General features: G+C 39.5%; 1 pseudogene; it reads right to left on the bottom strand.

The window, feature by feature from the left end:
- Positions 1-43,580: 43,580 nt before the first annotated feature.
- Positions 43,581-66,182, bottom strand: LOC141509796 (uncharacterized; annotated as a pseudogene).
- Between the last annotated feature and the right edge of the window lie 5,907 nt (positions 66,183-72,089).

The raw sequence follows: 72,089 nt of genomic DNA, 5'->3' as shown, positions 1-72,089 counted from the left end.
CCTACAAGTTCGCCTTTCCTACCTCTCTCCAAAGACAGCATTTGTGTTCAGGCTTAGCACAATGTGTACTGGGAAAGTAATAATTTCTTATCAGTATACTGTAATAGAACATTAACTCTGTTTAAAGGATACTAGGCCTCAGATCAGGTTACCTTGCCTTGTGAGTTAGACACTAAGCCCCCAATGCATTGATCTGAAATCTAGGAGAACAATGCTCAGAATGTAGGGAGAACACCCTCCCAAGCAAACAAAAGAGAATTCAGGAAGAGAAACAAAAATGATTCCCTTTAGAGATCAGTTCCATTAGAGATACTGAGCAAACTCAGATCAAACATCATTAAAGGTGTTAAAGATTTTTCTCTCCCAAATGAAATAAGAATTCACTTCATTTCCCAGTGTCTTTATGATCATCATGGGATAGTCTCCAATACTAACAGGCTTTGTTTGGTAAGTTCCAGAGAATAAAACTTTATGTCTGATCGATATTTTTCTGGTATGTTTGTTTTAACCCAATTTTTTGAGGTTCTTACAATTTTAGAGTTCACAATATCTATTCCAATTCATCTCCAAATGTGTCCCTAAGATGAGCTGCCTTCAACAGGAGAGTATAGCTAGGAACAATTCACCAGTTTCTATAGTAATAGGTTAATTATTTCCTTCCCAACTAATCACCTGCTACCTTTATCAAATGAAAAGAAATCCTTTATTTCTCATCTGAAACCATAGCAACATCTTTCTTCCTGGAATTTCTTCTGAACCTATTCCTTTTAGTCTTTTTAAAAACAATGTTAGGAAATGCATTATCAATGCATCTATAATAATTGTTCTTGGCTCCAGGACACTGAAATCTCCAAAATAAATTAGGCTGTTAAATTATATATCTTTTGTTCATAGTACTAAGCTCATTATAGAGCACACAGCAATAGCAAATTCCTGGCAAATAAATCATATGGGGGGTCAAAAGAAAAGAGTTACTATTGCCTTCCTCCTGAGATCATCTACAATCTATCATATATATATATATATATATATATATACACATATATATAATATATATATATATATATATCTTATTCATAGGTTGCTTCAAGGTTTGCAAAGTGTTTTATAAATATTATTTCATTTGATCTTCCCAATAGCCCTGGAAGGATCTTCATTTTACAGATGAGTAAATGAGACAGGAAAGGGTTTCGCTCAGGGTCCCACAGCTAGTAAGGGTCTGTGGCTGGGTGTTATCTCACTAAATCCTGACTCTTAAGTTTTCCACCTACAGAGTCATGGAATTTCCTCAATTGTTTGTTTATTATCTTCCCATTAGAATGTGAGCTCTGTGAGGCTAGGGACATGAGTTTGCCCCTTTTTGTATCTCTTGTGTGTAGACCAGAGCCTGCCACTCAGGAACATTAAATTACTGCTTGTTGACTTGATACCAGCAATTCTTAGCAAGTATTCCTAAGGGGTCAGAACTGCACCCATCACAATAAACTCAGTTTCCTAGGTTCCAGCATTTGGATCAGAAATGTTTCCAAACTCTTATTTCAGGCCTTATTTCACAAAAAAGAAAATCCAACTAACCTGGTACCTGGCTCATGGGACCATTATCTACCTAATGCTTCCCTCTTGGGAATGGGCAGAGTCCTCAGAGACAAAGTTGTGAAGGAGGAGATAGGAAAATATGAGAGGCTAGCATTTTCTTGGGCCCAGAGAAAACAAATCCCCCACCTCCACAAAGGGTCTGAAGTTAGAAGAAGAAAGATGGCATAACTCCCCTGCTTCCAGGAGAAGAGAAAAGGGCTACAAATCTTTGCTGCCTGGGGAGGCCAAATTTTACAGACAAGTAATAGAAGGATGACCTCTTGAGAGAGAATAAGTAGTATTTCCTTCAAACCCCCACTGATGTGACTGGCAAACTTCACCTTTCATCAGAAGAGGTGAGAGGATCAAAGATTGGTGGCTTGAAGGGAATTTCAGTCGATTTCACCTTGGGTTTTATAGTCTAAGATCTTGAAACCCAAAGAAGAAACAGTGTTTGTAGCAAATATAAGTCATGAATGGCATGACCGGGATTCAAAACTGGGCTCCCTAAATGCAAGGTTCTCACCAGTGAATAATGTCCCAAGCAGCATAAGTTAGAAGTGCTACAGCCCTAGATCCCAAGATGAGAGAAAAGAGTTAAGAGCTTTGCTTCTAAAGACACTGAAGGGTCCACCACCTCAGGGTGGCCCCAGACAACCAACCCCAGCTCTCCTCCTCTTCCCTGACTTTTAATTCTAGAGTTCAGGTTTAGCCCAAAATGGAAGTAGGGATGGATACCACAAGGCCTGAAAATGACTGAAGGAATGAAAAAATAAATGAATGCCCTATACCAAAAAAAGGTCAAAAAGAGTACAGGATTTAAACATAAAGGGAGACATCATAGATAAACTAGTAGACCAAGAAATACTCTATCAGATCTATGGAAAGAGAATAAATTTATGACCAAAAATGAAAAAGAGTACATTGTAACAAAGTTTTTGTACTAATAAAAATCAATGCTGCCAAAATTAGAAGGAATGCAGAAAGCTGGGAAACAATCTTCACACCTAGGAGTTCTTTTTTTTTTTTTTTGCAAGGCAAATGGGGTTAAGTGGCTTGCCCAAGGCCACACAGCTAGGTAATTATTGTCTGAGACCGGATTTGAACCCAAGTACTCCTGATTCCAGGGCCAGTGCTTTATCTACTGCGCCACCTAGCCACCCCCTACAACTAGGAGTTCTGAAAAAAGTCTCATTTCTAAAAAACACATAAAAAATCTGCATCAAATATATAAGGTTGAAAGTTATTCCCTAATTGAGAAATGATCAAAGGATATAAAAAGACAGTTTTCAAATGAAGAAATTAAAGCTGTATATAATTGTATGAAAAATGCTCCAAATAATTATTTATTAGAAAATTGCAAATTAAAACAACCAGAGGTATCACTTCACACCTATCAGTTTGCTTAGAGGACAAAAAAAAGAAAATGATTCATGTTGGAGAGGTTGTGGAAGGATTGGGACACTGATGCCTTGCTGGTGGAGTTGTGCATGGATCCAACCATTCTGGAGAGCACTGTGGAACTATGCCCAAAGAACAATAAAAGTGTTCAATCCCTTATCCAGAAGAAATTGTAAAAATTGAGAAAAGTTCCACATGTTCCAAAATATTCATGGCAGTTCTTTTTGTATTGGTAAAGAATAGGAAATTGAGGGAATACCCATAAATTGGGGAATGGTTGAACAAGTTATAGTATGTGAATATTTTGGAATACTCTTATTCTATAAGAAACCATAAATGGTCAGACTCTAGAGAAGCATAGAAGGAATTACAGGAACTGATGCTGAGGGAAGGGAGTAGAACCAAGAGAACAATGTACACATTAACAACAACCTTGTGAGATGATTAGCCTTGATGGAAGCAGCTCCTCTCAGCAGTTCAGAGAGCTAGGACAACTGTATGTATAGCTATGGACTATATTATCCCCAGGGAGAGAAGAAACACAAAACAAAACATTTTTAAAAAATCTTTAAGAATCAGATGAACACTACATTTACTTTTATTAAAAAAAATCTCATATATATTTTTCCCGTAGTCCTAATTCCTCATCCCAAAAATGACTAATCTATAAGCATGTTTAATACAAATGTGTATGTATAATATTAACCTGATTGTTCACTCCTGGGGAAAGGAGGGGAGGGAAGGGGGGGGGGAAGGAAATTGTGTAATTTTAATATATACATAGGCATATGGATGAATGTTGAAAAACTTTCATAATATATATTTAAAAAAATAAAATACCAAAAAAAGAAATAAATGAATGAATGGATGAATGAATGGCACTGAAAGTTAAGGCTCAGAGGCTGGGTGCTGGGCTAGGACCAGGGTCATTGCAGGAGTTTCATCTGCAGAAGGCATCCTCCCAATCCATAGGACCCTAAATCTGGAATGTAGAATCCAAAGAGAAGGTAGGGAAGCTAAGCATTCTGGAAATGGCAGAAAGGAGAAGAGAGAGGAGAAATAAAGAAGAGGGAGGACAGAAGGGGGAGAGAGACAGACTGACAGAGAGAGAAGAGAGAGAGACACACACAGAAAGAGAAATATAATCTGGTTTCAAACCTAAAAATATTTCCAGAAGAATCATAAACACATTTTGAAAAGTGGACTACAGTGGTAGAAGAAAAATTAGGGAAAGAAATGAAAGTAATGCAGGAGAATCATGAAAAAAAAATATAGCATTGAAAATGTCACACAAAAATTAACTGAGGAAAAGCATTCCCTAAAAAATATAATTGGCCAAATGAAAAAGTACAAAAGGTCACCAAAGAAAATAATTTCATAAAAATTAGAATTGAACAAGTAAAAACTGATGACTTGATGAGACATCAAGATACTATAAAACAAAATTTACAAATTTTTATAAAATAGGAGAAAATGTGAAATTACTCATTGGAAAAACAACTAAACTGAAAAATAGATCCAGGAGAGAAAATATAAGAATTATTGAATGACCTAAAAGGCACCCCCCCCAAAAAAAAAATCAAATCAGGAAGGTGTATTTCAAGAAATTGTCAAAGAAAACTTCCCTGGCAAATTAAAAATGGAAAGAATCAACCAATCACTGTCAGAAAGAGATCTCAAAATGAAAACTCCCAGGAATATTGTAGACAGATTCCACAACTCACAGATCAGTGAGATAACATTGCAAACAGTCAAAAAAAGAAATAATCCAAATTTCTTAGAGTTGCAATCAAGATTACACAGAATTTCACATCTTCCATATTTAAGAACCAAAATGCTTGGAAAATTATGTTCCAGAAGGCAAATGAGTTGGAATTATTATCAAGAATCACCTACCTATCAAACTTGAAGAAAATCTTTAGGGACAAAGATGATTCAAAGAAAAAAAATGCTTTCAAACATTTTTAATTAAAATACCAGAGCTGAATAAAAAAAAATTGACCTCCATATAAAAGAATCAAGAAAAACATAAAATAGTAAAAAACAAAAATCAAGAAAGAGAAAACGTAAGAAATACAATGAAGTTAAACTGTTTATATTACTATATGGCAAGAGAATAATTGTAAATCCAACAGGTTCTTATGGTTCTAGGTACAGATAATTGCAATTACACCAAAGTTATGATTGATGGCTCACTACCTAAGCTAATGATGAAAGGAAACTATTAATCTATTAATTAATCAAAGTTATCATTGTTGCAAAAAAAAAAAAGAAAGATAGGGTGGGGAGAAGGAGAGAGAGAGGGAGGGAGAGAGAAGAGAGAGAAAGACTATTGAGAGAATGAGAGAGAAAAGAAAGAAAGATAGGGGAGAGAGAGAGAGAGAGAGAGAGAGAGAGAGAGAAGAAGAAGAAGAAGAAGAAGAAGAAGAAGAAGAAGAAGAAGGAGGAGGAGGAGGAGGAGGAGGAGGAGGAGGAGGAGGAGGAGGAGGAGGAGGAGGAGAGGGGGAGAGGGAGGTTTGAAAATTTTCTGATGATTATAGGAGGCTCACAAGTAGTGATGTCATTCATTGCCAGGTTTGAAAACAGTAAATATGAAAGATTCAGTGACTTGTTAAAGAAGGATTTTATTGTATTAGCAATTTACAAAAAATAAAATAAAATTCTTTGATATTCGATCTGTGATATTAAGTGTCAAATGACATCAAAGACAAGGGAAGGGAAGTGAATCCATCAGACAATTTTACAAATAGGGGCAGTAGAAAGTCTAACAGGTAAAATGGGCAAGATCAAAGACACAAAGATTGTAGATAAGTCAAATAGCTTCCTCAACATCCTGTTTCTTCAAGGATTGATTTCCAGGTAAAGAAATGAGAAGTGAAAAGTCATGCAACCATAAGATGAACAAGGTCATATCATGCCCTAATGGAAGGCAAGTACATGGACCCAACTTCAATGTCTCTTCAGACCTGGTCAAAACAAATGGAATTGGTAAAACCTGCTCATGAATACTGCAGTTTCCTATGAGATTAAGAAACAGGAAAAGTAGCAAGTCATGGTTTTGAGAAAACAACGGGAAAATGAGATGGATTTGAGAAGATAGTAGGAAAAGAAAGTATTTGGGAGGAATCAAAAGATATAGCAAGAATTCAAGAGGGACTAGATAGCTATTATCAGATCAAGACCCAGTCCTTCCAGGGACTGGCTTGATTTAGACCAGGGAGAAATCCAGGGGAGCTGCAGAGCCACCTAACTAGATTAAATCCTTATGGCATTTCCCAACTAGATTCCCCCCAGAAATCTAGAACTCAACCCAGCCAAACTCCTATCTTTTCCACCGTATCTTCCTTCTTCTTGATTTAGTCTAGATGAGATGTGATCAACAGAAACATTCTTACAAGAGCCTTCTGACTGGTCTCCCCATTGTAATCTCTCCTGTCAATTTGCCATAAAACTGCCAAATTGCTATTCTTATGAAGAACTTTGTCATTCTGCTCCTCAGGAAGCTGTGCTGTTTCCTCTCCTTCCTTTAAGAGGAAATGTAAATGGGACAGCTAGGTGGCACAGTGGAGCACCAGCCCTGAAGTCAGGAGTACCAGGGTTCAAATCCAGCCTCAGACATTTAATAATGACTTGCCTGTGTGGCCTTGAGCAAGTCACTTAACCCCATTGCCTTGCAAAAAACTAAAAAAAAAAAAAAAGAGGAAATGTAAAGTCCATTCATTGGTTCTTAAAGTCCTTCAGACTAAGCTCATCTCCATGTGTCCTCACCTTTTGGTTTGGTTTGGTCTTGCATTACTGTTTTCCCAGGAGCACTATATTCCCACTAAACTCATTGGCTGCTTCCCCTTACAAGTCCAACTTTCATACTTTTGCATTGTCAGTCCTTTCCCCCCTCTTGTGTCCCGCCTTATGCCCCCCCATTGCCTGGAATGCATTACTTTCCTCACACTGATACCATTGACTTGGTCTCAGGGGTTTTCTGATATTTCTTCAAGCTATGTTGAAATTCAGGCTGATAAAACTGGTCCAAATTTTTTGGATTGCTGAAGATACCCCATACATTGGATTTTGCTGAAATTGTGCAGTGCCTTGTTTTGAAAATAATGTTTTCTTCATCATCCAAATAAAGTTCTGGGCCTAGAAAAAACATCATTTAGGAAGTAGTTTGACTAAACATACAGGAATCTCTTTTTTTTTTTTGCTTTTTTTAAGTTTAATATTTATTCTCATTTTGTACAATTAATGTTATTTTTACATTAGTAAAATATTCTTGTTTAAGAGTAAATGAGATACCCCCTCCCCCCCCATAAATATAGACTTGCTTCAGCAATAAAGTAAAGGGGAGAGAAAAAAAATTAAAATTAAAAAAATAATAGTAATAATTGTAGGTATGGCCAGGTGGCGCAATGAACAGAGCACCAGCCTTGGAACCACAAGCACCCGAGCCCACATCAGGCCCCGTACACCCAACAATCACCCAGCCGTGTGACATGCAAGCCACCCGATCCCCACTGCCCTACAGAGACAAAAAAAAAAAAGGAAAAAAAAAAGACCCAAAATAAAACAAAATAGTAATAATAGTAGGGGTGGCTGGGTGGTGGACAGAGCATTGGCCCTTGAGCCAGAAGCACCTGGGTCCCAATCCGGTCTCAGACACCCAAGGATCACCCTGCTATGTGGCCCCAGGCAGGCAACCCAGCCCCATTTGCCCTGCACCCCGCCAAAAAAATAATAATAATATTAAAAAATGTGCTTCAGTCTTTGTTCTAACACCAATAACTCTGTTGTGCGTGGATCACATGCTTTATGATTAGTCCATGGCAAAAGTTACTTCCATATTTTTCCAACGTTGCCATTGCTGATCGCAACTCCCTCCTTTGGTATTTCTCCACTACCATGTACTATATTTTCTCTTTCCTTTCACTCTGACTCTGCTGTAGGGTAGCTGAGTGGCGCAGCAGATAGATCCCTGGCCCTGGGGCCAAGAAGCCCCGAGTCCCCATACCACCCCTTAGGCCCAGAATCCACCTGGTCCTGTGGTCCTGGACAGGCCATCCAATCCCAGCCCCTTGCAAGAAGTAAAAAAGAAAATGTGTTATATCTGAACACTCTCCCCCCATGGTCCATCCTCTCCTCCTTCATTCACATCCCCCCGTCCCCCCTTCTTACTCCAGATGCCTGTACCCCACTGAGTATGTATGCTGTTTCCTCTCCTAGCCATGTCTGCTGAGAGCAAAGGTTCCCTCATTCTCCCTTGCCTCCCCCCCCTTCTATATCATTGCAATAGCTCATTACGATAAAGAAAAGTCTTATTATATGAAATATCTTGGCCTATTCCCCCTCTCCTTTTTCTTTCTCCCATTGCTATTTCCCTTTTTTTCTTTTAACTCCATTTTTACACCATATTTTATCTTCGAATTCAGCTTTCTCCTGTGCTTCAACTATAAAAGCTCCCTCTACCTGCACAATTAGCTGAGAAGGTTCATATGAGTATTATCAGTGTCATTTTTCTATACAGGAATACATGCAGTTCATCATTAAGTCCCTCATATTTTCCCCTTCTCCTCCAATCTCTATGCTTCACCTGAGTCCTGTATCTGAAGATCAAACCTTCTGTTCAGCTCTGGCCATTCCAAAAGGAACATTTGAAATTCCCCTGGTTCATTGAAAGTCCATCTCTTTCCCTGGAAGAGGACATTCAGCCTTGCTGGGTAGTTGATTCTCAGTTGCATTCCAAGCTCTTTTGCCTTCCGGTATATTGTATTCCAAGCCCTATGAGCTTCCAATGTAGTTACTGCTAAGTCCTGTGTGATCCTGACTGCAGCTCCACAGTATCTGAATTGTGTCCTTCTGGCTGCTTGTAATATTTTCTCCTTGACTTGGTAGTTCTGGAACTTGATTATGATATTCCTAGGGGTTGTTTTTTTGGGATCTCTTTCTGGGGGGGGGGGGGGGATCAGTGGATTCTCTCCATTTCTATTTTGCCCTCTGCTTCTAGGATATCAGGGCAATTTTCCTGTAGTAATTCTTTGAAAATGATGTCAAGGCTCTTTTCCTGATCATGACTTTCAGGTATTCCAATAATTTTTACATTATCTTTCCTAAGTCTGTTTTCCATATCAGTTGTTTTTTCAATGAGATGTTTCACATTTTCTTCTAATTTTTCATTTTTTTGGTTTTGAAGTATTGATTCCTGATTTCTGGCAAATTCATCAATCTCCCTGAATTCTATTCTTTGTCTGAAGGATTTGTTCTCCTCAGAGAGTTTTCTTATCTCTTTTTCCATCTGGCTCATTCTGCTTTTTAAAGCATTCTTCTCCTCTATAACTTTTTGAACTGTTTTATCCATTTGACCTAAGCTGGTTTTTAGCATGCTATTTTATTCAGCATTTTTTTTTATTTCCTTGACTAGGCTGCTGACTTCATTTTCATGTTTTTCCTGCATCTCTCTCCTTTCTTTTCCCAGTTTTTCTTCTAACTCCCTCATTTGATTTTCAAAGTCTTTTTTGAGCTCTGTCATAGCCTGAGCCCAATTTCTGTTTTTCTTAGAGTCTTTAGATGCAGGAGCTTGTGCTTCCTCATCTTCAGACTGAGTGTTTTGATCGTTCTTGGGCTCATTTGCAAAATATTTCTCAATTGTGTTCCTCTTTTTTCTCTGCTTGCTCATTTTCCCCAGCCTGCGCCTGTTTTGGGGTGCTTCCTTATCTTTTGGGACACTCCCACAAGGGTCTTAGTGTGTGAGGCTCTGTCCTCCCTCCTGGTCTGTGAATGAACATAAGCACCCCCCTCTGCCACGGGGCTGAGGTGGGGGGGGCCCTGCTGCTCTTCCAGGGGGGCCTAGACTGCAATCAGGATCTGAATGTGGTCAGAGCCCCGGAGTCCTGTTCCTGGGGCTGAGGACAAAGCTCTGCAGTCTCTCTCTCTTCACTCCCCTTCCTAGGCTCAATGGGCTCATGCCCTGGGGGCTCCTGCTTACCAGCTCCGCCTGCTTCTGTTCCCGGATCAGGGCTGCAGAAAGACCATGCTGCTTGCTGTGTGCCATGAGGGCTGGGCTCCATGTGCTCACTCTGGCAGAGGTCCCCTGCTGTTCCCCCACTTTGTGCTGGTGCTCTCTGAGGTGCAGCTCAGGAGACTCCCCCGCTGCTGTGAGCAGTGGCTCCCAGCACCCTGGGACTGCCTCCGATGGGCCACCCCTCTGGCGGGCCACCCCTCCAACCCCAGGAAGCAGAGCCTTTCTGCTCTTTTCCAGGTTACCTTGAGTAGGAGAACTGCCTCATTGGGTCCCTCTGTGGGTTCTGTCTCTCGAAAGTTTAGTTAGAGTCCTTAGCTTATGAGTTTTATCAGAGACCGCCTAAGACTCAATCCTTTATTGTCACCATCTTGGCCAGGAATCTCTTAAAGGAATCTTTTTTTCTTGAAAAAAAATGAATGAGGGGTGGCTAAGTGGTGTAGTTGATAAAGCACTGGCCCTAGAGTCAGGAGTACCTGGGTTCAAATCCAGTCTCAGACACTTAATAATTACCTAGCTGTGTGGCCTTGCCTTGCAAAAAGAAAAAAAGAAAAGAAAGAAAAGAAAAATGAATGAGCACATTTATTCATTTACTAAAATGTAATGATAATTTTTTCCATTTAAATTCATAATTGAAGACATTAGCCTTTCTGGGAACACTGGGAGGAACTTCTGGTCAATCAGTGTTGGGTAGCTCCCAACCAAGGAAGGACCTGTTACAAGGGCACCCAAGATGGGAGTGAAGAGACTGCAGAGCTTTGTCCTCAGCCCCAGGAACAGGACTCTGGGGCTCTGACCACATTCAGATCCTGATTGCAGTCTAGGCCCCCCTGAAGAGCAGCAGGGCCCCCCCCACCTCAGCCCCGTGGCAGAGGGGGGTGCTTATGGTCATTCACAGACCAGCAGGGAGGACAGAGCCTCACACACTAAGACCCTTGTGGGAGTGTCAGGAAGCACCCCAAAACAGGCACAGGCTGGGGAAAATGAGCAGAGAAAAAAGAGGAACACAATTGAGAAATATTTTGCAAATGAGCCCAAGAAGGATCAAAACACTCAGTCTAAAGATGAGGAAGCACAAGCTCCTGCATCTAAAGACTCCAAGAAAAACAGAAATTGGGCTCAGGCTATGACAGAGCTCAAAAAAGACTTTGAAAATCAAATGAGGGAGTTAGAAGAAAAACTGGGAAAAGAAAGGAGAGAGATGCCGGAAAAACATGACAATGAAGTCAGCAGCTTAGTCAAGGAAATCCAAAACCATGCTGAAGAAAATAACATGCTAAAAACAAGCTTAGGTCAAATGGATAAAACAGTTCAAAAAGTTATTGAGGAGAAGAATGTTTTAAAAAGCAAAATTGGCTGGATGGAAAAAGAGATAAGAAAGCTCTCTGAGGAAAACAAATCCTTCAGACAAAGAATAGAACTCAGGGAGAATGATGAATTTACAAGAAAGCAGGACTCAATACTTCAAAACCAAAAGAATGAAAAATTAGAAGAAAATGTGAAACATCTCACTGAAAAAACAACTGATATGGAAAACAGATTTAGGAAAGATAATTTAAAAATTATTTTAATACCTGAAAGTCATGATCAGGAAAAGAGCCTTGACATCATTTTCAAAGAATTACTATGGGAAAATTGCCCTGATATCCTAGAAGCAGAAGGCAAAATAGAAATGGAGAGAATCCACCAATCCCCCCACCCCCGAGAAAGAGATCCCAAAAAAAACCAACCCCCAGGAATATTATAGCCAAATTCCAGAACTCCCAAGTCAAAGAGAAAATATTACAAGCAGCTAGAAGGACACAATTCCATTATCATGGAGCTGCAATCAGGATCACACAGGGTTTAGCAGCAACTACATTGGAAGCTCATAGGGCTTGGAATATAATATAATGGAAGGCAAAAGAACTTAGAATGCAGCCAAGAATCAACTACCCAGCAAAACTGAATGTCCTTTTTTAGGGAAAAAGATGGACTTTCAATGAACCAGGGGAATTTCAAAATGTTCCTGTTGGAATGGCCAAAGCTGAACAGAAGGTTTGATCTTCAGATACAGGACTCAGGTGAAACATAGAGATTGGAGGAGAAGGGGAAAATGTGAGGGACTCAATGATGATGAATGGCATATATTCCTGTATAGAAAAATGACACTGATAATACTCATATGAACCTTCTCAATTAACAGAGCAGCTAGAAGGAGCTTATATAGATGAAGCACAGGAGAAAGCTGAATTTGAAGATAAAATATGGTATAAAAATGGAATCAATAGAAAAAAGGGAAATGTAATGGGAGAAAGAAAATTGAGAGGGGGAATAGGCCAAGGTATTTCATATAATAAGATTTTTCTTTATTACAATGAGCTATTGCAATGATATGGAAGGAGGGGAAGGCAAGGGGGAATGAGGGAATCTTTGCTCTCATCAGAGGTGGCTAGGAGAGGAAATAGCATATATATTCAATGGGGTACAGGCATCTGGAATAAGAAGGGGGGATGGGGAAGGGGGCATGTGATTGAAGGAGGAGAGGATGGACTACGGGGGGGGGGGGTGGAGAGTGTTCAAATATAATGCATTTTCTTTTTTACTTCTTGCAAGGGGCTGGGATTGGATGGCCTGTCGGGGACCATAGGGCCTGGTGGATGCTGGGCCTAAGGGATGGTATGGGGGCTCAGGGTCTCTTGGCCCCAGGGCCAGGGATCTGCCACTCAGCTACCCTACAGCAGAGTCAGTAAAAGGAGAGAGAAAATATAGTACATGGTAGTGGAGAAATAAGAAAGGAGGGAGTTGCGATCAGCAATGACAATGGTGGAAAAATATGAAAGTAACTTTTGTGATGGACTTATCATAAAGAATGTGATCCACCCGCGACAGAGTTGGTGGTGTTGGAACACAGACTGAAGCACAGTTTTATTATTATTATTGTTTTGTGGGGGGGGGGGGGGTTGCAGGGCAAATGGGGCTGGGTGGCCTGCCTGGGGCCGCATAGCAGGGTGATTGTTGGGTGTCTGAGGCTGGATTTGGACCCAGGTGCTCCTGGCTCAAGGGCCAGTGCTCTGTCCACCACCCAGTGCCCCTACTATTATTACTATTTTATTTTATTTTGGGTCTTTTTTTTCTTTTTTTGGTTTTTCAGGGCAGTGGGGTTGGGGTGGCTTGTATGTCACATGGCTGGGTGATTGTTGGGTGTATGGGGCCGGATATGGGCTTGGGTGCTCCTGGCTCCGGGGCTGGTGCCCCGTCCACTGCGCCACCTAGCCATACCTACAATTATTACTATTATTTTTTTATTTTAATTTTAATTTTTTTTTCTCCCCTTTACTTTTTCACTCAAGTGAGTCTATATTTTTGGGGGGAGGGGGTATTTTGTTTACTCTTAAACAAGAATATTTTATTAATGCATAAAAAACTGTACAAAATGAGAATAAGTAAATATTAAATTTTAAAAATGACTGTACCATTGTTAAAAAGACTTGCGAACAGCACTTCCAACAAGGCACTTTCCTTTTAAAAACTCCATGTGGAAACTATTGGGTTTGTCATAGCACAGTTAAGTCATGACTTCTGAGAGAATAAATTTCTGTCTTGGAAAAGTAAAAAAACAAAAGAAATATTATCCATCTCTTCTCAACAACACAATGATCCCATGAGTCCACACGGGACTCACACAGGAAGATGCTATCCAAATCTAGATAAAGAACTGATGGACTCTAATGCAGATTGAAACATACTTTTAAAAAATTACTTTATTCATTCTCATGGTATTTTTTCCTTTTGATCTTTCTTCTTCCACAACTGAAACTAAAATGGAAACGTTTTACATGAAAGCTCCTGTGTAAACTATATCAAACTGCTTACATTTTTTAGAAGAGGGAAGGGGAGGGAAAGAGGGAACAAATTTGAAACTCAAAATCTTATACTCTTGGGCTTGGGAACAGACCCTGCAGAGTGTAATCTGATCCTCCTCCCAGCAAAGCTTGAGAAGCTTCTGGGGAATTCTGTAAAAATGAATGCAAAAATTTTCACTGTATGTAACTGGGAAAATTTTTAAAATATATATTATTTAAAAATACTATAAAGAGAACAATTGGGATTGAGTCTGGTAATGAGAAACCTTACTAAGAACTCTGAACTATGGACAGCTGAGTCTTACAAGCTTCACCTGCTGCTCAGTGCTACAGAGAGAGAGAAGAGCTCTTTTAAATGTGCTCATTTTGAAACTCTCCATAGAGCTCCAACACATTCTCTGCTTTTGACTGTTTCTTCTTAAATGGCCAACTCCAATTCTCCCCAAGGCATGCTCTCCTACTGGACTTTTAAAATCCATAGCAACCTTTTCATTATCTTTTATTTTTGAGTTCCTTTTTAATGCACTGAAATTTGATTTTCAACCATAGTCCCATAGAGAACTCCTTGAGGTAGGTTCCTTCCAAAGAAAGACCACATACACCTTCATTTCCACCCTCTATCAACCCCTACAAGTTAGCCTTTCCTACCTCTCTCCACAGGCAGCATTTGTGTTCCTGGCTTAGCACAATGTGTACTGTGAATCCATAATGATTTCTTATTACTATATTGTGATAGAAGATTAATTCTGTTGAGAGAATGCTAGGCTTCAGGTCAGGTCCCCTTGCTTTTTTTAGAATTGGAAATTAAGACCCAGGTGTGTTAATCACAAACTCCAAGAGAACAATGCTCAGAATGGAAGGAGAGCACCCTCCCAGGAAGAGGCAAGAGAAGAATTCAGAAGAGACACAAAAGTGATCATCTTTGTAGATCAGTTTTAGTTAGAGATATTAAGCAAACTCCAATCATAGACCATTAAGGATGTTAAAGATTTTTCTCATTTCCCAAATGAAACAGGAATCTACTCACTTTCCCAGTGTCTTTGTGATCTTCATGGAATGGTCTTCATTAATTATAGGCTTTTTTTGGTAAATTCCAGGGAATTAAACTTCTTATCTAATGTATATTTTTCTGTTATGTTTGTTTTAAACCTATTTTTTGAGGTTCTTACATTTTAGGGTTCAAAGTATCCATTCCAATTCATCTCCTAAGGCACCCCTAACATGACCTGCCTTCCACAGGAAAGTATGCCATGGGACAATACACCAGTTTCCATAGTAACAGGTTAATTCCTTCCTTTCCAACCAACCACCTGCTCCTTTTATCAGATCAAAAGAAATCCTTCATTTCTCATCTGAAACCATAGCAACATCTTTCTTCCCGTAATTTCTTCTGTACCTATTCATTTTTGTCCTTTTAAAAACATTGTTAGAAAATGCATCAACAATGCATCTAAAATAATTGGTCTTGGCTCCAGGAAATTGAAATCTCCAAAATAACTTGGGCTGTCAATTATATGTCTTTTGTTCATAGCACTAAGCTCATTATAGAGCACACAGCAGTCTAAATTGCAGGCAAATTAATCAAATGGGAGGGGTCAAAGTAAAGAGTTACTATTGCCTCCTCCTGAGAATATCTCCAACCTCTCCTATATATATTTTTATAGTATACATATATGTATATCTTATTCATAGTTTGCTTCAAGGTTTCCAAAGTGTTTTTTAAATATTATTTCATTTGATCTTCACAACACCCCTGGAAGGATTCCCACTTCCCAGATGAGCAACTGAGGCAAGAAAAGGGTGTTGCTCAGGGTGCCATACCTTGTAAGTGTCTGAGGCTGGGTGTCAGATCAGTAATTCCTGACTAGAGTTCAGTGCTCCACTCACTCTACCATGGAGCTTCCTCAATTGTTTGTTCATCATCTTCCCATTAGAGTGTGAGCTCTGTGAGGGCAGGACTTGAGTTTGCCCTTTTTTGTATCTCTTGTGTGTAGACCAGAGCCTGCCACTTAGGAACTATTAAATAAATGCTTACTGACTTGATATCAGCAATTCTTGGGAAGCATTCCTTAAGGGGTCAGAGCTGCACCCATCACAATGAACACAGTTTCCTAGCTTCTGGCATATGGACCAGAAGTGTTTCCAAACTCTGAGAATCTAGGTATTATTTCACCAAGAAGGAAATTCAACTAAGCTGGCACCTGGCTGCTGGGATCCCAGGGACCATTCTTTCCTGAATGCTTCCCTCTTGGGGAAGGGCAAAGTCCTCAAAGGCAGAGCTGGGAAGTAGAGAGGAAAGATGAGAGGCTAGCATTTCCTTGGGCCCAGAGAAAACAAATCCCCCACCTCCAAAAGGGTCTGAGGTTAGAAGAAAAAAGATAGCACAATCCCTACTCCCCTTTTCTCAGGAGGAGGGAAAAGAGCTACAATCTGTGCTGCCTGGGGAGGCCAAATTTTACATACAAGTTACAGAAGGATGGCCTCCTGAGAGAGAATAAGTAGTATTTCCTTCAAACCCCCATAGATGTGACTGGCAAACCTCACACTTCTACAGAAGAAGTGAGAGGATCAAAGATTGGGGGCTTAAAGGGAATTTCAGAGATGATCTCATCTTAGATTTTACAGTCTATGATCTAACATGTTTGCACCAAATATCACTAGTAAATGGCATGATTGGGATTCAAAACTGAGCTCCCTAAATCCAAAGTTCTTACCAGTGAATAATGTCCCAGAAGTGCTACAGTCCTAGATCCCAAGATGAGAAAAAAAGGGTTAAGAGCTTTGTTTCTAAAAGACACTGAAGGTACCACCCACCTGAGGGTGACTACAGACAGCCAACAGCCAGCTCTCCGCCTCTTCCCCTGACTTTTAATCCTGGGGTCTGGGTTGGACCCAAAATAGCAGTGGGGATGGATATCACAAGATCTGAAAATGACTGAAAGCATGAAAAAATGAATGAATGCACTGAAAGCTCAGACTCAGAGGCTGGGTGTTGAGTCATCCTAGGAGTTTCAGCTCCAGAAGGCATCCTCCCAATCCATAGGACCCTAACTCTGGAACATGGAATCCAAAGAGAAGGCAGGGAAGCTGAGCATTCTGGAAAGAACAAAGAGAAGAGAAAGAGGAGAAATAGAGGAGAGGGAGGAAGGGGGGAGGGGGGAGGGATGTCATTCATTCCCAGGCTTGCAAACAGTAAATATGAAAGATTCAATGACTTGGTTAAGAAGTATTTTGTTAGGGGCTGCTAGGCTAGGTGGCGCAGTGGGTAAGAGTACTGGCCCTGGAGTCAGGAGTACCTGGGTTCAAATCTGACCTCAGACACTTAATAATTACCTAGCTGTGTGGCCTTGGGCAAGCCACTTATCCCCATTGCCTTGCAAAAAAAAAAGTATTTTGTTGTATTAGCAATTTGCAATAAATAAATAAATAAATAAAGCTTTGATATTTGGTTTGTGATATTAAGTTTTGAATGACACCACTGAGAAGGGAAGGGAAGCCATCAGATCATTTTGCAAATAGGGGCAGCAGAAAATCTAACAGGTAAGATGGGCAAGGTCAAAGACATGTTGTAGATGGGTCAAATAGCTTCCTCAACATCCTGCTTCCTCAAGTATTGTTTTTAAGGTAAGAAAGTGAGAAGTGAAAAGTCACAGGACCATTAGATGAACAAGGTCATGTGGTGCAAACTACCCTATTTCATTTAAGAGCTAAGGGAACTCAAGGACATGGACCCAGCTTCAATGTCTCCTCAGACCTGGTCAAAACAAATGGAACTGGTAAAGCCTGCTCATATATACAGCAGTCTCCTAGGAGATTAAGAAACAGGAAAGGTAGGGAACCACAGTTTTGAGAAAGCAATGGGGAAATGCGATGAATTTAGAAGATAGTAGGAAAAGAAAGTATTTGGGGAAAATCAAGATTTAACAAGAATTTAAGAGGGACAAGATATCTCCTATCACATCAAGACCAAGCACTGGCTTGCCTTAGGCTATGAAGAAAGCCAGGGGACCTGCAGAACCACATGAGCAGATTAAATCCTTTAGACATTCTCCTAGTAGATTCCCTCAGGAATCTAAAACTCCACCCATCCAAGCACCTATCTTTTCCACAATATCTTCCTTCTTCTTGATTTATTCTAGATGGCACTAGATCTATAGAAACACTTTTCTGAGAGCCTTCTGATTGGTCCCCCCATTGTAATCTCACCATCAAATCTCTATAAAACTGCCAAATTGCTATTTTTATGAGGAACTTTGTCATTCAGCTCCTCAAGAAGCTGCACTGTCTCCTCTGCTTCCTTTAAGAGAAAATATAAAATCCTTTTTTTTGGTTTTTAAATTCCTTCAGACTTTGTTTATCTCTATCTGTCCTTAACTTTTGGTTTGGTGTGGTTTTGCATTACTCTTTCCTGAGAGCACTATATTCCCACTGCACTCAATGGCTGCTTCCCGTACAAGTCCAACCTTCACACCTTTGTACTGACTTTCCTTTCCCACATATCCCCCCATTGCCTGGATTGCATTGCTTCCTCACATTGATATCCTTGATTTGTTCTCAGGGTTTTTCTAATATTTCTTCAATTAACATTGAAATTGAGGCTAATAAAAATGATCCCAATTTTGCAGGGTAGGGAATAGCTTTTCAGCCTATGTAAGAAGGTCAATAAACTCCCCCAGGAATTTCCTTACATGGGCACTCAGGTGCTCAACAAAGGTGGGAAAGACATACCCTTGAGTCCTGGGGAATTTGGTCAATCTCTGGGTCCCCTTCATAGACCTGGACTTTGGTTAGATTCTTGCCTCTCTGACCAGTCTGCCTGGATCAACCAGAGACTGAAAGAGGTGCCATCTGAGTCCTCTGGGCACTGGCTCAGATGCTTCACTGGCTGACCCAAGTCAAGCTCCTTGTACTCCTCAATAAGCTCCAAAAAATAGAAGATAACTTGCTTACTTTTGATGACCGATGAATGCTGTCTTCCATTTAGAACACACCCAGCTTGATGCCCACCAACATCATCCCCATCACCTACCACAGCCCGGTACCCCTCTCTCTCCTCACCAAAGTCATGCTAGCATGACCCTATCTAACATCCTGTGGTCTTTGCACTGCCTGCAAGGGCTTGTGGAAACTCTTCAAAATACTCTCTACTGGGTCATTGTGGAAAGGGAACCCTCCTAGCATTGTTAACACCTCGCCCTTCTACAATCCTCTCAACAACCAGCCTCCCTCCCAATCCATCACCTGCTGCCTGCTTTGCCATCCTTCACTTCTTCACTCATTGCACAATATGAAAACTCAACATTCCCAAGTGTTGCTCTAGCACTTGGTGCTTTCACAGAAGCCCCTTGGTCTCTCTTCCTGATGCTTGTCTTTTGTTCTCAAAGAAGACCATGACATCAGGGAGGTGATGCCATGCCAAGCACACGAACTGGATTTGACCTTTAAAGACCAACAACCCTAGAAAAATGCAGTTTTCCAGTTTCCCATAACCCATCAATCTCTACAAATCACCCACCACCCAAACACTCACAATTCCTTTTTCTTTACATAGAGACACCACAAAGATTCCAAGTCATTCCCCTGGATTTATTTGTTTTTTGGAGGGTTTTTTTTAGGAATATCTTATTCTGTCTTAGCCTTTCTAATTTTCTACAGTGATAGACTGAAGAGTTAAACACAAAAGACTTGGTCTCAAGAAACAAGATTTTCAACATTTCTTCAAAGGAAATACAATTCCAGGCCCAATTCTAATCGTCCACATTATTTTTTTTTATTCCTTAAGAAACTTAATCTTTTAGATATGGATTAAAGTTTCCAATACAGAACAATGGGATTTTGTAGATAAGGTCTCAGTGCTGGGGGCCCTATAAAGAAACATTTTGAAAAAGTAATGCCCAAAAAATCAGAACAGTGTATTTTTTTTGATCAAAGGAGAAAATAGAAAAGGATCCCAAAATGGTGGGGCATTGAACATTTTTGATGTCCAAACCCAGAAACACCAGAAACATCCATTTTTAAAGACTTTTAAAACCATACCGTGATTTCTCTTAAGCATTCTAATCTCTTTGGTTAACTTTAGCATAGATTAAATTCAAAAACTGAAAAAGAAAAGGAACACTGAAGGTGACACAAATTTTTTTATTACTTGAAAATAATAAATAAAAGTGAATTTGATGTAAATTTGTAGAGTCTTTTTTGAAATCTTTTTTTTATTATTCAATTAGATTTGGGGGCCCTGAAATGAACTATTTTTTTCTGTACTTAAAGATTTTATTTATTTTGAGTTTTACAATTTTTCCCCTAATCTTACTTCCCTTCCCCTCCCCCTCCCCCCACAGAAGGCAATTTGCCAGTCTTTACATTGTTTCCATGGTATACATTGATCCAAATTGAATGTGATGAGAGAGAAATCATATCCTTAAGGAAGAAACAAAGTATGAGAGACAGCAAGATCAGACAATGAGATATCAGGTTTTTTTCCCCCTAAATTAAAGGTAATAGTCCTTGGTCTTTGCTCAAACTCCACAGTTCTTTCTCTGGATACAGATGGTATTCTCCATTGCAGACAGCCCCAAATTGTCCCCGATCGTTGCACTGATAGAACGAGCAAGTAACCCCATGTGACTGTTAGGGTATACAATGTTCGTCTGGTTCTGCTCATCTCACTCAGCATCAGTTCATGCAAATCCTTCCAGGCTTCCCTGAATTCCCATCCCTCCTGGTTTCTAATAGAACAATAGTGTTCCATGACATACATATACCACAGTTTGCTAAGCCATTCCCCAATTGAAGGACATTTACTTGATTTCCAATTCTTTGCCACCACAAACAGGGCTGCTATGAATGTTTTTGTACAAGTGATGATTTTACCCTTTTTCATCATTTCTTCAGTAGTGATATTGCTGGATCAAAGGGTATGCTCATTTTTGTTGCCCTTTGGGCATAGTTCCAAATTTCTTTCCAGAAAGGTTGGATGAGTTCGCAGCTCTACCAACAATGTATTAGTGTCCCAGATTTCCCATAACCCTTCCAACAATGATCATTGTCCTTTCTGGTCATAACGGCCAGTCTGAGCGGTGTTAGGTGGAACCTTAGAGATGCTTTAATTTGCATGAAATGCACTATTTTGAAATAGTTGTCACCAAAATTGTTGGGAGCCAGGGTCTCTAAGCTGTTTGACACAGTCGTGGCAAGAAGACTCAGGGCAGTCACACTGCTGGATGGAACAACATTTCCTTCTTCAATACATATAGGGATTCCATGTATACCTATATTTATAGGTCTATTATTGATTGCAAAACTTACTCATCCTAATAGTGGAATGACTGTAAAGGAAGGATTTCAGAGAAATTCCTTGAATAAATCAGATTGTGAACTCTGTCCAAATTTAACAGGACTGCCTCCCCCTGAGACATACAAAAGGCTTCAGCATTATGAAATCTTTGGAAGACACAGCACTGGGAGTTCCAGGGAGATGTCAGAATATATACAGGGAAACCAGATACAAGATGGATCAGATAGAATTCCAGGGAAATTAACAGTTTTGCCCCCCTTATCATACACAGGAATATATGATAAAGATGGTGAGAGAATAGTTAGTAGAGGTAACCAATATGTGAACTCTAACAGCCTTAGTTTATTGGCAAAGAATAAAAAGTCATAGAAACCGTAGAGTCTACCAACAAGGGCTGAAAGGAAAATTAGTTATTGAAGGAGTCAACAGACAGGTGGACAAACATAGCTACCCTTGTCAAGGGAGCATATAGAAAACATTACATATGCAGTACAAAAACATAGAAGCATTCCATTAAACAAATTATATCAAAGATTATTCTAAGGAAAGTTCTGTTTAATCAGTAACTTTACTATGCAGCAACAAACTAGGCAACAGGCAGGTTGAGGTCATCACGGTCTGAGCAGGGACAAGAAAATTAATTACATGATTGATAATCACACTTGAACCACTACATGATCAAACTTGTATAACCATATGAACTATGTGATTAATGATGAAAATTGTATACTTTTGTAACCAAGGAAATGATTTTAGTTTGCTTGTTTCATATGATTCTAAGACTATAAAAATAAATCTAAGCAGCTGACAGTCAGTCAACCTGCTCCTGCCTTTATCCACTTGTTGACTCAACTCATTTCACTGACTATCCCTCCTGCCAGGTTCCAAGGACCCTGCGGAGGCAGGACCCCTGCACAAAATGGTACAAATTATTTTCTTGTCCAGAAAAAAAATAGTTTAATTCTCTGAGAAATAAATGAAATCAGATATCTATAGAGTAAAATAGGTGCATAAATTTGTTCAATTAAACTGAGAATTCAAGGCATCAATCCAAGGATCAACAGAAAGACTGAGAAAAACTGAAGACCCCCAGAGGAACCAGAAGAATTTCAAGCAATTCCTGACGTTTTAAGTCATTTTCCCCTCATTTATTTTAAGGTGTTCTAATTTCTACTGTGACCTTTGGCCTAGATTAAAGCCAAGTGAAAGGGAGAACTTGGAAAATTCTAGGCTTAGGGATTTTCTGATACCTATTCCAGGAACATTGAAGTTGAGTTTGATTAAAATGGTCCAAATTTTTTTTGCTTGTTGAAGATATCATACCAAATTTATTCAATAGAAAGAATGAGAAAAACTAAAGATCTCCAAAGACCTGGGCATTGAGCATCTTCACATCAAAACACAGAGGCATATTTTTAGTCATACCTGGATTTAAAATCCTAAGGAGCTCTGATATCATTGGCAAAATTAAACCATTCAAATCTGAAAAGGTGAAGTTATATCCTTATTTTTTTTTTGCAAGTCCCCAAGGGCAGGAACTTCCCTGTAATCAATTTGTGACTTGATAATGTGACTGGCATAGGCAAGGAGTTCAATAACCACTATTTACAGAATATCACCAATTCTTGTCTTGGGTCCGAATCATCTGTAAGGAGGTAGCTAAGAAGTGTGGCAATGCACCCCATCCTAATGCTGCTATTGCAACTAGCACATCATGATGATGATGATGATGATGATGATGATGATGACAGCATATATATAAAACACCTGTCATTTTTCAGACATTGCTGTGCTTTACAAATGTTATCTACTTTGATTCTCTTAACTCTGGGAAATGGTTTTCATGTAAGTATATATATATATATATATATAATGTATATATAAGTATATATGTATATATAATTTCTGTGTAAATATGTACATGTATATAATGTAGACATACACATATGTATGTCCTCATTTTACAGTTAAAGAAACTGAGGCAGAAAGAGATTAAGTGACTTACCCACTGTCATACAACTAAGTGTCTGAGATGCCCAGAACTCTGTTGTGCCACCTTTTGCCTCTAATGACAGTGCACTTCATCCCTTCTGTATTCTCTGGTGTACCAGTCAACAGAGCTCCATCGTAGGGAGAATAGAACACAATCTCTGTCCATTTAGACTCCTCTGCTGAAGGATCCACTCTCTGATTTCCTGTCTCCCTCTATCCCCCCTCTCTTTTCCCTCCCCACTCCCTTTCCCTCTTCCCCTCCCTCCCCTCTCCCTCCCCCCCCCCCCCCCCACTCTCCCTCACTAGTGCTGGATAAACTCTTATCTTGACCCAGGTGCTCAGAATTACTTCTAACAACAAGGGCATCCCCTTTCTTCCAGAAACATTCACTGGGTGTAATGGCAGGTTCACCTCCCGTCCTTTTAGAGAGCAGAGCATCTCCCAGAAATATCATCCATCTCTTCTCAACAACACAGTGATCCAATGAGTCCACACAGGAGTCACACAGGAAGATGCTATCCATATCCAGATAAAGAAGTGATGGACTCTAATGCAGATTGAAGCATACTTTTTGAAATTACTTTATTCTTTCTCATGATATTTTTTCCTTTTGATCTTTCTTCTTCCACAACTGAGACTAAAATGGAAATGTTTTACATGAAAGCTCATGTATAAACTATATCAAACTACCTACCTTTTTGAAAAAAGGGGAGGGGAGGGAAAGAGGGAATAAATTTGAAACTCAAAATCTTATACTCTTGGGCTTGGGAACAGACCCTGCAGAGTGTAATCTGATCCTCCTCCCAGAAAAGCTTGAGAAATGTCTGGGGAATGGGACATTGATTCTGTAAAAATGAATGCAAAAATTGCAAATGAAAAAATATGTAATTGGGGAAAAAATTTTTAATTATATACTTTTTTTTAAAAAGTACCACAAGGAGAGCAACTGGGAATGAAACTGGGATGATAAGCCTTAGTAAGGTAAGAACTCTCAACTATGGACAGCTGAGTCTCACAAACTTCAACTGTTCAGTGCTACAGAGAGTGAGAAGAGCTCTTTTAAATGTTCTCATTCTGAAACTCTCCATAGAGCTCCAACACATTCCTGACTTTGACTCTTTTTTTTCTCAAATGGCCATCTCCAGTTCTCCTCAAGGCATGCTCTCCTACTGGACTTTTTAAATCCATACCATCCTCTTCCTTACCTTTTATTTTTTCTGTACTTTTTAATGCACTGAAATTTGATTTTCAACTACAGTCCCATAGAGAACTCTTTGAGGTTCCCTCCAGTGAAAGACCACATACACCTTCATTTCCACCCTCTATCAACCCCCACAAGTTAGCCTTTCCTACCTCTCTCCACCAGGAAGGCAGGAATGAGTCACTTGAGAATGTTGCTCATGCTAAACCACGAATATGTATTGTGAAAGCAATTACAATTTCTTAATCCTGTTTAGAGAATACTAGGCTTCAAAGTCACCTTGTTTAACTACAATTAGAAATTAAGATCTCAGTGTATTAATCACAAAAATTTAGAACTATGTTCAGAATGGATGGAGACCAGCCTCCCTGGAGGAGAGACAGGAGAAAAATTTGGGAAAAGGTACAAAAATGATCATCTTTGTAGATCAATTCACTTAGAGATATTGAGCAAAAGGCAATGCATAGACCATTAAGGGTGTTAAGGATTTTTCTCATTAACTTTCTCATAGGAATCCACTTAATTTTCAAGGGTCTTTGTGATCAACATGGAATGGTCTCCATTACTCATAGGCATTGTTGGTAAATAGTTGGGATCCCAGGGACCATAAAATTTTATGTTTAATCTATGTTTTTCTGTTATATTTGTTTTAAACTTATTTTTTGAGGTTCTTACAATTTTTAAATTTCAATGTATCCATTCTAATTCATCTCCTAATGCATCTATAATATGAGCTGCCTTCCACAGGAAAGTGGCTGGGGATAATTCATCAGTTTCCATAGTAACAGGCTAATTCCTTGCTTCCAACCTAACCTCTATCAAATCAAAAGAAATCCTTCATTTCTCATCTGAAACCATAGCAACATCTTTCTTCCCTGAATTTCTTGTTACCTGCTCATTTTGGACCTTTGAAAAACAATGTTAGAAGATGCATTATCAATGCTCCGGGAAATTGAAATCTCCAAAATAAATGGGACTGTTCTTAGCATTAAGCTCAGTATAGAACACAGAGCAGTACCAAATTCCTGGCAATTTAAATAAATGAGGTCAAAGGAAAGAATTACTATTGCCTTCCTCCTGAGATTACCTCCAATCTATCATATATTATATAAATATATATATACAAATATATATCAATCTATCATATATAATATCTTATTCATAGGTTGCTTCAAGGTTTTCAAAGTATTTGTTAAATATGATTTCATTTCACTTTCACAACACCCTTGTACATTTTACAGATGAACAACTGAGACAGGAGAGGGTTTTTGATCAAGGTCCCATGGTTAGTAACAAAGTTGAGGCTGTGTGTGTGAGCTCAGTAATTCCGGACTAGAGTTCAGTTTTCCACCCACTACATCATGGAGCTTCCTCAATGGTATGATTGTTAACTTCCCATTAGAGTGAACTCTCTGAGGGCAGGGATTTGAGTTTGTCCTTTTTTGTATCTCTTGTGTGTAGACCAGAGCCTGCTACTTAGGAACTATTAAACTAAGGCTTATTTGACTTGATATCAGCAATTCTTGGGAAGCATTCCTAAGGAGTGAGGACTACAACCATCACTATGAATCAGTTTCTGGCATATGGACCAGAAGTGTTTCCAAACTCTGAGAAACTAGGTATTATTTCTTAAAGAAGAAAATCCAACTAACCTGGCACCTGGCTTTTGGGATCCCAGGGACCATTCTCTCCTAAATGCTTCCCTCTTGGGGATGGGCAGAGTCCTCAGAGGCAGAGCTGGGAATTAGAGAAGAAAGATGAGAGGTTAGCATGGGCCCAGAAAAAACATCCCCCACCTCCACAAAGGGTCTGAGGTTAGAAGAAAATAGATGGCACAACCCCTACTCCCAGGAGAAGGGGAAAAGGACTACAATCTTTGCTGACTTGGGAGGCCAAATTTTACATACAAGTAACAGAAGGATGGCCTCCTGAGAGAGAATAAGTAGTATTTCCTATGAACCTCCATAGGTATGACTGGCAAATCTCACTCTTCATCAGAAGAGGTTAAAAGATCAGGGGCTTAAAGGGAAAGAGTTAAGAGCTTTGCTTCTAAAGACACTGAAGGATCCACCACCTCAGGGTGGCTACAGACAACCAACACCCAGCTCTCCTCCTCTTCCCCGATTTTTAATTCTGGAGTCCAGGATGAGCCCAAAATATCAGTAGGGATGGAGGAGAAAAAGGAGAAATACAGGAGAGGGAGAGGGAGAGGGAGAGGGAGAGGGAGAGGGAGAGGGGGAGGGGGAGGGGAGGGGGAGGGGAGGGGGAGGGGAGGGGAGGGGGAGGGGAGGGGAGGGGGAGGGATACTGATTTTTGAAAACTCTCCTATGATTATAGAAAGCTCACAAATAGTGATGTCATTCAGTGGCAGGCTTGAAAACAGTAAATATGCAAAAAAAAGTATTTTGTTGCATTAGCAATTTGCATAAAAATAAAAATCTTTGATGTTTAATATTGAGTGTCCAATGACACCATAGACAAGGGAAGGAAAGTGAATCTATCAGACAACTTTGCAAATAAGGGCAGCAGAAAGTCTTAGAGGTAAGATAGGCAAGGTCAAAGACATGCTGCTGAGCTCAGGTAGATCAGTCAGGTAGATTTTCAACATCTTGTTTCCATAAGGGTTGTTTTCCAGGTAAGAAAGTGAGAAGTAAAAAAGTCATGGAACCATAAGATGAATAAGATCATTTCATGCCCTAATGGAAGGCAAGTATATGGGCCAGCTTCAGTCTCTTCAGATGTGGTCAAAACAAATGGAATTGCTAAGACCTGTTCCTAGGTACTGCAGTCTCCTAGGAGAAGAAAGAGGGAAAAGTAGAAAGTCAGGGCTTTGAGGAAAAAAATAGGAAAATGAGATAGATTTGACAAGAGAATAGGAAAAGAAAGTATTTGGGAGAAATCAAAAGATATAACAAGAATTCAAGAGATAGCTCCTATCAGATCAAGACCCAGTCCATCCCAGGAGTGGTTTGCCTTAGGCTATGGAGAAAGTCAGGGGAGTTGCAGAGCCACATAACTAAGATTAAATCCTTTAAACATTTTCCAACTAGATTCCCTCAGGAATCTAGAACTCAACCCAGCCAAACTCCTATCTTTTCCACAGTATCTTCCCTCTTCTTGATTTAGTCTAGATGAGAGGAGATCAATTGACATGCTCTTATAAGAGCCTTCTGATTGGTCTCCCCATTGTAATCTCTCCTGTCAAATCGCCATAAAATTATCAAATTGCTATTCTTATGAAGAACATTGTTATTCAGTTCCTCAGGAAGCTGCACTGTCTCCTCTGCTTCCTCTAAGAGGATGTGTGTATACATATATATGTATACACACATATATATGTATATGTATATATATATTATATATAATTATATATAAATATAATTTTATATATATATATATATATACATATATATATATATAAATTACTTTTATTGGGTTTTAAAGTCCTTCAGCCTTCTAAGTTCATCTCTGTCCTCGTCTATTGGTTTGGTTTTGCATTACCTTTCTGAGAGGACTGTATTCCCACTACACTCATTGAATGCTTCCCTTACAAGTCCAGCCTTCATACCTTTGCACTGACTTTCCTTCCCTGCTCCCCCTGCCATTGCCTGGAATGCATTGCTTTCCTCATTTTGATATCCTTGACTTGGTCTCAGGGATTTTCTGGTATTTCTTCAAGTATCATTGAAATGGAGGCTGAAAAAAAAGGTCCAGGGGCGGCTAGTGTGGCGCAGTGGGTAGAGCACCTGGGTTCAAATCTGACCTCAGACACTTAATAATTACCTAGCTGCGTGGCCTTGGGCAAGTCACTTAACCCCATTGCCTTGAAACAATCTAAAAAAAAAGGTCCAAATTTTGGATTGGCAAAGATACACAAACGTATTGGATTTTGCTGAAATTGCGCAGTGCCTTGTTTTGAAAATAACATGTTTTTCATCATTCAAGTAAGTCTCTGGACCTAGAAAACATCATTTAGGAAACAGTTTGACCAAAAATGACAGGAATCTCTTTCCTTGTTTCACTAAAGGAATCTTTTTTTATTGAAAAAATGAATGAGCAAATTTATCCATTTATTAAAATATAATGATAATTTTTTTCATTTACATTCATAATTAAAGGTAACAGCCCTTCCTGGGCCTGTGGTTGAGGGCCACTGGGAGAATCCAAGGCTTTAAGTATGAACCTGTCCACAAAACTTCTGGTCAATCAATGTTGGACAGCTCCCAGCCAAGGAAGGACCTGTTCCTTTTAAATGGCACCCCAAGGTGATGGAGAACTCGTTCCAAGCTAAGTTAGCAGATGGAAAGCTGCCTCACCCTTTCAGTCCCTCCTTGCCTCCCTCTCCCCCTTACTCATGGGTTAACTTGTCCTGTAATTCCCTGACTCAGTCTCTTTTGCAGGTGGAAGCATCTCCCTGGAGCTCAGCATCCAAGAGGACTCTGCAAGACTCTAAAGCACCTTGCTTAGCTTAGCTTTCCCTTCCCACCTGCCTCTGAGGCCTCTAGGCATCAGATGTCCAAAGAACAGAGGCAATCTTGCCTTTGGCTGGTCCAAGCCCTCAGCAAACTGCCCTGAGCCAGAGGCAGTTTGAGCTGACATGGGCTGTTTGAAGAGTTGGTGCAGGGTGGGGAGTTCTTTTTCATCCAGTGTAAGTAGGTGGATGAACTACCCCAGGAGTTTCCCTACATGGCCACTCAGGTGTTCAACAAAGTCCTGGTTTAAGCAAGACTGTAGGATATTGGGCAGAGCACCTCGGTCCTGAAGACTTTGGTCAATCTCTGGGTCCCCTTCATAGACCTGGACTTTGGTCAGATTTGTGCCTCTCTGACCAGCCTGTGCCACTGCCTGGATTAGTCAGAGATTGAAGGAGGTGCCACCTGGGTCCTCTGGGTAATGGCTCAGCCTCAGCACTGGCTGACCCCATCCAAGCTCCTTCTGCTCCTCAGCAGGCTCCAAGAGATAGAAGATAACTTGTTCCATGTCCCTCACTTCAATGACTAATGGATGCTGCCCACCATTCACAACATATTAGCTTGCTACCCAACACCATCCTCACCATTTCCCACCACAGCCTGGTACCCCTCTCTCTCTTCTCACCAAAGTCATGCTGGACATGACCCAATCTAACATCTTCTGGTCTTTGCAACTCCTGCAAGGACTTAATGGAAACTCTTCAAAATCCTCTCTGCTGGACCATTGTGGAAACTGACTCCCCCCCCAGCACTGTTAACACCTCGCCCTTCTACAATCTTCTCAACAACCAGCCTCCCTCCTATTCCACCACCTGCTGTCTCCCTTGCCACCTTCACTTCTTCATGCATTGCACAAGATGAATATGAAAACTCAACCATTCTCAAGTGTTGCTCTAGCACTTGGTGCTTTCACAGAAGCCACCTGGACTCTTTACCTAGAGAGATCTTTCAAGACCAACAGCCCTAGAAAAATGCAGTGTTCCAGAGAATCGCTCTCCCATAACCCACCCACTTCTACAAATCACCCACTACCCAAACACTTACAATTCCTTGTTATAGAGACACCACAAAGATTCTAAGGCATTCCTCTGGGCTTATTTATTTGGGGTTTTTTTTAGAATTACTTTATTCTGTCTTAGCCTTTCTTATCTTCTACAGTGATGGATGGAACAATTAAACACAAAGGGCCTGGTCTCAGGAAACAGGGTATTCAATATTTCTTCAAAGGAAATAGAAGTCCAGGCCAATTCTAATGAACCACATTATTTTTTTTTTATTCCTCAAGAAACCAAATATTTTAAATAAACAAAATATGGATTAAACTTTCCACTACATAACATTGGAATTTTGTAGATATGGTCACAGTGCTGGGGGGGGGGGGGGCTAGAAAATAACATATAATGAAAAAAGTGGACCCCCCAAAAATCAGAACTGTTGATTTTGTTGTTCAAAGGAGAAAATAGAAAAGGGTTCCAAATGCTGGGGCATTGAGCATCTTGATGTCCAAACCCAGAAACATCAGACACATGAATTCCTCAGACTTTTAAAGCCTTGGTTTCTCTTAAAATGTCTCTCTACTGTTATCTTTGGCAAAGATTAAACCCAAAAGCCAAAAAAAGGAAAAAGGAAAAGATGAAAAATTCTTCAGTTGAGGGTTTTATGATATTTCTTCAAGGAACACTGAAGTTGATCCAAATTTTTTATTGCTTAAAGAAAACAAAGTCAATTTGATGTAATTTTGTAGACAATGTTTTTGAAATTTTTTCTTATTATTCAATTAGATTTGGGGAGCCCGAAATGCACTATTTTGAAATAGTTGTCACCACAAGGGTACAAATTATTTTCTTGCCCAGAAAAAATAGTTTAATTCCTTGAGAAATAAATGAAATCAGATATCTATAGAGCAAAATAGGTGCATAAATTTGTTCATTTAAACTCAGAATTCAAGGCATCAATCCAAGGATCAACAGAAAGACTGAGAAAAATTGAAGACCTCCAGAGGAACCAAAATAATTTCAAGCAATTCCTGGTATTTTAAGTCATTTATCCCTCATTTATTTAAGGGTATTCAAATTTTGACCATGACCTTGGGCCTAGACTAAACCCAAAAGAACACAAGTAAAAGGGAGAACTTGGAAAATTCTAGCTTCAGAGGGGCAGCTAGATGGCCCAGTGGATCGGCCTTGGAGTCAGGAGGACAGGAGTTTGAATCCAGCCTCAGACATTAACAAACTGTGTGACCTTGGGCAAGTTATTTAACGCTCATTGCCTCCCATCCAGAGCCTTCTCTAATCATCCTTATTCCTATCTGGCTACTGGATCCAGATGGTTCTGGAGGAGACAGGCTAGTTACTTACAGCCCCCCTCATTCAAATCCAATTTATGTGCTTGGCATGGCCTCGCCTCCCTGATATCATGGTCTTCTTTGAGAATGAAGGACAAACATTCCAGGAGCATTGAGGTAGAGTTTGACTCAAAGGATTCAGAGCTTTTGCTTGCTAAAGTTACCATACCAAATTCATCCAATAGAAAGAATGAGAAATGGTAAGAATCTCCAAAGATCTGGAGCACTGAGCAACCTTCATATCAAAACACAGTAAGGGGCAACTAGTTGGTGCAGTGGATAGAGCAACAGCCCTGGAGTCAGGAGTACCTGAGTTCAAATCCAATCTCAGACACTTAATAATTACCTAGCTGTGTAGCCTTGGGCAAGCCACTTAACCCCGTTTGCCTTGCAAAAACCTAAAAAAAACAAAAAACAAAACCCAAAAAACACAGTGGGATATTGTTTAAATCACACCTGGATTTAATAGCTCAAGGAGCTGTGATTTCATTGCCAAAATTAAGCCATTCAGATCTGGAAAGGTGAAGTTATAACTTTTTTTTTTGCAAGTCCCCAAAGGCAGAAACTGCCCCATAATCAATTTGTGACTTGATAATGTGACTGGCATAGGCAAGGAGCTCAATAACCACTATTTACAGAGTATCAGCAATTCTTATCTTGGGTCAGAGGGATCAGAAACAAGGTAGCTTAGAGGCATCACCCTCTGGCAATGCAACCCATCCCAATGTTAGTATTGATAGTGAAGCATGATGATGATGATGACAATGATAACTAGTCTTTTTATAACACCTGTCATTTGTCAGACACACTGGTATACTTCACAAATTTTATCTCATTTGATTCTCAAACAACCCTGGGAAATAGATTTCATATACATCTATATACATAGATATGTATTATATACATGAATACCCTCATATTTACAGTTAAAGAAACTGAGGCAGACAGAGATTAAGTGACTTACCTAATGTCACACAACTGAGTGTCTGAGATGCCCAGAACTCTGTTGTGCCACCTTTAGCCTCACTTACACTGTACTTCATCCCTTCAATATTCCCTGGTCCACAGCCAACAGAGCTCCATGGGAGGGGAGGATAGAACACAATCTCTGTCCACTTAGAGTCCTCTTTGAGGAACTCTCTCTCTCTCTCTTTCTCAGTGGTGCTGAGTAAACTTTCTTCCTTATCTTGATCCAGGTGCTCAAAATTACTACCAATAACACGGACATCCCCTTTCTTACAGAAACATTCACTGGCTGCAATGGCAGGTTCACCTCCCTGTCCTTTTAGAAGGCAGAGCATCTCCCAGAAATATCATCCATCTCTTCTCAACAACACAGTGATCCAATGAGTCCACACAGGACTCACACAGGAAAATGCTATTCATATCCAGATAAAGAACTGATGGACTCTAATGCAGATTGAAAAATACTTTTTAAAAATTACTTTATTCTTTCTCATGGTTATTTTTTCCTTATGATATGTTTCTTCTACAACAGAGACTAAAATGGAAATGTTTTACATGAAAGCTCATGTATAAACTGTATCAAACTGCCCACCTTTTTGAAAAAAGGGAAGGGGAGGGAAAGAGGGAATAAATATGAAACTCAAAATATTATATTCTTGGGCTTGGGAACACACCCTGCAGGGTGTAATCTGATCCTCCTCCCAGAAAAGCTTGAGAAACTTCTGGGGAATGGGACATTGATTCTGTAAAAATGAATGCAAAAAGTTTCATGATATGTAATTGGGGGAAAAATTTAAAAAGATATAGAATGTTAAAAATACTACAAAGAGAGCAATTGGGATGGAGACTGGTAATGAGAAGTCTTACTAAGGGAAGAAGTCCCAACTATGGACAGCTGAGTCTCACAAGCTTCACCTGCTCAATGCTACAGAGAGAGAAGAGCTCTTTTAAATGTGCTCATTTTGAAACTCTCCATAGAGCTCCAACACATTCCCAGCTTTGATTGTTTCTTCTCAAATGGCCAACTCCAGTTCTCTCCAGGGCATGCTCTCCTACTGGACTTTTAAAATCCACAGCAACCTTTTCATTATCTTTTATTTTTGAGTTCCTTTTTAATGCACTGAAATTTGATTTTCAACCACAGTCCCATAGAGAACTCCTTGAGGTAGGTTCCCTCCAGTGAAAGACCACATACACCTTCATTTCCACCTTCTATCAACCCCTACGAGTTAGCCTTTCCTACCTCTCTCCACAGGCAGCATTTGTTCACTAGGAAGGCAGGAATGAGTCACTTGAGAATGTTCATGCTAAGCCATGAATTTGTATTTTGACTGCAACAATAATTTCTTATTATTATATTGTGATGGAAAATTACTTCTGTTTAGAGAATACTAGACTTCATATCAGGTCACTTTGTCTTATTAGTTAGAAATTAAGACCCCAATGTGTTAATGACAACATCTAGGAGAACTCTTGGGAGCCAGAGTCTCTAAGCTGGAATCTAAGCAGCTGACAGTCAGTCAGTCAACCTGCTCCTGCATTTACCCACTTGTTGACTCAACTCATTTCACTGACTCTCTCCCTCCTGTCAAGTTCCAAGGACCCCTGGGAGGCTGGACCCCCGCAGACTGGCGCCATGAACAGGGACTTGACAGGTAATACACCCCCCTTTTTTATTTTCTTAGCGGGATAGATAGGTTTCTGCTCGGGGAATCTGCAGGCCCCCTGATGAGAGTTATATCAGGCAAGAAAGAGCAGTAATCTTAAGAACATCATGGTCTTAAGAACATCATGGGTAATAATAAAAGTAGGCAGAGAGTTCTTTTTATTGAAATTCTGACTCATTTATTACATAAAGGAGGAATCAAGGTTTCTAAGGTCCGAGTCACTGGAATCTTCTCATTCGTGCATAGTTGCTGTCCTTGGTTTCCTGAAAGTGCGTCAATAGATCCTGAAATTTGGCAAAAAGGAGAAGACATCAGAAACTATTATATAGAACAAGGACCAGAGAAAGTTCCTACAGATGTGTTCAGTTTATGGAGCCCAGTCAAGGACACTCTCAATCCTGACCATGAAATTACAAAAATAAATACTAAGTTATCATCTGCAGTTTGTGCGGCAATTGAAGAAACTCCTTTATTAATAAAATCTAGAAATAACTTTAGGGCATCTCTTAGAAATGAGCCTGAGGAAGATCCTCCTCCTGATGAATTAACTCCTGAGGAAGAGGAGGATCTGGAAGATGAAGCAGCTAGATATAATAATGATTGGAGTGCATTCACTGTAGAAAAGAAAAAAGGAAAGAAAAGCAAGAAAATAGTGACCCCACCTCCCTTATCAGGTGTGGGATTTTATGGGGCTATTAAAGAAGCTCTAAAAATTGGAGATACCACCTTTGGGTGTTATCCTGTCATTTTTGATGAAGGAGAATTTGAAGATGATGATGACCCCCAATGGGAACCACTCCATATAAATTATTAAAAGAAATAAAACAAGCCTGTGCCTCTTATGGCCTATCCTCCCCTTATACTTTAACATTAGTAGAGGCTTTGGGAGGACGATGGATGACCCCACAGGACTGGAAGCAGACTGCGAAAGCTTGTCTAGAAGGGGGTCAGTATCTACGGCCCGAGATCAGATGACTCTGCCAAAAGAGGTATTGCATGTTGTTAGCTCCATAGCATTAGGAGCTTGGAAAAAACTTCCCAATAAACCAGGACAAATTTCACCATTGTCTGATATTAGACAGAAATCAGATGAAAGATATGAGGACTTTTTGAATCGGCTTATGGATACTGCTAAACGATTGATAAACAATGAGGAGGAGGCTGAGTTCATCATAAAATGATTGGCTTTTGACAATGCTAATACCACCTGTCAAAATATGATGAGGCACCTTAAGAAAACAGGAAGCCTCTCAGATCATGTTAAGGCTTGTAAGGATTTTAACCCTTCCTTCCTGCAAAGTATGACACTAGCTGCAGCCTTGCAAGGACAAACTTATTCATCTTTTGTTAAACAAGCCATACAGAACCAAAGGCAATCAGGTGAAAAAAGAGGAGGAACCTGTTTTTCCTGTGGGCAATTAGGTCACTATAGTAGAAACTGCCCAAAGAATCAACAGCAGCATGTGCCCAGGAGAAATAACCAAACTTGGCAAGAGAACACTACTGACCACAGGGTAACATGCCAAAAACACTCTGCCCAAGATGTATGAAAGGTTATCACTGGTTTAAGGATTGTAGATCCAAATATCGTAAGGATGGGTGCTTGCTTGCTAGGTCAGGGAAACTTCAGGAGGGGCCAGCCCTTGGCCCCTCAACAAATAAAGGGCCTTCAAGGATCAGTATTCACGACCTTCTCAGAGCCACCCCAGGAAGTGCAGGATTGGATCTATCAGCAGCAACCTCAGTCATACTAACCACTGATTCTTTCCCTATGAAAATTAGAACAGGAGTGTATGGTCCTCTCCCTGATAATACAGTAGGAATAATTTTAGGGAGATCATCAACATCCTGGAAAGGTCTGGACACTCTTTTAACATCCAGAGGAGAGTTTGCTTGTATATTCCCACAGGATGCCGACTCACCTATCTGGATCCCTGATTGATTCATTATGAGGAAAAGACCAAATCCACAAAAGCCCCAGATAAATGATGATTCACAAGGTGTCCCTATTTCTTCCTTGGTGGACCCAGTTCGGAAGCTCTCTTTTGAAGACACGTTTATTCCACCACCTGCCTCCAGAAGACTCTCCCTCTGTTAGATCATGTGTTTCAGTGCCTTTTGCTCTCTTGTTAGTTCCATCTGAAGCTGATTTTATTATAAAAGAAATGTCTCCAGATTTATTTGTTGTTAACTGTACCTCCTGTATAATTTCTAATTGCATTGATTCTAAATCTAATGTAAATGCTGTTATTAGAATCCCTTAACCCTCTTTTATCCTACTCCCTACTACCCTCAATGAGACATGGTCTGATGATTCTGGGTTATTTGCTTTAGATGTTGTCAGTAATGCTCTCTGCCGGCAAAAAAGATTTATAGTTTCCTTGATACTGGGAATTTCTGCCTTAATTGCTATTATAACTTCTGTTGCCTTAGCTTCCACTGCTCTTATTCAAGAAGTGCATACAGCACACATGGTGGATCAGATTACAAAGAATGTTTCCCAAGCCCTAAATGTCACAAGAAATTATTGATAGGAAGCTAGAAGCTAAGGTTAATGCTTTAGAGGAGACAGTTCTATATTTAGGAGAGCAGTTACAAGATTTGAAAGTTCATCAATCCACTAGGTGTCATTTTTCCCTGAAATCTATCTGTGTTACCCCTCTGCCATGGAATGCTTCGGCTATTCCCTGGGACAATGTTTTAGAACCATGTCCTTGGTATCTGGAATTATTCTGACTTGTCATTAGATTTATCAAAATTACATTCCCAAATATCTGCCTTATCTTCTGCTCCATTGGCTCTTCTGACTCCTGCTGATGTGACTTCCAAATTTTTAACAAACTTGAAGTCTTTTTTTAATTCTTGCAATTTAATAATGTATATTATAGCATCTTTGGGTGTTATATTATCTCTGTTAATCCTCCTTTTTTGTCTTCCAGTCCTCTTCAAGATTATAATAAGATCAATTTGAACAGCCCAAGTTGAACTTTCTGCTATCAAATTAAATCTAAAAGGGGGAAATGTTGGGAGCCAGGGTCTCTAAGCTGTTTGGCACAGTCATGGCAAGAAGACTCAGGGCAGTTACACTGCCTGATGGAACAACATTTCCTTCTTCAATATATATAGGGATTCCATGTATACCCATATTTATAGGTCTATTATTGATTGCAAAACTTACTCATCCTAATAGTGGAATGACTATAAAGGAAGGATTTTGGAGAAGTTCCTTGAATAAAGCAGATTGTGAACTCTGTCCAAATTTAACAGGACTGCCTCTCCCTGAGACATACAAAAGGCTTCAGCATCATGAAATCTTTGGAAGACACAGCACTGGGAGTTCCAGGGAGATGTCAGAATATATACAGGGAAACCAGATACAAGATGGGTCAGATAGAATTCCAGGGAAATTAACAGTTTTGCCCCCCTTATCATACACAGGAATATATGATAAAGATGGTGAGAGAATAGTTAGTATAGGTAACCAATATGTGAACTCTAACAGCCTTAGTTTGTTGGCAAAGAATAAAAAGTCATAGAAACTGTAGCGTCTACCAACAACCAAGGGAATGATTTTAGTTTGCTTGTTTCATATGATTCTAAGACTACAAAAATAAATCTAAGCAGCTGACAGTCAGTCAACCTGCTCCTGCCTTTACCCACTTGTTGACTCAACTCATTTCGCCGACTCTATCCCTCCTGTCAAGTTCCAAGGACCCCGCAGAGGCTGGACCCCCGCAGAGAACAATGCTCAGAATATAAGAAGACCACCTTCCCAGGAATAGACAAGAGAATTCAGGAAGAGATACAAAAATGATCATCTTTGTAGATCATTTCAGTTAGAGATGTGGAGCAGACTCCGAAGCATAGACCATTAAGGGTGATAAGGATGTTTCTCATTTCCCAAATGAGACAGGGTCTTTGTGATCATTTTAGGATGGTCTCCATTACTTAGAGGCTTTGGTAAATAGCAAAGAATAAAACTTCATGTCTAATCTATATTTTTCTGTTTGGTTTGTTTTAACATTTTTTTGAGGTTCTTACACTTTAGGATTCACAGTATCCATTCCATTCCATTTCCTAACTCATCCCTGACATGAGCCGCCTTTCAGAGGAGAGTATGGCTAGGGACAATTTACCAGTCTCCATAGTAACAGGTCAAATCCTTCATTCCCAATGAACCACCTGCTACCTCAATCAAATAAAAAAAAAATCCTTCATTTCTTATCTGAAACCATAGCAACATCTTTCTTCCCTTAATTTGTCCTGTACCTACTCATTTTGGTCTTTTAAAAAACAATGTTAGAAAAATGCATCAACAATGCATCTGAAATAATTGGTCTTGGCTTCAGGACACTGAACTCTCCAAAATAAATTGGGCTGTCAATTATATGTCTTTTGTTCATAGCACTAAGCTCATTATAGAGCACACAGAAGTACCATATTCCTGGCAAATAAATCAAATGGGGGGGAAGTCAAGGGAAAGTTACTGTTGCTTTCTTCCTGAGATTATTTCTAATCTATCCCACACACACACATATATAAAATACATCTATATATCTTATTCATAGGTTGCTTCAAGTTTTGCAAAGTGTTTTATAAATATTACTTCATTTGATCTTAACAACACCCCTGGAAGGATCCCTATTTTAAAAATGAGCAACTGAGACTGGAGAGGGTTTTTTTTTTAGGTTTTTGCAAGGCAAATGGGGTTAAGTGGCTTGCCCAAGGCCATACAGCTAGGTAATTATTAAATATCTGAGACCAGATTTGAACCCCGGTACTCCTGACTCCAAGGCCGGTGCTTTATCCACTACACCACCTAGCCACCCCGAAAGGGTTTTTGATCAAGATCCTACAGTTAGTAAGCTGGGACTGGGTATCAGATCAGTAATTCCTGACACTTGAGTTTTCCACCCACTATACCATGGAGTTTCCTCAATTGTTTACTTGGTATCTTCCCATTGGAGTGTGAGCTCTGTGAGGGCAGGGACTTCAGTTTTCCCTTTTTTGTATCTCTTGTGTGTGTAGCAGAGCCTGCCACCTAGGAACATTAATGAATGCTTATTGACTTGATACCAGCAATTCTTGGGAAGCATTCCTTAAGGGGTCAGAGCTGCACCCATCACAATGAGCACAGTTTCCTAGCTTCTGGTGAAGTACAATATCAATGTTTGTGGAATTCCTGTATAGAAAGGGGTCCCTGACATCCTTCTGGGCCCTGAGAAATTCCTTAGAAATATAACTTTGGCTAGGTGCCTTTGGTCCAAAAATAGTCTGATAGGACACAAGGGGTCATGGATATACCATAAAATTGTCTAAAGATTTACAAATCACCCTTGTTAGCCTAATTGTCTTGGGGTATCTGTTAAATTCCAGGACTGCCTCCCCCTTCCCCAGATGAGGCTGGAACCATAACATAGTAAATTCCTGACTCCCTCCATCTCAGACAATCATTACACAAAGACCCTGACCTCTTCTAACCACTATGGATATGGAACCCTATGTTTACATATGTATATGTCAAGATAATATATAAGTGCTGTCTTTCCTTCTGTATCTTGCTTGTTCTCTGTATCCCCCCACTTCAAAACACTATAAAAACCCTATCCCCTGAACACTCAGGTACTGTCTGATTTGGGTACTCAATCCCCAGATAGTCCCCGGGAATAAAGATCTCCAACCTTATCAAACTGTGGTCTCTTTGGGTACAACACTGGCATATGGACCAGAAGTGTTTCCAAACTCTGCAAATCTAGGTCTTATTTCACAAAGAAGAAAATCCTGAATCTTCCCTCTTGGGGAACAGTAAAATCCTCAGAGACAAAGTTGGGAAGGAGGAGATAGGAAAGATGAGAGGCTAGCATTTCCTTGGGTCAAAGAGAAAACAAATCCCCCACCTACAAAAAGGGGTCTGAGGTTAGAAGAAAATAGATGGCACAACCCCTACTCCTGGGGAAAGGGCTACAATCTTTGCTGCCTGGGGAGGCCAAATTTTACATATATAAGTAACAGAAAGATGGCCTCCTGAGAGAGAATAAGTAGTATTTTGCTCAAATCTTCATAGATGTGACTGGCAAACCTCACCCTTCTACAGAAGTTAAAGAATCAAAGACTGGGGGGGCTTAAAGGGAATTTCAGAGTCAATTTCACCTTGGGTTTTACATTCTAAGATCTTGAAACCCAAAGAAGAAACAGTGTTTGTAGCAAATAGAAGTCATGAATGGCATGACCAGGATTCAAAACTGAACTCTGTAAATCCAAGGTTCTCACCAGTGAATAATGTCCCAGGCAACATAAGTTAGAAGTGCTACCGCCCTAGATCCCGAGATGACAAGCTTTGGTTCTAAAAGACACTGAAGGTATGATCACCTCAGGGTGGCCACAGACAACTAACACCCAGCTCTCTCCTCTTCTTCCCGACTTTTAGTTCTGGAGTCCAGGTTGAGCCCAAAATAGTAGTGGGAATGGACACCACAAGCCCTGAAAATGACTTAAGGAATGAAAAAAGTGAATGCATGAATGATGAATGACACTGAAAGCTCAGGCTCAGAGGCTGGGTACTGGGCTGGGACTAGGGTTAACCCAGGTGTTTCACCTCCCAGTCCACAGAACCCTAACTCTGGAATGTGGAATCCAAAGAGACTTGAACAGTGTGGAAAGAGCAGAAAGGAGAAGAGAGAGGAGAAATAAGGGAGAGGGAGGAAGGGGGGGGGGGGGAGAGACAGAGAATAGTAGAAAGAAATGGAAGGGAAAAGGAGGGGGGCAAATGGGAGGAAAGGAGGCAAGGGAAGGAAAGAGAAGGGAAAGGATAGAGAATGAAGAGAAGAGGCAAAGGAAAAGAAGCAGGGAGAAAAGGAGGGAAAGGGGGAGAAAACAAGAAGGGAGAGAAGGGGCATAGGGGAGAGGGGGAAGAGCAAGAGGAAAAGTGAAGGAAAAGGTGGGAAGGTGATGAGGTGGAAAAGGAGTGGGGAGAGGAAGAGCAGAAAGGGAAGAAGGAGGAAGAGAGAAAAGGGAAGAAGGAGTGCAAGCAGGGAAGAAGGAGGAAAAAGTTCCAGGAAAGAAGGGAGGAGAGAAGGATGATGGAGGAGGGCAGGAGTTGGGGCAGCAGGAGAGCAGGTGGGGAGGGGAGGGCCTGAGGAGGCCTCTCTCACTAAGGGAAGGAAAGAGGAGACCAGGACTTCGAAGTGCCCCCCATCCCCCTCTCCCTGCTGTCCCCTCCTCCCTTCTCTCACTTCCCCCCAGGTGGTCTGAGCCTCAGCCCCAGCAATTTTGCCCTTTTCTTTCCTTGTTAGCAACAGTTTCTATGGCAACCACCCAAATGCAGTCCAGAGACTGCAAAGGAGGCAGCATTATGGGCAGTGACTTCGGAGGAAATTAAGCTTGCCAGGGATCAATTCAAATACACCTGAATCCATTTCCAAATGGGATCATTTAGATGAGAACCATAAACTATCATTTCAGTTATTTAATATATTTTACACAAGAACTGTTTATTTGAAGCATTTCAAATCCACTGTTTCCACCAATCCACTAATAAATTCACCAATAAAGATTTTTAAGGTGACAATATTTTCTCCCAATTACCACATTTAGGAGCACCTTGTTTATCAAATTTCTTCTAACCCTCCTCAACTGTCTCTATTGGCTTTCCAATCAAGCTACAAAATGTTTCATTCTCTATCTACTTATACAGAAGTCAAATTTGCCCATTTAAAGCTGGGTGGTCCCCAGGAACCACTGTCCAGGGACAAAAGGGACTTGGAACACACGACCTTGGTGTTGCCCACCTGCTGTGTAGAGATGTCCTCCGAATTTCTTTATTTACCTCCTATTATTTTCCCTCTAACCTTTATTTCTCTTTCCAAATCTTTCAAACCCATCACACTGACTACCTTTACATTTCAACCATATCCCAAATTGCAACTACCACTGTTAAACCTTCCCAGGCTGTGGAGTTCACTACAACCAACCCAGATGCTTTTCTTCTTAATTTGCCTGCCACAGTTAAAACCTGTTGCTTTATTAACTGCCGTTCAGATGCTATTTAAGAAATCAAAGAGTTCCAAACCTCTCTCATTCTTCTAAAATTGGCACTGCCTAGGCTTAGTCCCAGAAGTATTTAGTAGGTCAATTCTTTTTTTTTTTAATTCATTAAGTTGTTTTTTTTTTTTTCAGTAATTACAGAAACCTTTTAGGGAGACCTGGTGAAGCCCAGAAGGATTCTGGATTCTCCCAACCCTCTTAACAGTTTACAAAAGCCTTGACTGCCCAATTAACAATAGGAATCTGCTAATTGCTTCCAGTGTTTACTCAAAGCAGTTTTCCAATTAACAATCAAACTTACTTTATTTTGTTTACTTTTCACTTTTCAGAATCTAAATAATTTGTAAATCAAGAAAGTTGTATTTCTCTTGTAATTTTCACCAAAATTATTCCTACAAACAGCTTTCACAGTGGTGATATACATTTTAAACATGGAATTCTGAAATTCCAAAGTGATTGCATTTAGGACTCATACAAAAATCTTGATGAAAGTGTCTTAAAACATACAAAAAAACTTATTTGTGAAGTTTTTTTTTCTTCATTTTTAAAAATTATTTATTTAGAATTTTATTTTTTCCCAAATGATTTTTAACGTTCATCTTTTAAAATTCTGAGTTCCAGATTCTCTCCTTGATTCTCTGCCCAATCAATTTGATATAGGTTATACATGTGTACCAACATATTCTCATAATTCATCACATTGTAAAAGAAAACAGACCAAAAAACTCAAGAAAAGTAAAGAAAATATACTTTGATGTGGATTCAAACACTATCATTTCTTTGTCTGGGGATGGATAGTATTTTTCATCATAAGTCCTTCAGAAATGTCTTAGATCATTCATTGTATTGCTGAGAATAGCTGTCATTCACACCTGATTATATATTACTGTTAGTGTACAATATTCTCCTTGCTCCTATTCATTTGTGTAAGTTTAGTCTTTCCAAGTTTTTCTGAAAGCATCTTGCTCATCATTTTTTTAATGATTTTTTTTGCATGGCAATGGAGTTAAGTGACTTGCCCAAGGTCATACAGTAAAGTAATTATTAAGTGTCTGAGGTCAAATTTGAACTCAGGTCTTCCAGACTCCAGTCAGTGCTCTATTCACTACACCAACCTAGCTGCCCCTTACTCATCATTTTTTATAGCACAATGGTATTCTATCACAATCATATATCAGAACCTGTCCAGCCATTCAATACATTAATGTATGTCTCAGTATTCCCATATCCCCTCATTTTCCTTTTCTTTCATATTAGCTAATCTAATAGTTGTGAAGTATCTCAAAATTGTTTTAATTTGTATTTCTCCATTAAGAGCTTTTATCATATCCTTATAGTTTTGATTTGCTTCATCTGAAACCTAACATCAATAGAGGAATGGCTCTTATTTTTATAAATTTGACTCAAGGCTTCATTTATATATATATATATATATATATATATATATATATATATATATATATATACATACATATATTTGAGAAATGAAGCCTTTATCAGATAAACTTGCTTCAAAAATCTTTCCAGTTAGTATTGCTAACTGTATTTCCTTCCATTCTATTTCCCCACCTTTTTATTCCAGGTTCTCTCCTTTCACTGTTTCCCTCCTCAAAGAAAAAGTGTTTTGCTTCTGATTATACCTCCCCCAGTGTGTCTTCCTTTCTATAATACTCACCCCTCCCTTCTCTTAACCCCTTCCCCTCCTACTTTCCAGTAGGGAAACAAAGACTTCTATACCCAATTGTGTATGTTATTCCCTTTTTGAGGCAATTTCAATCAAATTAAGGGTTTAAGCATTCCCCTCCATCTCCACTCTCTTCCACTCCATTGAAAAAGCTTTTTCTTGCCTTTTATGTGAGATAATTTATCCCTTTCTACCTCTCCCTTTTCTTTTTTAAATTTTTTTTTAGATTTCCCTGCTAGAAATATGAAAGTATTTCCACAAAGGATACCTAAGTAGGCATGAATTGAACATAGAGCAGATTAAGGGAATTGCTTTCTATGTCTGAAGGAATGGAAGCTATGGATATCTAAGCAATCTTGGCTATTTCAAAAGTGTTTCTTCAGTGGGAGGAAAGATCACATTACTCAAGACTGTTTTAAGAGAAATGGGGATATTAGAAATCAAAAAAGGAATGTTTTTATAAGGGTTTCCTAAAGAACTATTATGTAGGGAAAAGGAGAGAAAAGGGCTATGGATCTTACAGATTTTCTTTTAAGTTGAATAATCTTTTTATTGATAAATTATCCCAACAGAAATTAAACAACTGCTAACTGAATAACTGAAGCTCAGTATGGAAAAATAAATTTTGTTTTAGCTCAGAAGCTTCCTGGAAGGTAATTTTAGCCTAAAAGGCAGGAATTTTTTCCCCAAAATCCTTGTAGATATGACATTTAAAATGTTCAAGAGACATAAATTCTTGGTAATTTAGTCTTTTTATTAATAGTTCCAGCAAGCTTATTAACAAAGGAAAGATCATTTGACTGTCTCTCTTTTAAAATCATGGCAGCCGGTTCACAGCTTCTATACCCATAAGTGTTTTTCTGAGTGGCAATCAGTGCTGATTAGTGACAATTACTGAGATGAATGTAACAATGATGGGCTGAATATCAGCCCCCAGCCTTGTGCAATCTATTCACAGAATTTATCCCCATTCAAACCTGAGTAGAGCAGAATGGCTATCCCACCAAGGTGGAGTCTGAATCCAATCTCATTATCAGTAATGTCCTTGATTCGGTTGGGAAGGGGGATTTGGACAAGTCAGGAACCTTGATCACCTCCCGTCCAGGACCATCTCCAATCATTCTGATTCTTATCTGGCCATTGGACCCAGATGACTCTGGAGAAGAAAGTGCAGATGACTGAACACAGCCCCCTCCCTCAAATCCAATTACGATGCCATAACAAGCATCATCTCCCTAATATAATGGTCTTTTTTGAGACTGAAGGCCAAACATCATCAATAGTAAAGAGCAAACAAGCAGGTGAACCACTGAACCTTGAACACTTAATTTTCTATCTTTCTTAAAAGTAGTTTATGATGTATAATTGAGAGTAGTTCTAGATTCATATATATAAAGGATATCATATTTCTTGCCTTCTCATTGATTGGGAAAAGGGGTGGAGAAGGGAAGAGATTTTAAAATTAAAAATTAAAATTTAAATAAAAAAAGGTTCAGAATCTCTTTCATAAGGAAATTAGATCTTGAAAGGTTATTCTAGAAAGTTTTGTTGTTTGGTCATGTCCAACTGTTCATGACCCCATTTGGGATTGTTTTGGCAAAGTTATTGTTGTGATTTGTCATTCCCTTCCCCAGCTAATTTTACAGATGAAGAACTGAGAGAGACAGGATTAAGTGATTTGGTAAAGAATACAGTGTCAGAGTCCGAGCTTAGATTTGAATTCATGAAAATAAGTCTTCCTGATCCCAAGTCCATTACTCTTCTCTAGGGTGCCACCTAGCTCCCTTCTAGAAAGCATATAGTTAGAAAGAATAACAGAATCTTAAGAGTAGCATATAGCCTAGGATACTAAGCTAGTCATTTTGGATATCACCACTGGCTACATCATCTGACAGTTGAAAGGGAATTTCTCATTATTTTCAACAATAAACTACCAGGACATTAGTCAATTTAATTCAATCAACATTTATTAAAAGCTTATGTGAAAGACATTATGCTAGAAATTGAGGATCAGAAATAGAAACAAAACTGTTTCTGGAAGATTTCGTGTACAAATACAAGGGAATACAAAACAGACAATTTCAAGAGTAGAAAGCTATAATAATGAAAGACGATCAAAGGTGTGGCACCTGAGCCCTGCCTTGAAAGACTATAGGAGAGGAGCTCATACAAAGACAGAGGAGAAATGGAATGTTATATTTAGGGAAATACGTATGGAGCCAAAGTAGAGTAGAATCAGAGAAACTCCAAGAATCACAGAAATATGTGGTTTATGAGTCAGAGGAGGAAGACTAGGAAGTCCACAGACCCGATTAGCTAAGAAACGCAAGGTGATGAATTTAAAAAAAAACTCTATAAAGGTAATAGATGAGTTTCTATCACAAAAGATAGTATCCATATTGATTATATTAGATATCCCTAAATATGGCTATTTGTGCACCATAGCTTATAAGGGTAGGAATTATCATTTAAAAAATTACATTTTCTCCAATGCTTACAGTGGTACTCTGATCAATCCTTGATAAATGTGTTTTGAAGTGATTTTAAAATCCCTGTACCCAAAGAGAATCATTTCTCAGTTTCTCAAAAAGTGGCCTCTAAACTTTTTTAACTATTCAACCTTATCTATAAAAATATTTTTGAGCAAGTATCCCCCGGAATATGTACATTTATAAAACAAATACTATTGTACTAATAATTATATACATAATAAAATAGACATAAAAATAAATTGAGTCACCTAAATAAGAAATAAGTAATTTTAAATAATTTGCTAATAGTGCAAAAACATCTTTTACCCTCTTAATCATATTTATGTGAGAAAAATATAATCGAATATATTTCATTATTTTTCAAAAACTTGATTTCACACTTTGATATTTAAAGGTCCAGTTCAAATGTTCAAGTTTCAGTTCCAGTTCAAGCCGCTATTTTAACATCTTGCTTTAATAGTCATCATAGTTTAAATGGAAAAAATTCAGACTATAATTAAAAGAAACCAACAAAATATTTCAAAAAGCAACAGGGATGATTAGGTGAAAATAAAGTTTTATGCTCCATCCCATTACCTTCATGCTTTCTTCCCTAATCCCATAACAATAACAAAACCACCTTGCTACTCAAGAGAAAAAAATTCTCCAGTTCCTGGCAGTGCCACCTCCTATAGAGCCATTTTGGGGCTTCTCACTTTTTGTACTCTACCTCTAGATGCCCTCTACCAAATTATTTTGTGTTAATTTTGTATGTTTTATGTCCATATATGATTTTCCCCCTAGCAAAATGTAAACTCCCTGATGATGCTCTTTGTTGCTATTGGTGCTAATATTTCTTTCCCTTAAATTCTTAGACTTTTGTCCCATATATATGTATATGTCTACACACATACATTTTTGTGAATATGTTTGTATGTATGTGTATATTGTGTGTGTGTGTGTGTGTGTGTGTGTGTGTGTGTGTGTGTGTATGAAGAGTTTGGGAAAGAACTCACAAACCTGGCACAGAAGTAGAATGAAAGTCTTCAATTATCAAGGTATGTGTTACAACTCTCTCAACTGAAAGGAAAGCAGCTATAGCTCCATGATTTTCCTTGATATTAATTTGATGCTTCATAAGATAAAGGATACAAAAAGAATCAAATCTATTCTGTATCTGGGTTTCAATAATAGAGGGGAACTTATTTCAGGGTTAGAAATACTGGGAGTCCTGAGGAGTGATATTTCCATCCTAGAGAAGAGGAAATCCAGGCACAGTGGATAGAGTGTAACATGCACCCTAGATTTGGGGAAAGAAGATGTCAAAGGATTCAAAGGAAAGACAGGCTTTCATGGAGTAAAATTTATCAAGGGAAGTCAAACTAGGAAGAATGGAAAATGCTCCATAATGAAATTCTGATGCCACAAAGGGAGACAACTCTAGTGAGGATGGAAGAAGGGAGCAGTCTAAAAAGACCCTCCTTGGTGAGGTTTTCAACCAATCTGATAGAAGAGACTGCCATAAATATAGTTTAACAATATTTTAGCAAAAATTTTGATAAAGTATTTAACACTATTCTTGTGGAAAAGATGGAGTGATATCAATTTCACAATAATATAAATAGAAGGATTCAGAACTGGCTGAGTAGTGTGAATCTAGATAATCTTAAACTAAAAATGAAAATAAAAAGTTAGATTATAGATGAAGTTTTATCCTTTAGGATCTTACCAAAAAACCTGTGGGTAGATGACATCATGTCAACTAAGAACTTAATGAAGGAAAAGTATTTCTAGAAGGCATATAGTCATAAAAATTAGGTGGCCAACCAATCAGATTATACATGAATATATAAAGGTATCACTATGTTCTGATTCTCTAATCTCTCCATAAGGTTTGTTCTATGTTAGAATTGACAAAGATCCAATGAGCAACAGGACCACTGTCTCTTATTCTAACTTGTTATTTTATGTTGTTATCAGATATAATATAAAAATATTGGGATTTCTCTCTTTCCAAAATGTCATAAGTATAAGAATTTATTTAAGTCTCTTTCAGAAATAACCAGACCAGCTTCTTGCATTCTCAGGATAGTCTTTATCTAGTTTTTGATGTAAGCTATGAAAACCAAATTTGCAGATGAAGTTAGAGGGGGACAAGGCTGTTTCACACAGAGTCTGCCTTCCGATTAATAGCTGAAGAGACACAAACCTTGAGGAGGGCAGAGGTTAACATTCACTTATAAAGGCTGGGAGACTAACTTTTGGTTAGAAATATAGGATTAAAGACACTTAGCTTTGACAATAGCTAATTTGAAAGTGTGGCAGTTAATTGTCTAATATCAAAAAGGAGGTCTCCAGTGGAGAACTACAAGGATCTGTTGTCCTTTTAACATTTTTGTTGATGACTTGGCCAAAGGCAATTCATTAAATTTGCAGATGACAAAATGAGAAGGACCTAAAAGACTCTTAACAGGTCAAAGCATTGGGATGAATCTAAAAAGAAGAAAAAAAAAAGCAAATAGGAATAAATATAAAACCTTTCACTGAGATTAAAAAAAATATTAACTTCACATGTATTTACAATATAAGGAAGGTATGGTTAGAAATTCCTTGTTATAAAAAAAGATCTGGATTCTGGGTGAAAGTTCAGTCTAACTCAGTAGTAAAATGTGGCTGCAGTAAGAAGTATATATTTCATTAGACTGCAGTAAGAAGAATATGACTTACAGGAATAGGAAAATATTCATCCCACTGTATTTTGCCTTCATAAGACTGCATATGGCATATTGTATTCAGTCCTTGGCATTGTGGTTAAGGACATTAGCTGACTGGACAGAGTCCAAAGAAAAGCAAGTAAGTAGTATGATGAAGAGACCTCTGGGTCCAAGTCAGTTGAAGGCATTGAATAAATTTGGGCATGTTTCATCTGTAGAAGAGAAGGGAAGAGGCCAATTATTGTGTTTAAGTCTTCGATAAGCAAAAGCAGAAGTAGGGACACTGGATGGAAACTGCATAGAGGCAAATTTAAACTCATAACTTAGAAAAACTTCCTAACAATTAGAGCTATCTAAAAGGAGAGTAGAATACCTAACAAGATGGCAGATATTCCCTCCTTGGAAGTAGAGTCAGAGAATGGGTAACTACTTTGTCAGGTATGTCAAAGTGGGATTTTCTTTAATATCTGGGTTGAAGTAGAAAGAGACTGAAGTACCTAAAATTTTCAAAATGATGTGATTATGTAAAGGATTTCCCACATTTATGACATTCAAATGGTTTCTTTGATCTAGCACAAATTCTCTTAGATTCAGTAAGTTGGGGGCAACTGGGTGACCCAGTGGATAAAACACCTGCCCTGGAGTCAGGTGGACCCAAGCTCAAATACAGCCTCAAACACTTAACAATTGCCTAGCTGTGTGACCTTGGGCAAGTCACTTAACCCCATTGCCTTAAATAAATAAAAAACTTTTTAAAAAAAGATTCAGTAAGTTGTATAGGACAGATAAAGGATTCTCTCCATCTATTATTCAGTAGTATGAATTCTTTGAGGCATCATATCATAATAATTATAGCTAAAGGCTTTCCCTAGCTCATTGCCTTAAATGCATTTCTTTACCCCAGTATCAATTAACTCTCTTTATGTTCAAAAAGATGTCTACTTTATGAAAGAAAATGTCATTATGGCATTTGAAATTTCTCTCCCCCATTTGAACTCTCTTGTGCTCACTGTTTTCCACTCTGAAAGCATATTAAAAATTAGTTGACTGAATTCCCAATGTAAAATAAAAATTTGTAACTTCAAAGGTTTTTGCATTGATTGCATATATTTAAAGATTGCTGTAATATAAACATTCACATTCAGAGAGCTATGCTAGATAAGATTTCCTATATTTGTCACATTCAGAAGTTCTCTAAACAATATGGATTTTCTCATGTCTAGTAAGTTGAGAACTCTGCCTGAAGGATTTCCCACATTGATGACATTCAAAGGGTTTCTCTCCAGTATGAATTATCTGATGTACAATAAGATGGGAATTTTGCCTGAAGGCTTTTCCACATTGCTCGCATTCAAAAGGTTCCTTTGCTCCTGTATGAAGTCTCTTATGTTCAGTAAGCTGTCCCCTCCAGGTAAAAGATTCCCCACAATCATTACATTCAAAAAGTTTCTCTCCAGTAGGGATTATCTTATGTAGAGCTAAATGACTTCCCACAATCATTACATACAAAGGGTTTCTCTCCACTATGAATTTTCTGATGTACAGTGAGGTAAAAACCACAACTAAAGGCTTTCCCACATTTGTGACATTCAAAGGATTTTTCTCCAGTATGAATTCTCTTATGTGTGGTAAGCTGGCCACTATGGCTAAAGGCTTTCCCACATTCATGACATTCAAAAGGTTTCTCTCCTGTGTGTACTCTCTTATGTTCAGTAAGAGAACCACTCCAGCTAAAAAATTTCCCAACATTCAAGACATTTAAAGGGTTTTACTCCAGCATGCATTTTCTTATGTGCACTAAGCATCCAACTATGGCTGAAGGATTTTCCACATTCCAAACATAAAAAGGGTTTTTCTCCAGTATGAACTCTCTTATGTAGAGTAAGTTGCCCACCACGGCAGAAGGCTTTACCACATTCACTATATTCAAAGGGTTTTTCTCCAGTGTGAATTCTCTGGTGCTCAATAAGGGGGCTGCTCTGGCTAAAAAACTTGTGACATTGATTACATTCAAAGGGCTTCTCTCCAGTATGAATTTTTTGATGCACACTAAGATTAGAACTTTGGCTAAAAGCTTCCCCACATTGATTACATTCAAAGGGTTTCTCTCCGGTGTGAATTTTTTTTATGTGTACTTAACCTCCCACTATCAGTGAAAGATTTCCCACATTCATGACATTTAAAGAGTTTCTCTCCAGTATGGATTCTTTGATGCACAGTACAATGAGAACTGTGGTTGAAAGTTTTTCCACACTGATTACATTCAAAATACTTTTTTTCTTATGAATTCTCTTATGTTCAGTAAGTTGCTTGCTACTAGTGAAGCATCTGACATTCATGGCATCTGAAGGGTTTTGATCTAGTGTGAACTCTCTGATGGACAGTAAGGTAAGAACTTCCGCTAAATGCTTTTCCACATTGACTACATTCAAAGGGTTTCTTCCCAGTATGAATTCTTTTATGTGTACTAAGTTGCCCTCTCTGGCTGAAGTATTTCCCACATTCATGACATTCAAAGGGTCTCTCTCCAGTATGAATTCTCTTGTGAGAACTAAGCTGCTCACTGTGAATGAAGCATTTCCCACATTCGTGGCATTCAAAGAGTTTCTTTCCAGAATGAATTTTCTCATGTCGAGAAAGCTGAGAAATGTGACTGAAGGCTTTCCCTCATTGATTACATTCAAAAGGTTTCTCTCCAACATGAATGTTCTTGTGTTTAATAAGCTGCTCACTAAGGCTAAAGAATTTCCCACACTTGTGACATTCAAAGGGTTTCTCTCCAATATGAATTATCTGATGTAAAACTTTGCCTGAAGGCTTTCCCACATTGATTACATTCAAAAGGTTGTTCTCCAGCATGAATTCTCTTATGTATTGTTAGGTAGCTCTTCCATCTAAAGGATTTCCTGCATTGATTACATTCAAAGGGTTTCTCTCCTGTATGAACTCTTTGATGACTTCTAAGGGATTTTCTATTGGTGAAGAATTTCCCACACTCATTACATTTATATCCTTTTTCTTCACTATGCTCTTTATTAGAATGAATAAAGTCTGAAGGGTAATTTAATGACTTGCTGCATATATTACAATTACAGGGATTATTCTTGCAAAAGACTCTATCATGTTCACCTAGGGCTGAATATAGTTTTAAGTTCTTTTCATATATACCACACTCCCAAAGACCTTTTCTAGTATGAACTCCTTGTGGAAAAAGGACTGACCCCGGACTGGAACAACTTCTAAATGCAGTAGACTCAGTAGAAATTTCTCTGTGGAGAGGTGTCTCTTGACTGACTTGTCTGTCCTGATTACAATTCTTTTGCTCTGCTCTGACATCACATTCCCAGACTTCTCCCAATTTGTATTCCAAGAAGCCATTTGTCTTAACTCTTTCCTTAGATGACTTTTCTGGAGAAACAGAAGGATTTATGGTTGACTCTGCTGCTTCACATCTGGCCATATGACTATGGAACTCTGAAAGAAAAGAAAAAAATATCATTTGTAATATACTCTGTGTTGGGTGAAAGAATCTGATTTACAATTAAATCTTATTTCCTCTCCTAAAAAAAAAAAAGATCAATAATCTGGAAAGGACAGCATAAATATTCTATAGTGCAAGTTGATGCCCCAAATATATTAAGACTAAAAATAAAAAAATCCAAGCATCTCCTGGTTCTAAATTTAAGTAAATAGGACTAATTACATTCCAGGACACTTAAAATAGCTTTAAATGACAAAGAAATTTTGTTAACAAGTCTTAATAAAAATTATTAAATTTACAAAAATTTAATTCTGGAAACTACAGTTGATCACAAGGAATCATCTGTGATCTGTAATGATTGGAATCATGAAATCTGAAAAATTCTTAGTTCCTAAAAGATTGTATATTGCATGGATATTTCATATTATATGGAATATTTAAGAATTGAATGTGGGATATTTAAGAAATAAGAATTTTGCCTGGAATATTTAAGAAAGCCAGAACTTCAGAGAGCATGAGTCTGAGTTGAGTGTGTCTGGATTCCTAACACACCACAACAGATTAGAGTCTACTAAGATATTCTTTTAGATGGATGGAAAAATGGTATAAGATGAATTTATAGTCATTTGAAGTCCTTTATTCAGTCTTGATAAATGAAGATGGTTGGAGTTTTTATTGTTGTGCATCAGATCACTCTATTTGACCTCTTTAACATTTTAACAACTTCCACCACAAAAAGTTGACGACAATCTCAATGTAAATTAATCATACGTTGTGGTCAATAAAACCTTAGCAGCAGATCTATTGTTCGGCCCTAGAAAGGAATTATGTCTCTGTAAGCTCTACTAATGAAACCACATTTGGATTTATGAATCCAGGTTTAAAAACCACATTAAAAAGGGACATTAGCGGTAGCTAGGTGGTACAGTAGATAGAGTACCAGTCTTGAAGTCAGGAGGACCTGAGTTCAAATTTGACCTCAGATACTTAAATCCTTACTTAGCTGTGTGACTTTGGGCAAGTCATTCAATTCCATTGCCTTACAAAAACAAAAAGATAAAAAGGACATCTACAAACTATAGCCTCTTTACAGGAATTATACCAGTCAGTCAAAAAACATTTATTTAGTTCTTACTTAGTGCTAAGCATCATTAAGTATTGGGGAAATAAGGCAAAATATTCCTGTAAAGTAAGCTATATATATCCAGATGAGAATGTCCCTTAGCCACTGTTATAATTACTTAATTATGACCCTCAAAATTGATCTCATATATATCATCCTGGCTTTGTTCTATGACCTTATAAATGCCCTGCCCTGTGGGCAGATTTTGCGGATTAGTTGATTTACAGACTGGGATTTCTAGATTTGGGAGATTAATGAAAGGGAGGGTTTGGGTGTGGGCCTTCAGTCCCTGGGACCCCTGTAAGCTGCTACACAATAAAATGATGTGAATCTCCTCCCCTCGGCCTTCCAACATTTCTTTGATCTGTCTGAATCCAGGAACCTGAACTCAGGAGAAAAGTTCCTGATTTACAGTTCCCCAACTTATATTCTCCTAGGGAAGCTAATAAATAAACAGACAGATGGAAGGTTTGAAGATTACATTTGAAAGCAAAGAAAACAAATAGGGCAATATAACTTGATTTTAGAGTCCAGAGAGGAGAGAACATAAGAAGACTGGAAAGATGAGAAGGGGTCAGATTGGGAAGAGCTCCACATGCCAGAGGACTTTCTATTTGATCCTAGAAGTAATTGGAGGGAACCACTGGAATATATGGAGAGGGAGGTGACCCAATCAGATCTATGCTTTAGGAAGATCACCTTGGCAGTTGTGTGAAGGATGGATTTGTGGGGAGACACAGAAGGTAGGGAGGTCAATTAAAAGTTCATTACAATAGTCTCAAGTTGTTTCCTGAGGACCTAAACTAGAGTGGTGGCTATGAGTGGAGTAAAGGGGACATTTAGGAGAGATATTGAGGAAAGCTAGAGAGAAATAACAAATTTTACAAGAGACTAAACATTTAAGGTGAATGTATGGAGTGAAGGATGAAACTGAAAACCTAGGTGACTGGGAAGATGAACGCACACTCCACAGAAGAGGGAAAAAGGGATCTGGATAAATATATTGAGTTCTATTTTGGATATGTTGAGTTTGAGATGCCCAAGGGACATCCAGTTCAAAATGCCCAAGAAGAAGTTAATGATATGGGACTGAAGCTCAATAGATATGAATAAACTATATGAAATTTATCTGCATAGAAATGATCATTTAAATCCATTAGAACTGATGAGATCACCAAGTGAGAGAATATTTAGAGAAAAGAGGGTCCAAGACAGACCTCTGGATTATGCTCATGTTGAGCATAAGTGGCATGGAGGAAGAGACTGAGGAGCAGTCAGACAGAAAGGAAAAGAACCAAGAGAGAATTTCATGAAAATTCAGAGAGGAGAGAGTATTCAGGAAGAAAAGATGATCAGGAAGATTGAATGCTACAGAAAGGTCAAGAAAGCTGGGGACTGAAAGATGGAAGGAGTGCAATGGGGTCATCAGACCCCTTGTGATCCTGACACCGTTGGTGTTTAGTCATTTTTCAACTATGGCCAACTCTTCACAACCCCAATTTCGGGTTTTCTTTGGCAAGTTACTAGAAAGGTTTGCCTTTTCTCTAGCTCATTTAACAGATGAGGACACTGAGTCAAGCAGGATTGAGTCTTTCCACTGTGCCATTTATCTACTCCATTCCTGGACAACATATCTTGATGATTATAGTTCATGGTTATTTAAATTTCTTGGCAATCATTTTGCATCATTGTCTGATATTAATTGCTGCAGAGTTCACTCAAGACTCCACATCTTTTCTGTACCTTCCATAGCTTGTGTATATTAGGCTGACTTTTTAAAAAAAAAATGTTATTTATTTAAGGCAGTGGGGTTAAGTGACTTGTAATTATTAAATATCTGAGGCCAGATTGGAATTCAGGTCCTCCTGACTCCAGGACCAGTGCTTTATCCACTACACCACCTAGCTGCCTTAAGACTTTACCTTTAAATCAATTAAATTTCTTCTTCTTCTTCTCTTGACATTATTGTGGAATAGGATATAAGACCATCAGGAGATGTGGGTCATACTCAGATATCAAAACACCACAATATCTCAAAGTAGGAAAGGGATCTGGAGGCAAAAGAACACAGCAAAAAAAAAAAAAAATTGCAAGATTTCTCCCAGATCTGGGCGATAACCAAAAGAAAGAGAAAATATGACCAAAGACAAAAAAAAAAAGACAGCTGCGATCATCTAAGATTAACAGTTTTTGTATGAAAAAAATATCAATATATCCAGAATAAGAAAGGAAATTTTGAGTAGGGAAAAAACTATGACATATCTGCTATAAAATTTTTATAACTAAAGTTTATGGAAAATGACATAAATAGCAGTACAAAAGTCATTCCCCAATAGATGAATGACCAAAAATGTGCAGAAAGACTTCAGAAACAGAAAAACAAATGAATAACCAGACGGGGAAAAAATGGTAGAAGTCACTAAGAAGAGAAATTCAAATAAAACCAACTATAGGATTTCACCCCACAGATAAATAGTTCTATCTCATCAATGTAAGTATTCATTCCAAAAAAGATTAATAAGTTGGCAAAGAGTCTAGAGTCCATGGCATATAAGGGTTGGTTAAAAATCTGTACATGTTTACTCAGTGGTAAACTAATTCCTTTCAAGTATCTTAAGGGGTATTATATGGAGAAAGGGTTAGAGTTGCTCATTGAGCTCCAGAGAGAAGAATTAGAAATAAGATGTGGCATTGCAAAGAGACAGATTTGGGTTTTATGGCAGAAGAAACTCCTAACAATAAGAACTGTCCAGAAATGGAATGGGCTGCTGCAAAAGTGGTGAGTTATTCCTCCTTGAAGACCTTCAAGAAAGTTGGACAAAATCATATTCCAGTTGTATCTTCCTTTTGAAGCAGCCAAGATGGCACAGTAGATCAAGTGCTGAGTCTTGGGCTGATTCCTTAGTTGAATCTTTCCTAGTTTTGCCTTCTGGTACCAAACAGAAGAATTCTAATTTTTATTTCTACATGATTGTTTTCAAGAATTTTAATTTTAATTTTTTTTTTTATGTGTCTCCCCTGAAACTTCTCCACTTAATCCAAATGATCTTCATGTGGCATGAGCTCCTAATTGTTACTTTTGTTCTAACAAAATTGTGAATTCCTTAAGGTAACTAGATGGTGCCACTGGATAGAGCATCAGGAGTCTGTCCTCAGATACTTACAATCTGTGTGACCCTGGGTAAGCCATAGTACCTGTTTGCCTCAGTTTCCTCATCTGTAAAACAGGGGTAATAACTCCTACTTCACATGGATGTTGTGAGACTCGAATAAGATGATAATTGGAAAATACTTAGGACAGTGCATATGTACATAAAGAATATAACAAGCACTATTTAAATATTGGTTATTATTTTGTATATGTGTTGGATTAGGTGCCTAATGAGGTCCCATATGATTCACATTCTTAGACTTGTGAACCTTGTGATGCCTACCCTTCCTGAAGAACTCTCATTCAAGTGTTCACCTAAAAAAACCTGAAAAAACTTATATGAACTGATGCTGAGTGAACAAAAACAGAACCAGGAAAACACTGTACACATTAACAGCATCACTGTGTGATGATCAACTATGATAAGATTGTAACTCTTCTCAACAATAAAGTGATCAAAGACAATTCTAAAATTGTGATGGAAAGTGCCATCCACATCTAGAGAAAGAATTATGGAGTGGGAATGCAAATCAAAGCATGCTTTTTCATTTTTTCTTATTTAGGTTTTTTTGGTGGTTTTTCCCTTTTATTCTGATTCTTCTTTCACAACATGACTAATATGGAAATAAGATGAATAAGACTGTCCAAGTATGGGGTGGTTAGGTGGGAGAGTAGATACAGCACCGGCCCTGGAGTCAGGAGTACCTGAGTTCAAATCCGGCCTCAGACACTTAATAATGACCTAGCTGTGTGGCCTTGGGCAAGCCACTTAACCCCATTGCCTTGCAAAAAAAACTAAAAAAAAAACAAAAAAAAAACACTAAAAAACTAAAAAAAAAGATTGTCCAAGTATAACCTATATCAGATTGCTTTTAGTCTTGGGGAGAGAGAGGAGGGAAGAGAAAGGAGAGGGAGGAAATTTTACAAAAATGAATGTAGAGAGGCAGCTAGGTGGCACAGTGGATAAAGCACTGACCCTGGAGTCAGGAGGACCTGAGTTCAAATTTGACCTCAGACACTTAACAATTACCTAGCTGTGTGATCTTGGGCAAGTCACTTAACCCCATTGCCTTGCAAAAAACAAAAAACAAAAAAAAAATGAATGTAGAAAATTATCTTTATATATAAATGGGAAAAAAAATAAAATACTATTAAGATTTAAAATAAATAAATAAACTGTTTCCCACCTTCCCCCTCCCTCCAACCCTTGAAAAAAGAAAAGAATTACCATTTGGTTCAGAAAAGACAGAGGCCATTGAAATCAAGAAACCAATGAGAATTTTCTATCAAAAGCTAAAAGAAGACAAGAGTTTTACTGAAAAAGTTTGGAATTCAAAGAACACTGAAGTTATATGAAATAGAAATAAGGGGAGACTTGATAACCAGACAAAAAATTTAACATGAAGTGAGGTAAAGTCACACAATTATAAGAAATAAATATGTAACTAAAACAAACCATAACCTATTGATATAAAGAAGAAGAGAAGTTCATGGGAGAGAACTGTTAAACTCAACTTGATTTAATCTAGATAGCTCCCCAGAAAGATATTATGTTGATAAGAGCAAATATGCTTTATAGGAACTCAAGAACCCTGCATGAACCTGAGAAGAATACCAGCCTAGAAAAATGGGAAGGGGTGAAAACAGATATAGAACTTGTTTGCCTGAAATCTCATTTGTAAACAATATGGGAAAAGAAAACCATAAAGTTTATAAAAACCCAATAGCTAATTCCATCGACAAGTTTAGGTACATATGTAGAAAAATCAGTAAGTCACAAAAACTATAACTAAATTTTAATGAGGTAAGGGACATGGCTACTCATCAATCAGCTGTCATTATGAAACTTCCATCACTGCTCAGCTCTACCATAAGATACCACAGATACCTTCCATAGTCACTATTTCAACAACCATGCGTAATTGGTTTTTCCAGTATTCTAAGATTGTTTACCTTAGCCAGGGGGTCGGTCTTCAAGTGTGATTCTGTAATTCTTGGGACGTTCTCCTATGGTTAAGGCTGCAATAAACATCCAGAGGCCTTGCAAATGTATAAAATATCTAGATCCAAAAAAATCTGAATTCTAAAGGGCCATTTGTTCTTCACAAGTATAGGATGAGGAAAAGAAAGCTAATTAGAACACAGTTCATGTGGAAAAGATAGGGGAGTAGGAGAAAAGGATGGTGGACTGAAAAACTAAAATGAGTCAACACTGAACTATAATAAACAAAAAACAACACTATCCTACATAATTCATTGTAGATGATTCATAACCAGACATGACATTCTGAGTATAGGAAGCTAGTAGCCCCTCCCACTCTGCCCTAGTTAGACTACAAGTAAGGTAGGGAGCTACATTTGAAGAAAGGCATTGATAATACGTACAGAAATGGATAAACAGGATGGACAGGAATTAAAGGATTATGGCATATGAAGTTTTACTCAAGAAATTAGGGGTTTATTGCTCAAAAGAGTAAAGAATTAGGTGATATATGATGGCTCTCTTCAAATATTAAAAAGGCTGAGAGTGGAAGAGGGAATGGCATTGTTGAAAATATTCTGATATGCACTGAGGGAAAAAAATAGTATATTGAAGAATTAAAAAAATCAAAGGAAATATAAAGTTCACTAACAGGGAATAGAAAAATGTAACAGAATTCTATAATATAATTATTAAGGACAAATTGAAAATAAAAGAAATCTGGAAAGTGGAAAAAACATAAATGATAAATACTAATTATAATCATATGAAAAGGACTAGATAAAGAATCCTGATGGGGAGAGAGAGGAAGAGAAAATATAATGTTTTATGTCTTAAAATTATGTAATTGAAATATAGTTACCTAGTAAACCTGTTTGTTTGTATTGATGTTCAATGTTAAGTTTTATTAAAACAATTAATTTTTTAAATATATTAAATTTGTCCTATATGGTCTCAAGGGCAGAACCAAGAACCATCTAAGAAAACTGCAGACAGGAATATTTTAGCCTGACGCAATAAAGAACTTTCCAACAAACTGAACCAATCTGGCAGAATGATCGTAATGGATTTTCCTTTATCAAGTGCCTTCAGATGAAGATTGGACCACTACTTATGAGATACTATAAAACTGGACAGTTGTTCTCTGAAAACTGCTCCAACTTTACCATTTGGAAATGAGAGAGAGAGAAAAATGATCTATGTTGGGAGCCAGGGTCTCTAAGCTGTTTGACACAGTCATGGCAAGAAGACTCAAGGTGGTCACACTGCCTGATGGAACAGCATTTCCTTCTTCAATATATATAGGGATTCCATGCATACCAATATTTATAGGTCTATTATTGATTGCAATATTTACTCACCCTTAATAGTGGAATGACTATAAAGGGAGAGTTTCAGAAAAATTCCTTGAATAAAACAGATTGTAAACTCTATCCAAATTTAACAGGACTGCCTCTCCCTGAAGCATATAAAAGGCTTCAACATTATGAAAATCTGGAAAACCCAACACTGGGAATTCCAAGGAGACATCAGAATATATACTGGGAAAACAGATACAGGATGGTCAGATAGAATTCCAGGGAAATTAATAGTTTTGCCTCCCTTACTATACACAGGAATATATGAAAAAGATGGTGAGAAAATAGTATAGGTGACTTATGGGAAAGAATAAAAAAAGTCACAGAAACTGTGGTTCCTACCAACAAGGCCTAAAAGAAAAATTGGTTATTGTAAGAGTTAACGGATGGGTGGACAAGCATAAAGACCCTCACTATAGATTGTTAAGGGAGTGTATCGAAAAACATTACTTACACAGAAAATATAAAAAAACTTTCCATTAAAAGAACTGCTTAATTAATAACTTTAAATGAATTACCAATTATACAATGCAGTAATAAATAAAGTAACAGATAGGTTGAGGTCATCATGGTCTAAGTAGGGATAAAAAAATCAATTAACTATATGATTATTAATTAAACTTGTAATCACATGATTAAAACTTGTAACCACATGAATTATATGATTGAGGATGAAAATTGTACACTGTTGTAACCAAGGAAATAATTTTAGCTTGCTTGCTTGATGCATACATGATTCTGAGACTATAAAAATAAATCCAAGCAGCAGACAGTCAGTCAACCTGCTCCTGCCTTTACCCCTTTGTTGACTCAACTCATTTTGCTGACTTTATCCCTCCTGTCAGGTTCCAAGGACCCCGGCGGAGGCTGGACCCCTGCAGATCTAAATGGCAAAGGTTTTACACATGTAAGCTATAGTGCTTCACAAATCAAGGATGACTATAAAAAAAGTATCTTTACATAGTGGAATGAAGAGAATTGAGAGATCATTGTGCAAAAGTAACAACAATGTTGTAATGAGGATCAGTTGAGGGAAAACTTGGCTACTCTGTTCAATACAATGATCAGAGATAATTCCAAATGATTCATGATGAAAAATGCTAACCATCTTCAGAGAGAGAACACATAAATACAAATTATTGCTATCACTTTCTTTTCATGACTTTTTTATATTTTTGCATGTCACATGTATAATTAATTGATATTATTTTGCCTGCCTTCTTAGTGGGTGTGTGGAGGGGTGGAGAGAATTTGAAACTCAAAATTTTTATAAATATTAAAAATAAATAATAACTTTTAAAAAAGCATCTTTAACACAGTCAAGAGAGGCCACACTGCAGAATCTTAATCTGGGAAATAAAGAATTGGCAATAGAGAATGGTAATAAATTTGAAAGTAAATGAAACAACAAAGATTTTGGGGGAAGGTATATATGTGTGTGAGAGACACATACACAAATGCAAAAAAAAAGGGAAATTTGAAGAGACATGAATGAGGAAAATTCAAGGAGGAAGGCAGATAGAAGGTGGTCTAAGAGTAAAGACAGAAGAATGGGTAAGAGTAGAATCACAAACTTTCTTTCAGGTCTAGGCCTCACCCACAACAAGGAGAAGGGCTGTTAGTCCAGACAACTATGCCACCACTTAATAGCTTGAGGACTTTGTGGGGAGATTCACATCATCTCTCTGATCTTCAAGTTCCAAGTACATTATAAGATCCCAAACAATGGACTGGTATATGTGGTTTCCAGAGTAAATAAGGATATTATAGGAAGAAGCTCATAGGAGGACAGAGGCAAGGCTTCTCCATGTCCAGAAAGATTGTGATGAAGACTTCTGAAGAATGACTTTGAAGGACTCTTGGATCAGTGACACTGGCCTCCTGGTCGTTCCCCAAAGAAAACACTTCATCTCTTGAATGGAAAGTATTTTCTGTTGTCTCAAATGCCTAGCACATTCTCCTCCTCAACTTTTCTTCCTGACTTCCTTTGCGTCCCAATTAAAATCCCATCTTCACCAGGAAGCCTATTTCAACTCCCCTTAATTCTAGTGCCTTGGGGCAGCTAGGTAGTGTAGTGGAAAGAGCACCAGCCCTTGATTCAGGAGGCCCTGGGTTCAAATCTACCTCAGACTCTTAAAAATTACCTAGCTGTATGACCTTGGGCAAGTCACTTAATCCCATTGCCATAAATAAAAAAAAATCAATGCCTTTCCTCCATTAATTATTTTCTGTTTATCCTGTCTATGACTTGCTCTTTGTATATGTTTAAATTAGAGTGTGGGTTCTTTTTTAAGTATCTCTAGAGCTTATCATAGCATCTGGCACACAGTAGAAGCTTAATAAATATTGATTGGTTGATTGATGCAATCCCACAGGGACCACCCCCTGCCCAAATGAATAGTCCAACTCTGATCCCCAGCCTCCTGTTTCTCACTCACTCACCTGGACCAGTATCACTGCAATCTTCTGACTCCAAAAGCCATGGTGATTCTCCTCTTTCCAACTGGAAGATCACATCTAGTTTGGACTCTGGAAGCCCTGCTCATGGGGTAAGATGTGAAAAAGTCCTGTGGATGGTTTTCTCAACTTCTTCTGAGAGACCTTGGTTCAAATTCCACCAAACACTTCTTAGCTATGCGATTTCCTACAAATCACTTAATTTCTTCCAGTCTCAGTTTTCTCACTTGGAAAATAAGAATTTAAGTACCTGTAGAATTTACCCAAGAGGATGGCTATGAGAACAAAATGGGATCATAAACATATAGAACATTTTCCATACTCTAGAATTTCATCAGTGTCTGCTAGCATAACTATCATTACTTTTCCATATCAAGGAAAAGGTTCTAAGAAGGTCTAGCAGGCCACATAAATGTATTATATGAGAATTATATATGATATATATATATATATATATGAGAAAGAACCCTGATTGTATCATTTATGTACTTTAGCCTTGTAGCAAGACACTGCCTTTCTGTCTCCCCAGTCCCCATTCCAACCCATCTTAATTCTAGTACCTTCCTTCAGTAAATTATTTCCTATTTATCCTGTCTATGGCCTGTTTGTTCACAAGTCTTTAGTTGCTGCCTCCCCCATTAGACTGTAGACTCTTTGAGGGCAGGGTCTGTCTTTTACCTCTTTTTGTACCCCCCCCCCCCCAGCTCTTAGCCCAGCATCTGGTACACAGAAGGTGCTTAATAAATCCTTGCTGACTGACCAACCATGCCTGGAATCATGCCCTCCCCCCCTCGTCCTTACATCTTAGAAGCCTCAGCTTCCTCAGTTCAGTTCAAAGACTGCTTTTGCTAGGAGGCCTGGGTACCTTCCCACAGCAGTTGGGACCTTCTCTTCTAAGGTTATCTTTCACCTTCTCTCTAGGAGTATTCATAGACACATCTATGTATGATGTTGAGCCTCTTACAGGAGAAGCCTCGGGTGGGGGGGGGGTGTTGTGGCTTGCTTCCTTGGGGACCACAGGGGCAACCTCCCTCCCGGAGGCAAGCTGAGAATAAGGAGTCAAGGCACTACTGCCTTATGCCACCAGCTCAACTTTATTATTGCTTAGCTATTTACATATATACTGTTAGGTCTTCAGGGGTAGAACAAAGAATAATGAGGGAATTGGGGGTACAAGCAGTGTGTACATGCAGCATCTTGCATTACAGGATAGGGGAGTACATTAGGGAGGAGGTGATAAGGCACAGCTGTGTCTAGTGCCCTTGGTCTGTGGGGTGGAATGTCTAGCTCCCAAGGACTCCAGCACACCTTATCTCTCAGGGCGGCGTGCCAGCTCCTGAGACTGTCCAGGTGGCGGTTTGTTAGAATAGCCTGTGTTCCCACGGGGGGGGGGGGGGGGGGAGGGCAGGGGCAGGGACCATTGTGATCTTTATAAACTCAACCCTCAGTTGGAACAGAAGTTGTCCCCTAGCCATAATGTAATAAGTGCTCATTGATTATGTGTGACAGAGAGGAGGAGGTCTCCAGAGAAAATGTAATCACTGAACCCAATCTGAGAAAGAGATGGGGTTGGGGAGGAGAGGGAAGAAGCAGTTCTACAGGACCAGAATTATGGCCAGAACTTGAGGCTCAGCTCTTTACAAATGTGGTCTCCTTGGATCCTCACAACTCTGGGGGTCATCAGTATTATTCTCATTTTCAGTTTTCTGCCTTCATCATTTTGGGGAAAAACCTTGAAGATGGTGAAAGAGTAGGGAAGGGGAAGCCTGGGAGAGGACCATGAGGCAGCCAGTTTCTAGCAGAATGAACAGAAACAGAAGCAATCTCTTTCTTGATGCTTTTTTAGGGGATTCAGAAATCCATATCCCTGACTAGATGAAGCCAATTCTTAGATTCCACAGATCACAGAGTTAGTAGAGCATCCCAGAATCAAGATTCTAGAAATTGAGACACTGAAGATTGATGTATGTAAACCCACAGACCCATCTCCCCAAACCCTGGAAGTCAGGGCAGGGGAGGTAGAATTCTGAATTACAGAATTATCCTTACCCAGGGAGACCAGGTTCCTATAATTGTCCAACATCACTTCTTCATATAAGTCCCTCTGAGCAGGGTCCAGGTACCCCCACTCTTCCCAGGTGAAATCTACCACCACATCCTTGAAAATCAATGTTTCCTGAAACATCCAACACAATTCTATTCGGAAATGATCTCCTATAAAGATATCCTTGGGGAAAAGAGAAAGTAGGTCTGGTTGGGAAGGAAGCATTCTCACAACATTCAGGACACTCATCATCATTATTATTATTAATCAAATATATACTATGTGCCAAAAATCTGTTCTGGCTTGTATTTTTATTGAAGATAGTTTTATTTCATCATTCAGTGGCAAGAATACTATCTGGGTTACGACCAAAGAATAAAATTATGCATACCCTTTGACTCAGTAATACTACTAGAGGTCTGGATCCCAAAGAAGTAAAAAACCCACATGTGCAAATATATTTATAGCAGCACTTTTTGTAGTGGCAAAGAACTGGAAACTGAGAGGATGCTCATCAAATAATAATAATAATAATAATAATAATAATAATGATAATGTCCCTCATTTTCAAAGACCACCAGAAGATCAGGGAGGTGATATCATGACAAGCACATGAATTGGATTTGAGTGAGGGGGTGCTGTTCTAAGTCACCAACCTCACTTTTTCCTCCAGAGTGAACTGGGTCCAGTGACCAGATATGAATCAGGATGACTGGAGAGGCAATCAGGCTTAAGTGACTTGCCCAAGGTCGCACAGCAAATAAATGGCAAGTGTCTGAGGTTGGATTCGAATTCTGATCCTCCTTACACCAAGGCCAATGCTCTATCTATTCACTGCACCAACTAGCTGTCCCCTCATCAAATTGGGGAATAGCTGAACAAATTGTGGTATATGAGTGCAAAGGAAGACTATTGGCCTGTAAGAAATCATGAGGGACAGGACTTCAGAAAAGACTGGAAAGACTTTCATGACTTGATGCTGAGTGAAATGGGCAAAGTCAGAACATTCTACACACTAACAGCACATCGGGTGATGGGCAACCATGATGGACTTGTTCATTTGAGCAGTACAGTAATCAAAGACAATTCTAAAACATTTGTGATGGAACATACCAGCCACATCCACAGAAGGAAGTATGGAGTTTAAATGAAGGCCGAAGCTTATTATTTTTGATTTTTAAAAGTTATTTTGCATCTTGTTCATTTCTCTCTAATTTTTTCTTATTTTGATTTGATTCTTTCATAACATGATTAAAATGGGATATATATTTAACATATGTAAAACAAATTAGATTACTTTCTGTCAGGAAGCAGGATGGGGGAGAAGGAGAAGAGTGAAACCCAAAACCTTGTCGAACAATGATTGTTGAAAACTATCATTTCATGTAGTTGGAAAAAAATGAAAAAAGAAACAAAAAGAATATTCTTACATTCTGGATCCCAAGGCAAGTCATACTTTTTTACTCATGTGCTGTTAATTTTGTGTCTTGATAATCACCTCTAATAAAGCCATGTCTCCATCCAATCCAGACAGACTGACTCTATGAAGGAGGTACAACTAGAGGGAAGGCCACCCTTCTGCTGGAAACCCTAGGAAATTTCTGAAAAGGACCAAGAAAGGCCAATGATAAAAAACAACTGAAAAGAAATGGGAAGTCCTTCATCCAGTCAAAACTGGTCCTAGCAAACAGAAGCAGGCAGAGTTCTTATACAGCTCAAACCAAGAGAGGTGAGAAGATGGGTGGCGCCAGGGAAACCTGGGCAAAGGTGGGCAATGAATGGCCTAGGGTCAGCAGAGGCTGCTACTCAGGATATGGAGGGAACTGATAAACATATGGAATAAGGGAGAGGTGTCATCTGGCGAATGAAGAAAAGAAAATCAATCTACTAGATGGTTCCTATGCTCATTAAAGGGATGTGACAACCTGCACAGAAGACTGATAAAAAAAGAACCCACCCCAAACCCCTGCCCTCTGCTGTCCAGAGACCTGGCAGAACCAGACCCAGGGAGGCCTGGACATTTCCCAGACCTCTTTGTCACATAACACAGGGCCATCTCCAACCTGGGTCTTATGTCAATGCTGTAAACTCTGAGAGAGAGAGACAGAGAGAGAGAGACAGAGAGAGAGACAGAGACAGAGACAGAGACAAGAGACAGAAAGACAGGGACAGAAAGGGGCCAAGACTCAGCAGGAGAGAAAAGGAGAGAAGGACAGAAACAGAGGCCCAGTACTCTAGACTCTGCAATTTTGTAACCACAGAGATGATGGGAATGAGAGACAGAGAGAAAGGGAGACAGAGAAAGAAAGACAGAGAGAATGAATGGGATGGAGACACAGGAAGATGGAGAGGAAAAGAGAAAGAGGAACAAAGACTTGGTGCTTGAGACTCTGCAACTTGGTAACCACAGAGATGATGGGGAGGGGGGGGCAGGGAGAGAGAGAGAGAGAGAGAGAGAGAGAGAGAGAGAGAGAGAGAGAGAGAGCACGCCAGAAGCAGAGACACAGAGACAAAGAGAAAAGGACAGAGAAAGAGAGAGATCTAATCCTCTAGACTCTGCCACCTTGTAATCATGCAGATGATGGGGCTGAGAGAGACAGAGAGACAGAGCTAGAGACAGAGACACAGAGAGAGACAGATACAGAGACAGAGAAGCAGAGAGACAAAGATAAAGACAGACTGAGAGAATGAATAGGGTGGAGACACAGAAAGCTGGAGAGGAAAGGAGAAAAAGAGACAAAGAGAGACAGAGTGAAAGAGACAGAAATAGGGAAACAGAGCAAGAGGGAAACAGAGAAAGACAGAGGAAAAGAGATAGATGGAGAGACTGAATGGGGCCAAGACATAGAAAGATAGAGAAGAAAGGAGGAGAGACAGGTAGAGACACATAGACAGAGACTGAAATTCAGAGCTCTAGACTGCAGTGTTGTAATCATGGAGCTGATAGGGGTGAAGAGAGACACAGATAGGGACAGAACAAGAGACAGACAGACAGACTGAGAGACAGAACAGGACCAAGACATAGAAAGCTGGAGAAGAAAGGAGAGAGAGAGAGAGAGAGAGAGAGAGAGAGAGAGAGAGAGAGAGAGAGACACAGAGACACAGAGAGACACAGTCAAACCAATAGAGAGAGGGAGAGACAGAGACACAGAGACAGAGAAAGAGAAAGAGATAGACACAGAAACAGAGAGAATGAATGGGGTAGAGACACAGAAACCTGGGGAGGAAGAGAGAAACAAAGATTCAGTGTTTGAGACTCTGCACTTGGTAACCATGGAGATGGGAGATGATGGGAGAGGAGACACAGAGATAGAAAGAGACAAATGAAACAGAGAGAGAGAGAGAGAGAGAGAGAGAGAGAGAGAGAGAGAGGCAGAGACAGAGACCCAGTTCTCTTGACTCTGCAACCTAGTAACTATGGAGATGATGGGAGCTTATTGGTAACCATGGAAATGGTGGGGGATAAGACAAAGATAAGAGGCAAAGAGAGATTGAAAGAGACTGAAAGGGCTTTAGACAAAGAAAGCAGGAGAGGATGGGGGGGGAGAGAGAGAGAGAGAGAGAGAGAGAGAGAGAGAGAGAGAGAGAGAGAGAGAGAGAGAGAGAGAGAAGGAAGGGAAATGAGAGATAGAGAGACAGAGTAAATGAGAGACAGAGAGACTGAGAGATTAAACAGAACCAAGACATAGAAAGCTGGAGAAGACAGGAGAGAGAGAGAGAAATGGAGAGAGAGACAGACAGAAAGACAGCATATAAGAGACAAAGAGACACAGTCAGACTGATAGGGAGAGAGACAGAGAGACAGAGACAAAGACAGAGAGAGAGACACACATGCAAAGATTCGGTGTTTGAGACTGTGCACTTGGTAACTAAGGAGATGATGGGAGAGGAGACAGAGAGAGAAAATGAGAGAGAGAGAGAGAGGAGGGAGGGAGACAAAGAAACCAGAGAGGAAAGGAGACAGAGAGAGACAGAAACAGAGATCCAGTCCTCTCGACTCTGCAATCTTATAACCAAGGAGATGATGGGAGATGAGACAGAGAAAGATCAAAAGGGACTGAAAGGGGCCTAGGTGCAGAAAGCAGGAGAGGAATGGAGAGAGACAGAGACAGACACTTATTGATCTAGACTCTGCAACCATGGAGATGGAGGCAAAGAGAGAGAGAGAGACAGAAACAGACAGAAGAGAGACCTAGTCCTCTCGACTCTGCAACCTTGTAACCATGGAGATGATGGGGGACGAGAGAGAGACAAAAAGAGAATGAGAAAGACTGAAAGGGGCCTAGACAAAGAAAGCAGGAGAGGATAGGAGAGATAGAGACAGCAGAAGAGAACACAAAGAGACAAGGATAGAGACAGAGAGACAGGGAGAAATGTAGTCCTCTAGACTCTGCAACCCTGTAATCATGGAGATGATGGGGCTGAGCAAGAGAGACAGAGACAGAGAGAGACAGAAATACAGACAGAAAGAGACAGAGAGAGAGAGAGAGAGACAGACAGACAGACAGACAGAGAGAAATAGAGACAGAGACACAAAGACACAGAGAGACAGTGAGACAGAGAAACAGAAACAGAAAGAGGGACAGAGACAGAGATCCAGTCCTCTTAACTCTACAACCTTGTAAACATGGAGATGATGGGGGGGATGAGAGAGAGAGAGAGAGAGAGAGAGAGAGAGAGAGAGAGAGAGAGAGAGAGAGAGAGAGAGAGAGATTGAGAGAGAGATTGAGAGGGGCTGAAAGGGGCCTAGAAAAAGAAATCAGGAGGAGAGGAAAAATAGCCAGAGATTTGGTGCTTTAGACTGAAACTGGGGAGATGATGGAAACTGAGAAAGAGAGACAAAGCAGGAGAGGAAATGAGATAGGGATATTGGGTGACACAGACAGAGACAGACTTGGTGCTCCAGACTCTGCATCCTTGTAGCCATGGAGATGATGAGAGGTGATCTGTAACTGTGGAGATAATGGGAGCTGAGACAGAGACAGAGAGATAGAGAGAGACCAAAAGGGGCTTAGACAAAGTGGACAGGAAAGGATCAGGAGGCAGGGAGACAGGGAGACAGACAAAGACAGAGATCTAGTCCTTTAGACTCTTCAACCTTCTAATCATGCAGATGATGGGACTGAGAGAGAGATAGACAGACAAACATAGACAGAGAGAGAAAGACAGAGACAGAGAGAGACAGAAAGAGAGACACTGTCCTCCAGACTCTGCAACCTTGTAATCATGGAGAGGATGGGAACTTATTGATAATCATGGAGATGATGGGGGATGAGAGAGAGACAGAGAGAGACACACAGAGATAGACAGAGAAAGGAGGGGAAATGAGAGATAGAGAGACAGATAGAAAAACAGAGATGAGGAGACAGGGACACAGAGACAGAGACTTGGTGCTCCAGACTCAGCATCCTTGTAACCATGGAGATGATTTGTAACTATGGTAATAATTGGAGAAAGAGAGAGACCAAGACAGGAGGAGAGACAGACAGAGACCCAGTGCTCTCGACTCTGCAGCCCTGTAACCATGGAGATGATGGGGGACGAGAGGGGGTCAGTGACAAGTGGGGGGCAGGAGGCCGCCTGAGCTCCGCTGCGAAGAAGCCCCGTCCCTCGGGCCGGGTGGTCTGCAGCCCCACCAGGTCCGGGAGGCTGGGTGCCCCGGGCATGGCGTGGGCATTGCCCCCTAGTCCTGAGACGGCAGGGGGCAGCCCCGGCTAGCCGGACCGCGGGCGGGGGGTCTCGGGAAAAGGCAAGCCGGAGCCTCCGCCCCTCCCCGCCAGAGGGCGCCTGGCACAGATGAGCCACATGCCCGAGGGGGTGAAGAAGTTTAGGACTGACTGAATGAATGAATGAATAGATGAATGAATGAATGGATGAATGAATGAGAGTGAACACACCGCAGTGAAGTTCCCTGGGAGGAAGAAGAGACGGAGCCTGATGGGGCGGGGGGCTCCGAGGGCCCGCAGTGGGGGCCTGGCCAAGGCCCGGCTTTGCCCACTTTGACTCGTTACAATCAGTTTGTTGTGTTTTAATTAGGGCGGGGTGGGGGGCTGGAGGCAGCCAGGACCAAAGAATGCGAGTCTTGCAGCTTTTTCTAAACCCAATCAAGTGGCATTCATCCAGGGCCCAGGGTTCCAAGTCCAGAGGATGGCACAAGCACCCCTAAGAGGCCGCTCACAGAGGGGACCCGGGGAAGTTTGGGAGACAACCAGGCAGGCTGGGGACCAATCTGGTTTTGGTAGTTAAAATATAAACTCAAACCCATGGAAATTGAGAGGTTTGTCACCTATCCTCTGATCCTCTAATCTGGTTCTTTGTATCTGGAAACGTTGGGATCTGAGTGACCTCTCCCAGGCGATGATGATGATGATGATGATGACGACAACGATGATTCTCAAAGAAGACCATGATATCAGGGAGGTGAGGTCATGACAAACGCATTAACTGGATTGGGGTGGGGCTGTGCTAAGTCACCCATCTCACTTTCTCCTCCAGTCATCTGGATCCAGTGACAAGACATGAATCAGGATGACTGGAGATGGCCCTGGATTCAACAGTCAGGGTTAAGTGACTTGCCCAAGGCCACCCAGCTAGTGAGTATCAGTGGGCTGGATTCGAACTGTCTTCATCCTCCAAGGCCAGTGCTCTGTCTGCACCTCTCCCCCCCCCCCCCCCCCCCCCAGGTGCAGAATAACAAGTGTCTGTGTGTTCTCCAGGGGCAGGCATCTTAGTGGGGTAGCCTTTTGGACTCAGGGTCTTGAGTCTCACTTCTACCAAAGTGGATTCAGGCAGCCTTGCCCTGGGAAGGTGGGAAACCCACCAGAAAAGCCAGATGTGAAAGGATGACACAATAAGTACAAAGAACAAAAAATAAGCTGCATCGTGCCCAGCTTGGCCCCAGAGAAGTGAGAAAACACAGCACTCCCCTTTAGATGCAAAAGAAAGTGGGGGGGGGGGGGAGAATCTGGCTGTGAAGCATTTCATGGGGTTGGTTACTTCTTTTCTTATTCAGTCATTTATGGTCATGTCCAGCTCTTCATGCTCCCCTTGGGGGGGGGGGGGGAGAGATACTGGAGTGAGTTGCCATTTCCTTCTCCAAAACATTTTACAGAGCAAAGGAAAAAATTGAGGTAGGGTTAAGTGACTAGCCCAGGGTCACACAGCCAGTACCTAAGACAGGATTTGAATTTTACAATTTTCCCCCCAATCTTGTTTCCCTCCCCCCATCTCCCACAGAAGGCAGTCTGATAGTCTTTACATTGTTTCCATGTTGTACATTGATCCAAACTGAATGTGTTGAGCGAGAAATCATATCCTTAAGGAAAAAATAAAATAGGAAAGATAGCAAAATTACACAATTTTTTTTAAAGATTAGGTAATAGTCTTTAGTCTTTGTTTAAACTCCACAATTCTTTCTCTAGTTACAGATGTTATTCTCCATCACAAATACCCTAAAATAATCCCTGATTGTTGCACTGATGGAATGAGCGAGTCTATGAAGGTTGATCATCACTCCCATGTTGCTGTTAGGGTATACAGTGTTTTTCTGGTTCTGTTCATCTCGCTCAGCATCAGTTCATGCAAGTCCCTCCAGGCTTCCCTGAAATCCCATCCCTCCTGGTTTCTAATAGAACAATAGCGTTCCATGACATACATATACCACAGTTTGCTAAGCCATTCCCCAACTGAAGGGCATTCACTTAATTTCCAATTCTTTGCCACCACAAACAGGGCTGCTATAAATATTTTTGTACAAGTGATATTTTTACCCTTTTGTCAACATCTCTTCAGGGTATAGACTCAGTAGTGGTATGGA

Source organism: Macrotis lagotis, chromosome 1 (assembly GCF_037893015.1).
Source record: "Macrotis lagotis isolate mMagLag1 chromosome 1, bilby.v1.9.chrom.fasta, whole genome shotgun sequence".
NCBI lineage: Eukaryota > Metazoa > Chordata > Mammalia > Peramelemorphia > Peramelidae > Macrotis > Macrotis lagotis.
Note: the sequence above shows the minus strand (reverse complement) of the source record. Positions and strands in the feature narration are given on the sequence as shown.